The sequence below is a fragment of the Solanum lycopersicum genome, chromosome 3 (genome assembly GCF_036512215.1).
Source record: "Solanum lycopersicum chromosome 3, SLM_r2.1".
NCBI classification, from domain to species: Eukaryota; Viridiplantae; Streptophyta; class Magnoliopsida; order Solanales; family Solanaceae; genus Solanum; species Solanum lycopersicum.
In genome coordinates, this window is record NC_090802.1 from 55,831,723 (window position 1) to 55,903,811 (window position 72,089).

Genomic DNA, 72,089 nt, shown 5'->3' on the forward strand with positions numbered 1-72,089 from the left:
TATTTGGACGTCTGAATTTAAGACTTGAAACTTTATGACTTGACTTTAGCTGTTGATGTTCTTCTGCATGATAGTATTGAATACTAGTTTTCTTGAAAAAATGGTTCTTTATTCTTGAACTTCAAATTTGTGTACTACGTAGAAACTTGTACGCCATAAAAACAAAACAAAAAAACAAAACAAAAATTTCTTCCCCAGTTTGCACTAGTAAAAAAATTGTGAGTTATTGATGAAAGCTATAAAAGTCTATACTAAGCATAAAAATAATGTTTTTTTGTAGCCAATACAAATGTAAAATAAAATAAAAGAGAGATTTGTGCCAAGAATGCAACCACGAGTTCTTATACCCAGTGAAGACATGAAAAATAAAATAGGGGCTATTGTGTCCTATATGCAACCAGGGGTTATTGTGTCTTGTGAAGACTTGAAATATAAAATATGGGTTATTGTTCACTATATGCAACCAGGGGTTATTATGCTCTATCAAGACATGAAAATAAAATAGTGCTTATTGTGTTCTATATGCAACATGGGTTATTGTGTCCTGTCAAGACATGAAAAATAAAATAGGGGTTATTGTGCCCTATATGCAACCAGGAGTTATTGTGACCTGTGAAGACATGAAAAATAGAAAAAGGTTTATCGTTCCCTACATGCAACCAGGGGTTATTGTGTCTTGTGAGGATATTAAAAATAAATAAGGGTTATTGTGTCTTGTAAAGACATAAAAAAAATAGGGGTTATTGTACCCTATATGCAACTAGGGGTTATTGTGCCATGTGAAAACATTAAAAACAATAAAATAGGAGTTATTGTGCCCTATATGCAACCAGGTTTATTGTGTGCTCTCTGAAGACATGAAAAATAAATAGGAGTTATTGTGATCCATATGCAATCATGGGTTATTGTGCCATGTGAAAATATGAAAAAATAAAATAGGTATTTCAGTGCCCTATATGCAACCAGGGATAATAGTGCCATCTGAAGACATGAAAAATAAATAGGGGTTATTGTGACCCTATGCAACCAGGGGTTGTTGCACCCTGTGAAGACATAAAAATAAATAGAGATTATTGTACCTGTGGTGTGTGAAAACATGAAAAAATAATAGGGGTTATATATACTTTTTACTTATCATTTATTTTATTTTGTTTTTGTTTTTGTACACTTTTGAAACATTAAAGTAACAAATAAAAAATAAAATAAAAATAAAATGCCTAGATTTTATCATGAAAATTAATATTTTTTATTACTATTCGTATTGTTTGATTATGTGTATATTGTAAGAGAGACAAAGATTCAAGAATTTACCATTGTAGCGTTTGTATCTCACGAACTACTTACACAACTTATATTTGTACCTTTCACTCTATAGCCAAATTTCTATCTTGATTGTGCTCATCCAAGATGGAATGTGAGTGGTGCCCTTTGTGATTTTTTTTACCATTAAGACATTTTCATCTCATTCTCTCAATTTACTATCGTCTTGCACTGCCCGTGAGGGTTTTCACTCATATGACACTTTGTTCTTTATTTCTCTGTTGTAACATGCCGTACTCGATCCTTTTCTGAAAATGATTAGAAGGTCATAATATCAAAATCACCTTATAATGAGTTAAAACTTGAAATATCGATGATAATATCATGCCTTAGCCTTTAGAGTATTTACGAACATGAGTATTGTTTTATTGAGCGATCAAACTGAACCTCAGTGAAGTGCTACCAACGTATCCTCTTAGGAATCAGGTCAAACATAGTTCAATGAATCAAAAAAAAAATTTGATCATTTTTTTTTAATCTTTTGAGAAAAGAATCAGTTCATTTTTCATAATTTCTTGATTTTAGTTGGTACCGACAATTAGTATTATGCATATTCGAAGAACTTCATATTACATGATATTACATAACATGCGATTCGAAGAACTTCATATTATTGGAATTAAATTTTCATACAAGAATTCCATTTAAATCATGCGAAATTTTAGAATTACCTCTTTTTGAAAATTAATTCCACAAAACAATTGTTACAATCTACTGATTTCCAAAGTTGATAACTACGTATTAACTTTAAGATTCACGAGCTTGAGCTTGGAACCACGAACAATACCTCAAAATCTAGACTTAATTTACAAAAGAAAACTCACTTTTTCTTCTCTTTACTTTTTGTTATCGTTTTCTTGTTTTTCTGTATTTTTGTGTCTGTATCTTTTCCTTTCTTTACTGAGTGTTTTATTTTAATAATAGCTTTGAGTGCGAGTTTGTTGTAAAACAAAAGGAACGTCAGAGACTGGGAGTTTAATTTAAAATTTAGTTGAGAATCTTTAGGATGAGATAAAGGAAAACACACACACAAAAAAATATTAATAAATATTATAAAACTCAAGATAAATATTTTTTAAAAAAAGGAAGAATAAAAGTGTCTATGGAAGAGGAAGAATCTGTGCAAGTTGCAACATATGAGGGAGAAAAAAAATGGAGGGAGGATTTTTAGGAAAAAATAGTTATGGAGTTTGAGGGTAATTAGAAAAAAGATAACGTAATTTGAAATTTTATGACTCTTTTTTTTTCTTCTTACTTTTTCATAATATATAGTACTATTATTTTTAGACTAGATAAAAATTGAAGAATCAAAGTAAATACATTAAATTCACAAACTTTCTTTATTAAATTTTAAATTTAAAGTGAGCTTATAATTTGTTATACTTATCATATTTGTTATTTATTTGTACTTATCATATTTGTTATTTATTTATTTTAAATATAACCCTATTGAAATAACAATAATTAAGAATAAAATTTGATGTAAAATTTTTATGTTTTGGTCAAAAATTAAGTTTTCACAGTAGGACTTTGAGTGATTGTAAGAAGGATCAGTTTATGGCCTTAGAGCAAGGTTGAATGTCTGTGGCTACTTATGATGCCAAGTTTCATGTTTTATCCAGATAGAATCCACACGGTTGGTAATACTGAAGAGGTTAGGATCTGGTTATTTGTTAGATGTTTGAATGCAAAGTAACAAGTTTTGTCTCTCCATATGAATTCTGCAGGGAAGAGTTTCAATGAAGTGACATGTTTTGTTAAAAAAGTGGAGGGGGTGAGGCGAGATGTTCAAGCTGAGGCATTGGCTAAGAGGGCCAAGAAATTTGGAAATTTTCAGGGCTCCTATGCTAGAGGATTTAGTGGACCAACACTCATGGCCAAACCAATTAAATTCGCCATGTTCGCCTCTACAGGTAATTATTGGGGGACTCCATACAATAATTTTTAGTATAATAAAAGTACTGCAGATGTGACGGGCAGCAGACCATCTGGTGATGACATTTGCTTTAATTGTGGGAAAATTGGACACATGAGGAGAGAATATCCCCACCCGTGAGTGTTCGAGTCCGAACAACAGCCTTCTCGAGCAATGGTACCGGCGGGGAATGGTAATAATGGTAGAGGACGTCCACAAGGTGGGAGAGGAGGTAACCACGAGGCCACAAAGGTAGAGGAATGGGTAACAGAGGTAGAGATAATGCACAACCAAATAGGGAGGTAGATCATGTTGATCATAAAGAAAGTGTTATACTTTTCCGGGTAAAATAAGGCGGAGGGATCTGATGCAGTGATCACAGGTGCTATTCTTGTCTGTGACCGGATGACTAATGTGTTATTTGATCCGGGTTCCACTTATTCTTATGTATCTGTGAGATTTTTCTGTGAATTTGAGTATGTGTTATGTCCTTAATGACTCTATTTATGTATCTACCCATTTCGTACAGTCAATTATAGTCACCAACAACTATCGTGCATGTCTTATTTTGTTTATCGGATTTCAGACTTGGGTTGATTTGGTAATTTTACATACGATTGACTTTGGTTTATCTTAGGTATGACTTGGTTGTCCCCCTACCATGTTGTGATTAATTGTAATACTATGTCTGTGACTCTAGAAATTCTGAGAAGGGAAAGATTAGAGTGGGAAGGGGCATATAATCCTAAGCATGCAAAGATTATATCCTCCATATGGGATAGTAAACTAGTGAGAGCAAAGTTGTTTAGCTTATTTGGCTCATGTTAGGGATGTTGAGATTGATGCTCCATATAATGGGTCTATTCTTGGCATACCTCCGGATAGAGACATATATTCTGTATTGACTTAGAGCCTGACACTTGTCCCATTTCAATTCCACCGTATCGCATGGCTCCGGTAGAGTTAAGAGAGCTTAAGGCTCAAATACAAGAGCTTCTTGATAAGGTATTTATCCGTCCTAGAGCTTCCGTATGGGGTGCTCCGGTTTTGTTTGTCAAGAAGAAGGATGGTAGCATAAGGATGTATATAGACTACTGACAATTGAATAGAGTCACTGTACCGCTTGCCAAGAATAGATGATCTCTTTGATCAATTGCAAGGTACAACAATTTTCTCTAATATTAATTTAAGATATGGGTATCATCAATCAAAAATTAGGCCGGATGATGTACCAAGACGATGTTTAAGACTCGTTATGGGCATTATGAATTTTTAATAATGTCGTTTGTGTGTGTGTGTGTTTGTGTCTCTCTCTCAGTGTGTGTATTAATTCAATAATTATTTTCAAAATTGAAGTACTATAATTTTTGTAAATGATTAATGTGAATCGTCATACGATGACTTATTTATTGATATCAAGATGACTGATTATATATATCATCTAAACCTACAAAACAGAACAATCAAATAGCGTCATAACTCTAATACCTAGACAAAATATGGTAAACATTCATAAAAGCTCCTTTGTCCTTTTAGTTTACTACTAATAACAACCATGCATAGATGTTATTTGTAGTTTTGATGATTTGACAAACTTGGGGACCTTGTAAAGGTACAAGTTTCTTAATTGACTATTGCAGGGTTCTTGCTTGAGTATTGTAGATGAAACAAACCCAAGGACCTAGTAGAGGTACCAGACTCTCATGATGAGGAGCCAGTTGATTGTCAGCTGGAGACGGTACAGAAAGTAGGAGCACACTTCCCGATGGCAACTTGATAAAAACTTTTCAAGAACTCTTGCAAATGCTACTACAAAGCAAAGACAGAATTATTCCAAGAACAACAGCAATATCTGGAGCTTTTCGTCTAGTTGTTTAGGAATACATTCTCTTGTTCTTAATCTGTAAACCATTCCTGAATCTATAAAGGAATTGGTGTGTTGTGTTAAAAGTCTAGGTTGTCCAGATGGGATAGCTTAGTGGGTAGATTGTTTTCTGCTTAGGCTTGTTAAGCAATAGAGGACTATTACTTAACTGTAAGATTGATAACTCTTTCTTACGTTTGGTGTAATCGTGTTTTACTTTTCTTTTGAAGATTAATGAAAACGATTGAAAATCTTGTGAGATAGGTCGTGGTTTTACTCCCTTAAGCAAGGAGGTTTCCACGTAAAATCATCGTGTTGATTTTACTGCATTTAACTTTCCTTTTATTCATTAGTGTAGTAAGGGACGTAGTCCATTACTTGTTAAGTGAAGGCATATATTCTATCAAGTGGTATCAGAGCAGGGACTATCTATTTGGTTAACACCAAGAAAGTGACATTTGCTCTAGAATGGCAGCTCCACTTAACCTGGAAGAAGGTCAGTCGTCACACAGACCTCCTCGTTTTAATGGGCATTTCTACAGTTGGTGGAAAGTTAGAATGCATGACTACCTCATGGCCGAAGACATTGAATTGTGGGATATTGTAATGGATGGACCATTTGTTCCGATAATGGAAGAAAAAGATATAGAGAAGACCATTACTGTTCCAAAGCCTAGGCAGAAATATGATGAGGGTGACAGGTAAAAGATTGAAAAAGGTTTCAAAGCTAAAACTCTTCTTATCTGTGGGATAGGACCTGATGAGTACAACAGAGTGTCAGCCTGTGAGTCTGCTAAAAAAATTTGGGACTGCTTAAAGACTGCACATGAAATAACTGAACAAGTCAAAGAATCTAAGATTGACATGCTTACCTCACGATATGAGAACTTTAAAATGAAGGAAGGAGAAACAATACATGACATGATGACCAAACAAGTCAGAAAAGTGCTTCGAATTCTTCCAAAGACTTGGGAGAGCAAGGTTGATGCCATTACAGAAGCCAAGGATTTGAAGGTGCTGACTATGGATGCTTTGATTGGTAATCTGAAGACACATGAGATGAATCGGAATTACGATTTATCAAAGAAGGAAGCTAAGAAGGACAAGTCATTGATGCTGAAGTATAAATCAGATGAAGATTCCAGTGATGATGATATGACATATCTCATCAGCAGATTTCAAGAAGTTGTGAGGAAAAACAAAGTTTATAAAAGAGGAACAAATGGTACTCAAAATGCTGCTCAAGGTGACACTTGCTACAAGTGTGGAAAAGCTGAGCACTTCATTAGATAGTGTCCTTTGCTCAAGAATGAAATCAAGGATTATCAAAAACCAAGAAGTGACAACGAGAATAGAAGGGACCTGGTACTTGGCAAGAGATAAAGAAAAGCTGATGCAGACTTGGTTGTAAAAAGGGCTCTTGCTGCATGGGGTGATTCCTTAAGTGATTCAGAAGACCCTGATGAGCCAAAAGATGTGTCCATGGTTGCTATACATGAGGAGCAAACTGTCTTCAATGAAATGTTTGCTCTCATGGCCTACACAGAAGATGTAGAAGAGGACAATCAGGTAACTCTTCTAGATATGAAAAATGACTTGGATAAATATTCTCTTAAAAAATTGAGAACTTTGGCAAAAGTCATGATTGATTCTGTGATAGAGTTAACATCTGAAAGAGACACCATGAATGCTGAACTTGATAGTTTGACTGAAAACAAAGTTAAACTTGCAGAGAAAATGTCAAGAATGGTGTCTCTAGAGTCAAATAACTCTGAACTTAAAAACCAGTTGAATCAGATTACTGAAGAAGCTGAAAAGCTGAATGGAATGTCAAATAGTTTGCAAGCTGAAATTCAAGAAAAATTGAAAAACTCTGAGAAAAACCTTGGTCTGTCACTTGAAAAGAGTAACAAATTAGAACAGGATATTGTGAAACTTAAGGAAGAGCTTGAAAAATCCCTTAGGTGGACCAAATCCTCAAAGTTACTGTCTAATGCAACAAATCAGAGTAATTTCAATAAGAAAGGATTAGGAAGTCTGAACATAAGTCCTCCTTATAATCCTCATAGTAAGTATGTGTTTGTGTTTGACAATCTATTGTGTCTTCATTGTGGTAAGAATGGACATTTGAAGGATGAGTGTGATAGCTGGAGAAACTCCTGTGAAAGGTTCTCTAATTATACTGAAAGGCAAAATGTACCAAAAGATAGACCTGGTCCTCCAAAGCATGTTTCAACTCACAGATTTTCAAAGAAAAAATCTGTCTCTGCTCTTATGTCCTTTGTTAGAAAGCTTCAAAATCTACCATATTGGACCAAATACAATCTAATCACTCCTTTGTTTGCCTATTGGGAACTCAAGCTGAAATAGGTTCCCAAGCTTAACAAGTGATTTTTGGTGCAGGTGAGTGAGAGGAGCAACAGTCAATGTTGGTATATGGATAGTGGTTGCTCTAAGCATATGACTGGTGATGTAAAAAACTTCCTCTCACTGAAGACCCTCCAAGTAGGAGGTGTCTCATTTGGTGATGGCAAGAAGGGGTACATTTTGGGAGTTGGCAAAGTAGGAAGATCTCTTGAAGATTCAATTGACAATGTTTACCATGTGGATGAGTTGAAGTACAGCTTGCTGAGTGTGTCACAAATCTGTGACAAAGGAAATGAGGTCAAATTCACTTCTGAGAAATGCACTGTGGTGAGTCTAACTACAAACAAGGTAATTCTCACTGCACATAGAAGTAAAAATATGTATGTGGTAAACTTAGAAACGTCTCATAGAGATGAACTAACATGTCTTAGTGCTCAAAATGAGAATGCTGATCTTTGGCATCATAGGCTGGGGCATGTAAGCTCATATTTATTGAACAAACTAATTTCTAAGGACCTGGTCCGAGGTCTGCCCAAACTGAAGTTTGCTGAAAATAAAATATGTGAAGCTTGTGTTAAAGGAAAGCAAATCAGGTCATCCTTTAAGCCCAATAATCAGGTAACATCATCAAGAACCCTAAAGCTGCTTCACATGGACTTGTGTGGACCCTTAAAGGTTCAAAGCAGAAATGGCAAGAAGTACATTTTGGTGATTATTGGTGATTACTCAAGATATACCTGGACGAGATTATTGAGATCAAAGGCAGACACAGCTGAAGAGTTGGTGGTATTCTTCAAAATGATTCAAACCAAATTGAATCAAGTTATTTGCAGCATTCGATCTGATCATGGCACAGAGTTTGAGAACTCAACACTGGATAGATTCTGCAGGGAAAATGGTACGAGTCATAATTTCTCTGCTCCAAGAACTCCTCAACAAAATGGAGTAGTGGAAAGAAAGAACAGAACCTTGGTGAACATTGCCAAAACTATGATTATTGAATCAAATCTTCCTCAAAGTTTCTGGGCTGAAGTTGTTAACACAGCATGTCATGTTACCAACAGGTGTCTAATAAGAGCTATTTTGAACAAGACTCCATATGAGCTGCTCAACAACAGAAAGCCAATGCTGAGCTATCTTAGAGAATTGTGATGCAGATGTTTTGTGCTGAATAATGGAAAGGATGATCTGGGAAAATTTGATCCTAGAAGTGATGAAGGAGTGTTTGTTGGATATTCTTCATCCAATAAGGCTTAAAAAATATATAACAAAAGAACTCAATGCATTGAAGAAAGCATTTATGTTGTATTTGATGAAGATGGAAGCTTGAAGAATGATGGATCAAATGATGATGATGATGTGATGAAAATGCTCAAATCAAAGAAGTCTGAAGGAGGTGAAGCTGATGCAGATCAACAACTGAACAATGACTGTGATGATCAGAATCATAGTCTACCTAATGAGGCTGCTGAGGGTGAAAAGGATGATATGGTACTTGGTACTACTCAAAATTCCAGCCAGAGTACTTCAGACTCCCCAGAAAATGATGTCACTCTTGATGAAGAAGAACATGCAGATCAGCCAAGTCAGTCTGCTCCAAAGTCAGGATGGAAGCATAGCTCATCACATCCTCTTGATAATCTCATTTCTCCTTTGAATTCTGGAATTCATACTAGATCAAAAATAAGAAATCTAGTTGCATTCTCAGCATTCATATCATCTATTGAGCCCAAGAATGTTAAAGAAGCATTGGGTGATGCAGACTGGATATTTGAAAGAAGTAAGGTATGGTACCTAGTTCCTCAACCTAAAGGCAGAACAGTAATTGGAACTAGGTGGGTTTTCAGAAACAAGCTTGATGAAAATGCGTGATTACTAGAAATAAATCCAGGTTGGTGGTGCAAGGATACAATCAAGAAGAAGGAATAGACTATGATGAGACTTTTGCACCTGTTGCCAGAATGGAAGCTATTAGAATCTTAATAGCTTTTGTTGCATTCATGGGGTTCAAGCTGTACCAAATGGATGTGAAGAGTGCATTTCTGAATGGAGATCTTAAAGAGGAGGTGTTTGTCAAGCAACCTCTTGGTTTTGAAGATGCAGAGCTACCAAATCATGTGTTTAGATTGAATAAGGCACTATATGGTCTGAAGCAAGCTCCAAGAGCATGGTATGAAAGGCTGTCAAAGTTTCTGTTGAAGAATGATTTCAAAAAAGGCAAGATAGACAATACTATGTTCTTATTAAAAAGAGAACACGAATTGCTTATCATTCAAGTGTATGTGGATGACATAATTTTTGGAGCTACTTCAGAATGTTTGTGTGAAGAATTCTCATCACTGATGGGAAAGGAGTTTGAAATGAGCATGATGGGTGAGTTGATATTCTTCTTGGGTCTGCAAATCAAGCAATCATCAAATGGGATTTCAATATGCCAGGAGAAGTACATTAAAGAGCTGCTGAAGAAATTCAATATGTTTGATTCTAAACCTATTGATACTCCTATGAGAACAAATTCCCAGATGATAGTAGAAGAATCTGATCCCCTTGTGAATTAGACAATGCATAGAGGAATCATTGGCTCCTTGTTATATCTGACTGCTAGCAGGTCTGATATTGTGTATAGTGTTGGAATGTGTGCCAGGTTTCAAGCATGTCCTCATGATTCACACCTGAAGGCTGCAAAACGTATTCTCAGATATTTAAAGAAAACAGGGGACCTGGTTCTCTTTTATCCTGCAGGTGACACTTTTGATCTGGTTGGTTTTACAGATGCTGATTTTGCAGGTTATTAAGTTGACAGGAAGAGTACCTCTGGAATGGCTCATTTCCTTGGATCATCACTTATCTCTTGGGGTACCAAGAAGCAGAACTCTGTGGCTCTTTCAACTGCTGAAGCAGAATATGTAGCTGCTGCAACTTGCTGTTCTCAGTTGCTGTGGATCAGGCAACACTTGGAGGATTTTGGGATTCACATCAAAGCAATTCCTCTTATGTGTGACAACACAAGTACAGTTAGTATGGGAAAGAATCCAGTTCACCATAAGAGAACTAAGCATATTGATGTCAGACATCACTTCTTGAGAGATAATGTTGAGAAGGGAAATATTGTGCTTACTTACTGTCCAACGGAGGAGCAAATTGCAGACATTTTTACCAAAGCCCTCAGCAAGGATCAATTTGAGAGAAATCGATTGAAGTTGGGGATGTTGATCTCCAAGTGATGCTATTAGCTTCAAACATTTGAACTCCCTTGATGGCTAAAATTGCAGTGTAGGTATCCTTTGTGTGAATCTTAAATATCTGAATAAAGATCTCTTTTTTGTGCCTTCTATAGGTATACTTTCAGTGAGCTGCTTAGCAAGAGAAGCAACAAGAACAACTGAGGAATGAAGCTTAACTGTGCTATGGTACCTGGTGCCTGTCCAGGTTAGCATTTATACATTAAATTGAAACTGAAATAATATGACCGTTGATAATGCCACGTGTCAGCCATTGGTTATTCTGACTGATCAGTCCCATCGTTTCTTTCTCAAACAACGCATCCAATCACGGACCTAACACCTTTTTACTTTCTTTAAATATCATTACTTCTTCTTGAAACTCTCATCTATCTCTTAATTTCTTCTTACTGTTCACGAAGGGTTTTAGCAAAAACTCGAAAGGCAAATTTCATCTTCTTTTTCTTCTCTTCGCTGATTCAAGCAAAATACTTTCTAGTGTGAAAACCATGTCTTCTCCTTCATCCTCTTCCAAACAAATGTTGAATGCTCTCATTGAAATCGAGCCTCTTGCTTTCTATTCTCCAACCAATACACAAGCCAGACCTCCTCTTTCTCCCAGTCCTCACCAAGACACTCCTGATAACCCTTTTTTCGCCATAGATCTAAATACTTCTGCAGTGCCTACTGGACCTGGTCTTTTCACGACATGTTTCCTGACAATATGTTTGAAGGGGATCTACCAAAACATAGGGCTTTCGAGTCGAACATACTGGCAACAAGTGAAGAACTCGTGATTGAAAGCCTGGCCATGATGCGAGAAGAAGCAAGGGAAGAGCATACTGAAGTCTTGGAAAGGGAAGAGGTAAGACCTACTCAACCTATCTTTGATAAAACCCCTGATTTAGGTAGGTACTCTTCTTCCTCTTCCTCTGACTCTGCTAGTGAGGAGGCGCCATCACAATGGAAGGTTGAGAGAAGATAAGGGGTGGGATCTAGAAAAAGGAAGGAAAAGGTTGTGGAGGAGGCTCCTAGGAGACGACCTACTACAAGGTCTGCTGCACAAAAGTTGATGGCTGATGCCTTGAAGGCAAGTGCACGTTCTACTGCTGTAGTTAGAAGTGCAAGAACCTTCAAGCTTTCAAATTTTAAATTACCTGAAGCTAATGTGGTGGAGTTGTCTGGAGAAGAGGTGGAAAAGAAAAATAAGAAGAAGAAGTCAGAAAAGAAAAGGGAAAGGGTTACAAGGAAGGTTGAAAAGTCACAGTCAAAAGGGAAGAGATCTAAGAAAAAGAGAAAGCGGACACAGGGACATGGTTCCCAAGCCAGGAAAGTTGAGGGTGTCAACATACAGGAGGTGGTTGACAGTCTGAGAAACCAAGCTGTTTTGGCAGGAAGAATTTTTGATATGGGGATCATAACTCTTCCTGTCATGGACTCTCTTCACGATATGGTTGAGATCCAATCTTGGTTACATTTGTTCAACAGGAAATCCCCCATTCTCCATGAAGAAGAAGTGTGAGAATTTTACTATAATATTCAATTCAAGGACGATGGGAGAATCCTCACATGAGTAAGTAACATTGCTATATGTTTAGATGAGGGTGTGTTGAGCAAAATTCTCAGGGTTCCTAGAGAGGGGACCGGGTCTGTACTGGGTAGAACTTGCTCTTCTGAGTTTGCTGTTGTGATTTCTAAGACACCCACAACCAAGGTTGCTGGGATTTATAAGAAAATCATGAAGAGTGAGTATCAGTTTGTTTTTGAGTTTATCAACAAAGTTCTCCTTCCTCGCACTGAAAAGAGGACAGTAGCAACTGCTGCTGATTTGTTTGTGATGGAGATGTTTTGCAACTTCGAGGCCTTGAACCTACCTGGTCTAATGCTTGAGCATATCCACAAAACTGTCATTGAGAGGAAAGGTGTTCACGGAATGGGTTATGGATACTTTCTTACAGAGGTATTTAAGCATTTTCAAATTCCTCTTAGTGTGGGAAAAATGGGGACAGTTAAGCAAACTATCTCTGAAAGTACCTTGGTTGAGTGAGAATGCATTGAAGGAAGAGGCTATCCAAAGAGCAAAATGGCCTAACTGGTTGATGATCAGGAGCAGCTTAAGCATGAGGTTGAGGAGCTTACTGTGCGGTTAAGTGGTAAAGAGGCAGAGATTGTTATACTCAAAGCATAACTACTTACTGCACAAAGTGAGGGACCTAGTTCTTCAGTGGTTCAAGCTCTAGAGAAAGAGAATACTCAGTTGAAGGCGAAGATAACTGCCCTACAAGAAAAGGCCATCAAAGATAATGATGCTGCCAATGCACGACTCACTCTTGTTATCCAATCCCTGTCTCATCCTCCTCCCTCTTCCTAGTTTGTTGAACCCCCCCCCCCTGTGTCAAATTTTTTTGTGGCTTTTCAATGTGTTGAAGAATGTTCAGTTTGGTTCTAATGTATTTATGTTATTATGGCGTACTGGTTAATTCATTCCTGTGATGTTCTAATTATCTCCTCTTGTGCATGCTTTTTCTTTACTGATTAGTTGCTTTTTAGCCTTGATCTTGTTCAGTGTTTCTGCTCACATCTCTGGTTTACTGCGTTTCTTTTTTATGATGTCAAAAGGGGGAACTAAAATTGTGTAGTGCGTAGCTAAATGATATTTTAGTGAGGGGGAACATACAGTGAGGGGGAACATACAGTGGGGGGGAACGTACAGTGAGGGGGAATATAAAAAGGGTGAACAAAGTTGGAGAGGATCCTAGATTATGACTTCAGTGTTTGTCATCATCAAAAAGGGGGAAAATGTTATTTGTAGTTTTGATGATTTGACAAACTTGGGGACCTTGTAAAGGTACCAGTTTCTTAATTGACTATTGCAGTGTTCTTGCTTGAGTATTGTAGATGAAACAAATCCAGGGACCTAGTATAGGTACCAGGCTCTCATGATGAGGAGCCAGTTGATTGCCAGCTGGAGACGGTACAGAAAGTAGGTGCACACTTCCCGATGGCGTCAGAAAGTGTGACTTTTCGAGCCAACGACAAAGAGGTTTAGGAAAGTGACTTGCCCATATAAAAGACATTTTCCTAAACATTTTGTTTTAGTTTTTGCAACTTGATAAAAAAAATTCAAGAACTCTTGCAAAGGCTACTACAAAGCAAAGGCAGAATTATTCCAAGAACAACAGCAGTTTCTGGAGCTTTTCGTCTAGTTGTTTAGGAATACATTCTCTTGTTCTTAATTTGTAAACCATTCCTGAATCTATAAAGGAATTGGTGTGTTGTGTTAAAAGTCTAGGTTGTCCAGGTGGGATAGCTTAGTGGGTAGATTGTTTTCTACTTAGGTTTGTTAAGCAATAGAGAACTATTGCTTAACTGTAAGATTGATAACTCTATCTTACGTTTGGTGTAATCGTGTTTTACTTTTGCTTTTGAAGATTAGTGAAAACGATTGAAAATCCTGTGAGATAGGTCGTGGTTTTACTCTCTTAAAGAAAGGAGGTTTTCACGTAAAATCATCGTGTTGATTTTACTGCATTTAACTTTCCTTTTATTCATTAGTGTAGTAAGGGACTTGGTCCATTACTTGTTAAGTGAAGGCATATATGAAAATTAAATTTGGACTTCCAAAGGGGTTATGTCTATTATCTCCTTGAGCTTGTAATATTTCCCTAATTGGAATTCGATTTGCAAAGGTGATTTTAGTTATATAAGTAGTAAATGCTATTAAAAGAAAACAAACGGATACAGACTTCAATCTTGAAGGGCTTTAACAATCTCATTAAATAGCACACATGAATTTATTACTAGCAAGAATGAAAATTGCTTTTCAGTCTCTTGAGTTAGCTAGTTGAGTATGTCCAGTTTTAGTTTTATAATGTTGAACCTCATCGATTAATACATGATTTTTACCTTCCTCGAGTTTCAACCAAATTTTTAGCTTTAAATATCTATTTTAAATCTAATTGTTATGTCATTTTTACTTGAGAAAAATGAAAACCACAAAAATAGTCATTGTTTAGATAATACTTTTATTTTCGATTTGCATAGAAAAGTCTAAAAATATGTTGTTTAATATTCTTATATTTAATACTTCGGTACCATACTATTTTTTGGTTATTTTTAAAAAGAAAAATCAAAAGATGTAACTCACCCCCAATTTATTTGGATCTTCTTACAAATCTGTAAGGGCATATTAGAAAGTTTAGACACGAGAAATAGATCACATTCACTCTAAACCTAATGTGTAAAACTAAAAGGACTCTAAGAAAAAGAGTAGCAGCCGCAGCTAGCCCAACAAAAAAATTCAGCCTCAGTTCACATTCTCCACTGATATTTTACCATTACATAGCCATGTAGAATTCAAAGACATCATTTTTAAAATGTCATGAAAAGAGTCGTTCAACTGTAATTCACCAAAAACTAAGAAAACAACACAACAAATCTGGTTGCTCAAGATATAAACGGAGGTAGAGTCGAGTTTGGCAAAGTTGTTTGGTCATGCTCTAGTCAATTCCTTGTTTCATTTTCAAGTTTAACCGGTGATTTTCTACTATAATCCAACGCTTGGAGATTTTTATCAATATAGTGAAGAAAGTTTACTCCATTAAGAACTTTTTAATTCATTTTCAAGTTTAACCGGTGATGTTCTTGTTGTTTTCATGACTAGTGTATATCTATGTCCATGTGTTTGTTTTAGCTAATGTTAATGTTTCAAGAATAATTCTAGAATTTCAATTCTTATTTTATTTTGTACTTTGGTGTCTCATCACGTGAAATTTCCTTTTTATTGATCAATTTTGGTGGTGTATACGTTTTATTATATATGTGCTCTAGCTTGATGTTGTCTTTGTTTATTATTAATTATGAGGTTGGATACCTAAAAAGAAACAACACTACAACAAATAGCCATTTAGTGGCATTATATTTTTTAAATATTGCCGAAAAATATTTTGCGTCAATTGAGTTAATTGAGTTAATGTAATTGCATCTAGAGTCACTAAAGTTTTTACTATATTTATGCAAAATATTGGTTATAAATATTCATATTTAATATTGTCATTAAATTTAATACTGAGACAACTATATTATTGAAATTACATTCTTTATTTGTAGTATTGTAAAAATACTAATTCTTGTCAAATCTATATAGATAAGAAGATATATAAAAAAAAAAAAGAAGAAGAAGAGTAAATTAAGAAAATAAACCAACTCTGAGTTGCAAGGTAAAAGATGAATCTTTGAAAGACAAGTAAAAGTCCAATATGGATGAAAGAGGGAAAAAGACCCTTTTGGAAACAAAAATGTTAGTGGAAATATGAAAATAAAAAACAAGGAAGAATAATTATATTTAACGTGGTTCAGATCAAAATGATCCTATGTCCACTAAAGAACAAATGTATGTAGATTAACAAAGTCACAGGAGAGATCCCAAATGCATCTAAGAGAATTGCTGTACTAATTCTCTACTCTTCTAATGTACTTTGCTATGACTTTTAGGATGATCATTCTTCATTGTTGAAAACATCCTTAAAATTCGTACCAAAATACATTAGAAGAGTAGAAAATTATTAGACATTTACCAGAAGAAAATTTCTTAATAGACAATTCTAGGTTTATGTTCCAGTAAACCATTTGGTTTGTGGGTTATTTGTCATGAATTTTTAATTTGATATCTGTCTTGTTCTCCTTTTTTTTTCTTAAATAAAATTTGAGAATGTCATATATAAGTGTGTGGCATATGTATATGCGGCCGAATATCATAGAGTATTTTCTACTTTCCACCAATATAGGTATTAGAGAATATTGTGTTATCAATTTGTATTCTTATATAACATCAATACTAGAATGCATGCTACAATCGTTCAGCTTCATTAAACACAGTTTTTTTGCATTAATGTGGACTGCCTGCAAATTCGTTGTAATATCACATGTAATAATAATATATAAGAGAGTAGAAACTAATTAGCATAGGAGAGTGAATATATTGTTATCAGTTGGGGAATAGATAACGACATTTTGAGTACATAACTCAACAAACTATGGCCTTTGGAGGAGTTGGAATCTAAAAAATTCAATAGCATAAGCAAGAATTGTTGACATTTTGACATATTGTGATGTCATGGATGACGTCAATAGGAAGAATTCACTACTATAAATAGGTAGCTCCTAATTCATTTGTAATATACCTCTCACTTGACTTCTCATCTTCTAAGACATTTGTTCTTCTTTCTCTCTTGTAGTATTTCACTTGTACTCTTTTGGAGTGAAATAAATATTGATTGTTTGTGTCCGAGGAGTAGGCAAAATAAAACAAAAGTTTGCTGAACCTCGTTAATTCCTGGTGTTCTTTTCTGTGATTGTCTCGTTTACTATTTATTAGCTACCTTTAGATATAGTAGTTGTGATTCCATCACTCTCTATATATTCGGCTTCCGCAACAATTGGTATCAGAGCCAAGGTATTATCTAAGTATGCTCTGTGGTTGCAGCATAGTCTTAACTTCCACATCAGAAAAAGATTTACTTTGGTCTTTGCATTGTTAGCTAGTAAATAGTATTTGTAGTAAAATGGGAGACAAGAAAAATGATGAGTCCACATCAAGTGTCAATAATACGTCATCATTGGAATCTTCACTTATGACAAGAGTTGTGTCAAATGCGAAATTTGCAGTTGAAATTTTTGACGGGTCAGGACATTTTGGAATGTGGCAAGGCGAGGTCCTTGATGTTCTTTTTCAACAAGGGCTAGATATTGCCATTGAAGAAAAGAAACCAGACGGTGTAGGAGAAGAAGATTGGAAGATTATCAACCGTGTTGCTTACGGTACCATTCGATCTTACCTTGGAAGAGAACAAAAGTATCCATACACGAAGGAAACATCTGCAAACAAATTATGGAATTCATTGGAGGAGAAATTCTTGAAGAAAAACAGTCAAAATAAACTTTACATGAAAAGAAGACTGTTACGCTTCACTTATGTTCCCGGTAGCACAATGAATGATCATATCACCAGCTTTAATAAGTTTGCGACAGATTTGTGAAATATGGACGTGACTTTTACGGATGGAGATATGGACTTAATGTTGTTAAGTTCACTTCCCGATGAGTTTGAGCATCTTGAAACGACTCTACTGCATGGGAATGATGAAGTATCGCTCAAAGAATTTTGTTCTGCCTTATACAGTTATGAACAAAGAAAGAGAAAAAAACAAAAAGGCGGAGAAGCAGAAGCACTAGTTGCGAGAGGTCGTTTTCAAAATCATATGAGAACGAAGAAAGGGAGATCCAAGTCAAGATCGATACTCAGCAAAGATGAATGTGCCTTTTGCCGAGAAAAAGGTCATTGGAAGAAAGTCTGTCCAAAGTTGAATAGCAAAGCCAAACCAAATAATGGGAAGGCTGTCATGGATTCAAATGTGGCTGATTGTGATGATTCCGATTACTCACTAGTTACAACAGATCCATTCAAATCATCTGATGTATGGTTGATGAATTCAGCTTGTAGTTATCATATGTGTCCCAATCGGGACTGGTTTATTGATTAGAAAGAGAATGTGGAGTTATTCACACTGCAAACAATAATCCTCTTACTACATATGGTGTTGGTTCAATCCAATTAAGGAACCATGATGGATTAAGTAGAACATTAATAGATGTTCGATATCTACCGGATTTGAAGAAAAATCTCATTTCTGTAGGAGCCCTAGAATCAAAGGGGTTCAAAGTCATTGCAGATAATGGCGTGATGAGAATATGTTCTGGTGCACTGGTGGTAATGAAGGCAATTCGAAGAAATAATAACATGTACCACTATCAAGGTAGTACAGTTATTGGGACAGCGGCAACAACGTCCAATGAGAAGAAGGAGGCAGAAATGACCAAGCTATGGCATATGCGCTTGGGGCATGCTGGAGGGAAATCCTTGAAAACTTTATCAGATCAAGGATTGCTAAAAGGGGTAAAAACTTGCAACTTGGAATTTTGTGAGCATTGTATCAAGGGAAAACAAACAAGGGTTAAATTTAGAAAAGTTAGCCATAATACTAAAGGTATTTTGGATTATGTTCATTCGGATGTTTGGGGTGCTTCCAAAACACCTTCATTAGGTGAGAAACACTATTTTGTAACCTTTGTTGATGACTTTTCTCGAAGATTGTGGGTGTATACGATGAAAACAAAAGATGAAGTATTGGAAATTTTTCTCAAATGGAAGGCGATGATAGAAACTCTAAGTGACAGAAATATCAAGTGTCTTCGCATAGACAATGGTGGCGAATACAAAAATGATCTTTTTCAGAAAATTTGTGAGGAAAATGGCATCGTTAGACATTTCACCATAAAAAATACACCAGAACAGAATGGAGTGGCAGAACGCATGAACCAAACTTTGCTGGAGAAAGTTCGATGTATGTTGTCCAATACTGGCTTGGGCAAAGAATTTTGGGCTGAGGCAATAACATATGTGTGCCACCTCATTAATCGTCTACCATCTGTTGCTATTGGTGGGAAGACACCATTTGAAAAATGGTATGGAAAACCTGCTGCTCAATTGCATATTATCATGTAAGAGAGTCAAAATTGGACCCAAGAGCAAAGAAAGTTTTATTTATGAGAATTACTTCTGGAGTCAAAGGATACCGTTTATGGTGTCCAGAGACAAGAAAAGTTATTTTCAGCAGGGATGTTACCTTTGATGAATCTGCCTTGACAAATAAGGTATCACTTGAAGAAGCCAAACAAATTGATGGTACTTCAAAGCAGGTGGAGTTTGAGGGAAAGATAATTTTCCCAACACAGGGATCAAACGAGGAAACAACAGAAAATTTTCCTCTTGAAGGAGAGTCAGTCGTAGAGGAGGTTCCATCTCAGGAACCTCAACCACAACTTGAATCAATAGCAACTGGCAAGCCAAAAAGGACATTAAGAAAACCTGCTCGACTCATAGATATGGTGGCTTGTGCGGACTCAATTGCAGCTGATGACATTCCAGAAGGATTCAAAGTTGATGGAAAAGAAAATATGGTGTGCAAACTTGAAAAATCATTGTACGGATTGAAACAATCTTCTAGACAATGGTACAAACGATTTGACAAGTTTATGTTGCAGCAAAAGTACATAAGAAGCAAATACGATCATTGCGTATATTTACGCAAGCTTGAAGATAATTCCTTTATATACCTTCTCCTATATGTTGATGATATGCTGGTAGCTTCTAAGAGTCAAGAGGAAATTGAGAAGCTAAAGAATCTACTAAGAAAGGAGTTTGAGATGAAGGATTTGGGTGAGGCAAAGAAGATTCTTGGCATGGAGATAAAAAGAGATAGACATTCAAAGAAACTCTATTTATCTCAAAAGGAATATTTGAAGAGAGTACTAAAGCGATTTGGTATGAATGAAAAAAACAAAGTCGGTTAGCACTCCGCTTGCTCCTTATTTTAACGATTTTGATTTTTTTTCTTATCGAGTTGCCGGCTCTTTAACGGTTTGAGGTTTTCTATTAGCCGGTTAACCAATAATCTGATAGTAAATTAAATAATTATATTTATGCCGTTTTGTGTATAAAGTCCTTGATTTAGAATTTGGTTTCCTATTTTTATTTCCGGTTGTCTCAAACACTTAATTATTTTAGAATGTAAAAATGTTTGCTTTTGAGCAAGATGTAACCTGTGAACTCATGTGCATGGTTTATTTGATTTGTCACCTTGTTTCGACATGATTTTTTTAATTTTTTCCATCAAATCTTAACGTTTATACCGATAATGATCAAAAATCGATAAATGAATAATCGATAAGTCAATATCGTAATGGTTCAATAACGATTTAGTATCTCTACAAATCGATAGCCAATAAGCCAAGATAAACTTCAAAACCAAATCGAACCAAACCAACCGATATGCAACACTAACTTCTATACAAGACCATAAACAAAACAAAAGAAAAGTGGAATTCTGGAATATTACATAAATTAGAAGAGGTAGAGTAACATAAAGAAGGATACATAGAGGAATATTGTTGCGTATAATGACAACCGTAGCCCACTGGAAAACAACAAAGTAGAGAAGGTCAACTGTAATGACCCAAAAAAAAAACTCGCTCTTTATAATTTTTGTATATTTGTTAACTTAAGTTAATTCATCAATAGTTTAAGGGCTAAAGTGATAATTTATATAAGACCCTATACCCTTTTAGCCTATATTTAATAAAATATGTGGGTAAAACCTATCACTTTTAGTACTTAAATAATTCTGAAAAAAAATAGGGAAAACGAGAAACTGCTTGTGGCGGCGACATTGAACAAGTGCAGGTATGTTGCTTTGAATTGCTACTTTCAACATTATATATTATATATCATGTATATGCATATGCAATTATGGTGTGGAGAAAGAGAAAGAATGTATTAATCAAATCTTTACAATTTTAATTATTTTATAATATTTTTAATTATTGTAAAAAAATACTAACAATAATCTAATCATTGGCAATGATTGCCACGATATGATCATACATATATGTTTGGAAAGTTTGGATGCAGATAATAAAATTTGCAAATTGTTTTTTTTTTTTCATTTCGTAAAACCATTGATTTTAATATATATATTTTTTATTTTTTTTTCTTTTCTTATTTTTTACATTATAAACTAAGATATTATTAAATTGGGTTGTTGGAAGTGATTAGAAAGGAAAACAGAAACTACCTGTGAGTGGCGGCTGGCGTAGACACCACTTCATTCTCGTCCAGGTAAAGAGCAAACTGCAAAGCATGCCAACAATATATATATATATATATATATATATTAGTTTATTAGAATTGTCATGTTTTGAAATTGAAAGGAGTGAATTTTAATTGCATATAAATATGCAAATTGGCATATCTGTAGTACCGTTTTTCATTGTACTTGGAAAAAATAATGGTTGCCTTTCATTTTGTTGACCAGATGAGTGCCTTTTATATATATATATATATACATATATATATATATATATATATATATATATATATTATAATAACTCCTTACCAACAATTGATGATAACCATGGGAGAAATATTATTTCCATAATTAATAACTAAAACATTAATATCCTATAACTAGGTTGTTAAGTATTATTTTGTAATTGTTAATTGGGCAGAAACAAAATGTGTTGATAATGATGTACATGTTTGGAAGAAGGTTTAAACTTTGAAACAAAAGGAAAGTATATTATAATTATAAGAAGTTAATGTTCTGGTTATTCTTTTTCTTTTCAAATGAATTTGATAATCCTATTCTTATATAATTAGCATAGCTTCGATATAATATTATATGTAATTCAATTAAGTGTATTATATTATAGCAAAACTATTAAGATGGTAGTTTTTGAAGAAATTATGACTTAACTCTATATTTGAACTTAGAAAGTAAAAGATTTGACCTATTGATTGGAATCAAAATTTAGGAAATTTATTATACCTTTGAATGAGTTTTGGGTCTATGTTTTACATGTGAGTGTTGTTAGTGTCGAAATCTTATTATGATTATCTATTTGAATAGATTGCCTTGAGTTGGAAGTTCAACAAAGGGGGAAGGATAAAGTCCCAAAGTGATTGTTTGATAAATTGAGGCAAGTGGATTTCTAAACTCTTGTTAAGCGTATGAAATTCATGTATCTTCTTGTGTGATGTTGAGAACTTATTTGTCGGTGTTGTATTCCTTGTTGTAAATTGCGCTTTGGTATCAAAATGGTTATCTCCTCATTTTCATTTGAGCATGTCATTTGCATTGTATCTGAGATATAGTTGTGGTAAGAGGATGTACCATTTCGAGGGTCGTATCGCGCGCCGCGATGGATATCATATTTCGAGGGACGTATCGCGCGCCGCGAAGGATACTATTATCGAGGGTCGTGTCGTGCGCCGCGACAGATGCAAGGACAAATATGTCCCCCATGGGTCCCGGACTGAGAGACAGCGGGTGTGTATCGTTAAGAAAGACATGCATCAAGATATTTGACATTGAATCTCATGGCATTGCAAATTTTACTATTGATGAACTTGAACATGTGTTTTGTTGATCTTGTGATTGTTTCTCTGTGAAGCTTGTGACTGCTGAACATAGAGTTGTTATTGAGAATGTGTAGACTGATAAAGTGTGGTTATTGAGTGGTGTGTTTGGTAAACTGTTAGGCTGTAGCGTGGTTTAGATAGGGCGTAAGGAGTACCCGTATTTTGTTCACTTAACTTGTGTTTAGAGGTTTGATTGTTGGGTACCGCGTGGTTTGGTACTCACCCCTTGCTTCTACAAATTTTTGTAGGTTACGAGCCCGAATTTTTGTGATACCTTCCATTCTCTTCGTTTTCGAGGCATCTTGTGGAGGATTGTGAGGTAGCTGCTTGTCATCTAAGCGAACTTTCCTACTCCAGTTTATGACTTTGTTTTTACTTGAAAGACAACTTCATTTTAGACTTCTATTTTGTTTCAATTCTAATATTTACATCAGAGGTTTGTGCACGTGACAACCTGATTTTGGGGATTGAATTAATATGACTTGGTTTTTTTTTATAGAAATTGTTGTTGGATTGTCATTTACTTCCGCACTTTGTTAGATATTGGGTTTTAGGCTGACTTGTCTTGGTGGGATAAGACGAGTGCCATCACACCCATTTCGGGTCGTGACATCAACTTTACTTTTCACCTTACCATTTCATCGTAACATATACACTAGTAATTAAGTTGACAGACCAAATTTTATAGAAAACTTTATTTGTCAAAAGTAAAAAGAATAAAATATCCTTCAAAAAGGAAACCTAAGAATATACTCCAATAATTGAAGTAGGAGATATAATTATATTTTAAGAAAAAAAAATTATTATTAGGAAACAAAGGTAAGTGTTAGAATATGCGCATTCACTGTCAGTCAACGGATTAGGTCCCTTGACAAAGCAAGAACAATGCAGAAGACTAAACAATATGAATAATACAACACAAGCAGTTTACGTGAAAATCTTCTTACTCAAGGGAGTAAAACCACGACCTGTTGCACAAGATTTACAACCGTCTTCACTAATCTTCTCAAGCAAAAGTGAAACCCGGTTACAATCAATGTGAGAAAAAGTTATTAATCTCACGATCAAGTAATCTACCTATTACTTCAAGAGCCTAAGAGGATACAACACCGCTCACTAAGCTATCACCCCTAGATAACTTAGAATTGTTAAGCGGATATCATACCACCAACTAAACAACCTAACTCTAGATGACTTAGAATTTAACTAAGCAACAAAACAATGTTTCCCACTAAATCAGTTAACCTTAACTTATTTAGAATTTTACAAACCCAAAGCAAATATTTGTATCCTTTATAGATTAGGAACAGATTTACAATGTAAGTACATAGACACAAAGCTCTAAATACAACAAAGATTCTTCTTTACTCTATCAGGTCCTTTTGTTGAGTTGAGCAATGTTCTTCCTTGAAGATGGTCTTCCATTCAAGCTTGTGAATTTTCAGAGGAAATCCAAGTTTAATTTGTCAAGTCTTAAATTTGTGTTTATTGGATAATACATTTCACCACAAATTCGTTGAAACCATCCCATTGGTTGAAGGCCTTTTGTTGGAAAGTTGTGCACCTACCGCATCAGAGGTGGCGGCTTTTCTGACAGCTGTCTTTTCACCTTTTCACGTCGCAGTTTTGCGGGGACCAGGTCCCTTGCAAACTTCTTTGTGAGTTCTTGAAAAGGCTTGCTGACTGACTTCCTTCTTTGGATGAATGAATATAATATGGTGTTTGTCATGCTAAAAATATCAAACATAAAGAGTTATTATTCGTTGAACAAACACCCTCCTCCATTCTTATTGGTGTAGTACACTAACGTCTCACCAACCTCTGACATGACAACTTTACAGCGGTAACCAATTATGTATCTGATGAATGAAACTTTGTCTGGGATCAGGGCCCTGCATTTGTGAGATATCAAAACATACAATCTCATCCGCTCTTTTTATTGGTGTAGGACACTACCATCTGATATGACAGCTTTTATGATTGTACCCCATTTGTACCTGGACGAGAGAACTATGCCAGGGACCAGGTCCCCGCATTTATGACGATCATGAAAACACCTAGAATATAACATTTTCCCCCTTTTTGATGATTGCACACAAATATACCTCACACAAAGTTTATCATTCATCTCACTGTCAGCATTACAATAACAAGGATCTGGTTCCTTGTTAGATCGATAAGTTTGTTAAATCATCAAAACTTCATATCAAGTTTGAGCTAACATCTCAACTCAGCTTCGAACTACAATTTTCCCCTTTTTGATGATAACATGCTTATTCACCAGCTCCTCCTATCAAAAAGAATTCTTGGGGTGACTGGAGTTTAATCATCCCCGAAGTTTGTCAAATAATCAAAACATCAGCATAGCATTTTCTCCCTTTTTGATGATGACAAACATCTTCTTCCCCCTACCGGCTAGGGGTGTGCATCGGTCGGTTCGGTTTGGTTTTACATATAATGTGTTCGGTTTATCGGTTTTCTGTTTTAAAATATGCTAACCTAATAACAAACCAATAAGAAATTTTTTATTGGTTTATCGGTTTATCGGTTTTTGATGTTATCGATTCGGTTTCGGTTAACCCAATAAAAAAATTCGATCAAATAATATATAATAGTACGTATGTTATAATTACATGTTACCAACTTACCGCCAAAACATAATAGAAAACTTTGAATGCTGATCAAATTACTAATATTCACAAACTTGCAAAAGCTATCGCCTACAATTACGAACTAGAATTAAAACTAAAATAAAATATTTCAATGAGACAATCTTGAACAGTTGTTTGATCCACCAGATAATCAACAAAGTTCTCGCCAATTTCCTAACCAAAAAATCACATAGCCTGAAAAGCTAATATTGAATATGTTTATGTATTAAATTATGCATATTTAATATTGAGGAAGGGTAAGTAGTAAATAAATATCGTCTTATTGGGTTATCGGTTTACCCAATAACCCAATAGGATAAACCAAAACCGACCCAATAACCCAAAAATTATTTTTTCTAAACCCATTAAAACCCCAATAACCCAATAACAATAACCCAATAACATTTTATCGGTTCGGTTTTTGCACACCCCTACTACCGACAGGACCAGGTTCTCGTCAGGTAGCAAATATTTATTCCCCCTGTCAGCATGACCGTATCTCTTCAAGTAGCTACCATTGATTCCCCCTATCAATGTGACCATGTATTCTTCAAGCAGTTATAACACCTTTGATCTCATACCTTACCTTAACAACGTTCCCCGTTTTGACATTATAAAAAAGGGTTAAAGTAGTAAACCAAGTTGAGAGAAATATAGTTCCAGTAAATTCATGGCCACTTGGGCAACACTGAGCATAAGTAAAAAGGCATAAAGTAGTGATACAATTCAATTGAAACAAGACATTTTTCATCCATACACAAAAGATCAGTCATCAAAGCATTGCAAATATGATTACATTTTTCATCCATACACAAAAGATCAGCATACAAAGCATTGCAAATATGATTACAAATGAAAACCAGAACAATGCCCAAAAGGAGTAATGAGGACTGGCATAGAGAGATAGGAAAAGAAGTGATGACTTAGAGGCAAAGGATTGAAAGAATAGAATTAATAGAGTATATCCCTTAACAAAAGATTTACAGAATCATCTCTTAACATTCAGCATGTTGTGCTGCCCAACCTGTATGTTGAACATTCAAAGCTGCCAATTTTATTTTTTTTTTGGTTTTGGCACCTGGTCCCTCTAATAGTGTTGTTTAAGCAGCTTGACTTTTAGACAACCCATTTCAGTATTCTGGTTAACACGAGCAATTGTCATAGCTTCCAACACCAGCCTGAGTTTCTCATAATAGAAAGATTGGTAAAACAAACAACTCAATGCTTCCGAGATAAATAGATCAACAATTGATAAACCAAGAATTTAGATATATATATATATATATATATATATATATATATATATATATATATATATTATTATTATTATTATTATTATTATTATTATTTTTACACCTTCCTCTTCAGAAAACTTTAACTTCTCATAATATCAACTTCACCCTTTTTGAATATCATCTTTTCCACTTCTTCATTTTTCATGGAGGACCAAATCCTTCATCACACTTCAAACATTTTCATCAGAGAATTATCCAGCAAGAATAAAGGGGGTTAACAATTTGAAGTGTGTTTGAAAAGAAGAGAAAAGTGAATTTTGAAACACCCTGATATTTGGAAGGTTACTTGATTTTATAGGGGAAATAGAAAGAACTATGGAATATAAAGAAGGAGAAAATGAGGTATCATTTTGGCACTCAAAAGATGGGACAACATTCAGATACCAGAATGACAGACATGTGGCAATTTCAAGGTTCTCATGCACAACTCAAACTGCAATGTTAAGAGTGTTAACCTTCGAGAAAGGACCAGGTCCTTTTCTGTAGTTTGAATATGATTGTCTAGATCTGTCCTAACCTCCCTTTTCCTTCAGCCCTTTTTCCATGTGTGTCCTACAAAAGGTATGAAACAAAACTTGCTAAAACATACATAACTGAAAAGCAAGGATACCTGCTCCCTTTGCGTAGTCATGAAAAAAAGAGTTGATTGTTTTAGGCAAGATCCATTCAAGAAGATTTTAGTATTTCCATCATCAGCTTGATTATTTCAGCCAAATTTTTAAGAGCTTCAGGCTGCTGGTTGGCTTACAAGAGTTAATTCCATCAAGCTGCACTTGTTACATTTATTGTCTTAGCTGATGAAAGATCAGTTGAATCTTGCCTTTTAATTTCCCATGAGTGAAAGATCAGTGTATAACATAATCCACTCTTGAGGTACACTTTCCATCACCTTGATAACCAGCATAATCAACATCACCATGTGCTCCAAATTAAAAGTTCTCTTGATGGACAGAATAGAACCAGGTCCCCTTCTCTTCAAATATCATCAGATTCTATTAGCATCCATCAAAAGTGATTTCTTTGTACATGAGCAGAGTCATTGAACCCGGTTCATTGGCATCCAGCTTCAAGTTAGTGCCCAATAAAGTATAAATTGTCCATCCACCCATTACATGAAATCTTTTCAACAGCTTCTTCAAACTGGTACCAGGTCCCTTTCTTTGTTCTGACAACAATTACCCTGATCACGTTGTGCTATCTTCTTCTTTTCAACTAAGTTATTGTGAGTACATACTAGTCCTAGCTTAGGACTTAAGTGAAGATTGTCAAGACACTCGATCTTCCATTTCTCTTGCAAAACATCAGTGACATTACCCCTCTATAACATTTTCTTGACTTGAAGTATGTTAATCCATTTGAACAGCTCACAAATGTACTTCTCTTAACAACAAACGGTACCTTTTTGAGTTTTGCTAACCTGTAGCTGTAAGAAGAATTCTCTTATCGTACTCATTTAGAATTGACTACCAATGAATGCAGCAAACTTTTCACACAATAATTCAAAAGATAGCTGCAAAGATGAATTCATCGATATACAATTGAATGATCAGCAACTCGTTTCCTAGCGTATTCAAAGAGAGGGTTTTTCTTTTACTTACCTCACTTGAAACCATTGTTGAAGAGGAACTTAGACAACCGATCATCTTGTTCGAGAACCGACTGTCAAAATTTGCTTCTTTCAAACTGAGCTTGATCAGCTTTTTCATTCTCACCTTCAGAATTCACAATATCAGGTTGAACTGCATCATCTTTGTTCATCAATGTCTAGAGGACCGGGTACTTCATCAGGTTCATCATCTGCATCAACTTCCTTGAGATTGCTGGATTCATGAAGAGAATGTTCTGCAGCAAGCTCACTATTTATACCATCTCTCTGATTCTAAAGCAACCCTTCCATCTAAGAGTTTTTTTTTGTAACTTCTCAATTCTTCTAGACTCATCAAAAATCGCATGAACATCTTTTTCAATGCACATATTTTATACACCGGATAAGCCTTGCTGGAGTAAGAGTATCCCAAACACACTCTTTCAATATCATAATTTTTGTCACAAAACATGTTACATTCATCACTTCACCTTGCGGAATCTCGAAAGATTAAAAGGCTGCATATTTTACCTGAAGGATGGTCTGATCTGCTTCTCCTTAACATCATCATCACAACCTTTGTCATCTGCAAATATCATTTTATGCAGACTGGGACCAGGTCCTTAAACACAGGTTTGTACAGCAAAGCAACACTCATGTGAACGTCTTTTGAATCATACCTCAGCATTATACCTTGAGCATTAAGTTCAGTGAGACTATCACAAGAGCAGTAAAGAGAGCATCTTATAAATGCTCTTGCATCTCTTTTCTATCAAAATCATCGCCTGAGAGAGCAAGTTTGTGACAAACAGTTATCTGATAAGAGCTTAACTTCATTTCATTCATCACAAATCTACACCAAGAATGTAGCATTTCTTGCCATTCGCCAAAACAGACACCTCCACCTTGAAGTGCCTTGAGAGAGAGGAAGTTTTATAACTTTCTTAGTCATGTGTTTTAAGCATCTGCTATTTATAAACCAACACTGTTCTACTTCCTCTCTTTTGCACAAGAATTAGTTTTTAGACTTAGGAACCCACTTCAAACAGAGTTCCCAATAACTGTTAAAAGTCTTACAAGAAACCTTCCTATCCAAGGGGGCAAAGTGTTCTTGCTAAAATGATAGCGAGGACCATGTCCCTTGCGCTCTGTTTCCACATTACTGTCAGATCTGACAAATTTAGCACGAAGACTAGGTCCCCTTTCTTTCTTTTCTTGATTATTTTCAGATTGGACAAACTTCACATGCCTTTCTTTAGCTCTTTTTCGCTGTTTGGAATGATTTGATGAACTTCCTTCAAATTTTTCCAAAATTGGACAATCTTTCTTAAGATTTCCATCTCGACCACAATTCTCACACAACAGATTGTCAACATCACGAACATTTTTACTTTTAGGATTATAGGAGGATTTTATCTTGTCACAGTCTAACCCTATTCTATTGTTGTTGTCTTAACCGATCAGATCTATAAGAATCTTAGAGGAGTTGGTCCATTTGAGAGATTTTTCCAATTCCTCTTTTACACGGACCAGGTCCCTCTCTAACTCAATATTTCTTTCTAATGCAATTTTAATCTTCATTTCAGCAGTGTACAGCTTATTCTCAAGCTCCAACTGCAAGTTGCATGCCTCATTCTTTCCCTTAAAAGTTGTATTGGTTACCCCTTTTCATCTTTTTCTTCAGTTCTAGATTTTTCAGTTTCTAGAATAAGCATTTGACTTTTAATATCAGATATTTGGAAAATTAATGCAATTTTTTCATCTTGATAGATATCTAGACTGTTGTATATAGGATCCTTCTTACTTGTCAGCTCACTTATCAAATCAAGTAATACAATTGCTAGCTTTCTCAACTTGCTAGTAGAAAAGGTATTCAACTTTTGCTTGAAATAAGATAGAGTTACCTTTTCATCAGCATCTTCCTTGTCTGACTTTGCCACGAAATCATTATCTGTTTGTTCAGAATCATCTGAATCACTTGAGGATTTTTCCCAAGCAGCTATATCCTTTTTTATTTCCCTGAAGAAGATTTCTCTTCTGCTTATCTTGGAAAGGACCTGGTCCCCCTCTTTGTCGTTATCTTGTACAATCTTGACAAATTTCATGTGGTCCGTTTTGTGCACAGAAAAGTTTTCAATGGAGTGACCAGACAAATAACTCATGCCACACACTTCACTTGAGCTGATAGCCTTGTCATGATTTTCTTTCTTGGGATCAGCTTCATCAACCAGATTAGTCTTCTTGTCTTTGCCCTTGAGAAGATGCTCAAATAGTGTATGCATCGTCATTACATCAGGTTCTCTTATCTCATTTCCAGTCACAAAATTATTTATCCAAGATCTAGAAAGAATTTCCAGCATCTTGGAGACTTGCTTGACAATAGGAACAGGTTCTTCAAAGAACATGAGCTCATTTGTGATGTTGAGAATCTGGTGCGCACTTCATGAATGAGTTCACCTTTATTCATGGTGAAACCTTCAAACTGAGTAGTAAAGAGATCTAGCTTAGATTTCCTTATTTCCTCAGTTCCCTCATAAGTTGTTTTCAACAGATCCCAGATTTCCTTGGCTGATTCACAAGGTGAAATCAGATCTTATTCATTTATACTAAGGCCACACATCAGTAGCTTCCTTGCTTTGTGATTTTTTTGGATTAATAGTCTGTCAGAGTCATTATATTGTTTTCTAGTTTTGAAAATGACTCTTGTGACCTCTCCATCTTTAACCTCCATAGTTGGCACATAAGGACCTTTACATATGACGTCCCATACTTCACTGTCCTCAGCCATGAGATAATCTCTCATTCGAATCTTCCGATATTTATAGAACTTACCATAAAAAAAGGAGGTCTTGTGGGAGACTGATTTCTTTGCTTATTCAGTAGTGACGCCATTCTCGCAGGAACTTTTCTCTTGGTTTTAACCAGATAGAGAGCACCTGCTCTCATACTACTTGTTAGAATATGTGCATTCACTACCAGTCAACAGACCAGGTGCCTTGACAAAGCAAGAACAGTGCAGAAGATTAAACAATATGAATAAGACAACACAAGCTGTTTACGTGGAAACCTCTTTGCCCAAGGGAGTAAAACCACGACCTATTGCACAGGATTTACACCGTCTTCACTAATCTTCTCAAGCAAAAGTGAAATCCGGTTACAATCAATGTGAGAAAAAGTTATTAATCTCACGATCAAGTAATCTACCTATTACTTGAAGAGCCTAAGCGGATACAACACAACCCACTAAGCTATCACCCCTAGATAATATAGAATTTGCTAAGTGGATACCACACCTCCCACTAAACCATCTAACTCTACATGACTTAGAATTTGACTAAGCAACAAAACAATGTTGCCCACTAAATTAGTTAACCTTAACTGATTTAGACTTTTACAAATCCAAAACAAATATCTGTATCCTTTATATATTAGGAACAGATTTACAATGTAAGTACATAGACACAAAGCTCTAAATACAACAAAGATTCTTCTTTACTCTATCAGGTCCTTCTGTTGAGTTGAGCAGTGTTCTTCCTTGAAGATGGTCTTCTATTCAAGCTTGTGAATTTTCAGAGAAAATTCAAGTTTAAGTTGTTAAGTCTTAAATTTGTGTTTATTGGAAAGAGATAATACATTTCACCACAAATTCGTTGAAACCATCCCATTGGTTGAAGGCCTTTTGTTGGAAAGTTGTGCACCTACCGCATCAGAGGTGGCGGCTTTTCTGACAGTTGTCTTTTCACCTTTTCACGTCGCAGTCTTGTGGGGACCAGTTCCCTTGCAAATTTCTTTGTGAGTTCTTGAAAGGCTTGCTGACTGACTTCCTTCTTTGGATGAATGAATATAATATGGTGTTTTTCATGCTAAAAATATCAAACATAAAGAATTATTATTCGTTGGGCAAACACCCTCCTCCATTTTGATTGGTGTAGTACACTGATGTCTCACAAACCTCTGACGTGACAACTTTACAACTGTAACCAATTATGTATCTGGTGGAGGAAACTCTGTTTGGGACCAGGTCCCTGCATTTGTGAGAAACTGAAACATACAATCTCGTCCACTTTTCTTATTGTATAGGACACTGCACTTCTCACCTACCACCTGATATGACAGTTTTTATGACTGTAACCTATTTGTATCTGGACGAGAGAACTCTGTCAGGGACCAGATCCCCCTATTTATGAGGATCATCAAAACACCTAGAATATGACAGTAAGAAATTGTAGTTTTGTCATAAATCCTACTTTAATTAGAAGCTACTTGTAATTTCAAAAACTTTTAATGTCACTCTAATTATCACTAAAGAAAAGTGTAGACTTTATAAAGCCCTTTGCTTAAAATAGTGTGGGAGGGTCAACGGAGTAGTAGCTAATTGCAAGGCTTGACTGAAAGCAAATCTGAAGAAAACACAATGTGGAGAATGTGGATGACTTCGAAGGCAAATATATATAATCAAAAATTGTCAACCCAATTATAGAATTTCGTATTCTTTGGTAACATGTTTACACCAATCTGAGTTGTGATATAGTGATAAGACTGTTTCATTTCTAATTAAAAGTTTCAAATTTAAGTTTTGAATATGAACAAAATCTTGTTAGAGATAAAATTTTCAAATTTAAACCCTAAATCTAAATATGAAAGAAATATTCTTATTGGAATTCTACAATACAAATTTAAAATTATCAAAATTCTAAAGTGAGCTTTAAACATCGTATATACAAAACAAAAAGAATACATGTATATGTTTGCACATGAATCCGCAGTCCAAGGCGTACGTCTGCCAAGTCAATCTCCTTTACAACTCACATGCTATTATTACCACATGCTGAACTGCTGTAGGTCTTAACTAGGAAGCAATATATAGAGAGAGAGTAAATTAACTCGTGGACCTAAAATAAGACTTGATTAAAATAATTTCATTAAATGAAATGCAAAATACGAACTGAATAAATAAAAGGGATCGGAGAAAGTATATAGTGTGGTTTGAAGGTGACACGTCTACAATTACTATAAGTGTGTGGTAGGGGTTTTTGAATTCGAATCAAAAGCCAATATTTTGTCAAATTTGGAACATAGCTTCATATTATAAACATGAGGAGTTTTATAGAATTGCTGAATATTATATTCTTTTGTAATTTTTGTTAATGTTTTACATTTGATAGCTACCTCTACATTTGAATTTTGAGCTAATGAATTTTTTTTAAAAAATAATTATATACCTTTATGCTATTTAAAGATCCTATTGCTGATCCTTGGGATTTATAAATATATATATATATATATATAGCTGTTGACAGCTACTCCCATGATGTCACAAGAGACATCGATCTCAAGATCTATTGATAGATTATTCCTGATTATTAACTTCAACAACTCACGTAAAAGTGAGTTTTTTTAAATCAAAAACATCCTTAAATTATAGTGTCAATTTAAATTGTATTTTAAAATTATTTTTTCTAACTACAACTTAGTAAATATAGATAATATACACTATAGCTTCCATCACAAACATAGTATTGATTCGGAGCCGAGAATTTCATAAAGGGTGGTCAGAAATAGCATAATAAAAGTTCTTTTTAAACGGTAGAATACACGTGCACTGCCTCATTCCAAGGAGGTGAAATCATTTGGCTACAATAATTTATTATGTTAAGAATGTTCAAAATATGTTATTCAATCATTTCGTATACCATTTTATTTGTAAATACAATATTTTTTTCGACGAAAAATGGCCAATTAAATATCCTGATCACCTGTGGCTACGCCACTATCTCAATTCTCACCCGGACTTAACATTCACAGGAACGCGTCCCACGTAATTACAAACATTAGATCAACTCATACATGATACATCACACCACCCAAGGGTGGGTACCAAAACACCATCTACTGTGTTTAAGATGCAATTTCGATCTACACATGAAGTATCCCATCATTTAAACACAGATCTTGGCCCCTCAGGGACCAATATATAATAACCACAGTACAAGAAGTAAATCTGATTCGCTCAAAGAATCAATATACAAGAGAATAATAGTCAAACATGTAGCAGGTGTATAACATTTGATATCCTTATCGGCGTAGTATCAGAGTCAATCTTTATTAATTTGTATTGGTGTGATACTCAAGTCAATCATATAGATATCTCGTAATATGTGTGGTACGAGTCAACGGTTAAAATATACCAAGCCAACCATTAGTCACACGGGCACAATCACAATCAGTAAGAAATAAAACCACACTTGTTAATTCGCACCTTCATTTGCATGAGGTCGTCGACAATTTATCGTTTCACATTTCGGGACATGCATTGTACTATAAACACAATTTGGAAATAACAACACTCTTGGGCAGCTCTTTCTAGATAGTTTCCAGCTAGGAACCCAAGATAACACCCAACAATCGTTGCAAAAGTCAACATTAGACTAATCAAGCTCATCATCAGCCTACGCCACAACTAGCTAACTGCCATCCATGCTCAACCATCTAGACTCTATACCCAAACATGTAACTAAACTACTCAATTAAGAATGCCTAACACGAGCTTTTGGCTTCCTGAGGGCGAATTGTAACGGATGTAGACAGAAAATCCATGGGACGTTTTTTACCACTGAAAAGGAGAAGGGAGATTAAAAGAATGAGATGTTATCCCGCTATATTAGCTGACATAACAGAAATATTCTCGTCAACTTGGATCAATTAATTTCAAATTTTAAGAATTTTGTGGTGTCACGTAATCTTTAAATTGACTGACAATGCATATCAAGAATGAAATGTCTTTTCAATAGTGATAGATTATATTGTTATAATTAGTCAATATTATATATCGGCCTCATTATTCACTATCGTCATTAGCTATCAATATCACTTCACTACTAATTATTAGTTGCAGCCACCTACAACTATGGTTGACCCATATACCATAAGATACTAGCAACAACAATCATCATTAGTGAACAACATTCCTAATCGAAACACATATCACAAATCGTTAGTCACCGTCACACCATCCTAAATTGTTATATAAAAAATTAGATATTTTATTAATATAATATTAGATCAATTTAGTATTTTTTTTAAAAGAATTATATTAATTTTTTTTAAAGAAAATTAATTTTAGACATTCAGATGTTGAGAAAACAAACAACCTTATCTATTTAGTATTCAGATCTTAATCAACATCTTAATATTCTGATTAAGAACTCTAAAAATTCATGTGCATTCCAATATTCATATGCATGGACTTTCAGATTGAGACGTCTTTAACTTGATGAAAAATAAATAAAGCCTTATTAGATTTAAGTGACAATTGGCAATATATATAATTTTAATGAAATTCAGAGCTAAAATTGCCACTTTTTTCCTTCGGAATAACATAAAACATCACTCAATTTTTAGTTTGACCGAAAGGAACACTTCGCTATGTTGTCAGAGAAATGTAATTTATCAACCAAAAAAAAAAAATCTGAAAATTACTACTCAATGAGAGATTTTGTAAAAAAAAAAATTAAAAGAAAATTTTCGCTGCACAGGCAGCATTTTTTCATTTAACATGTTTGGTTAAAATTTAAAATTTGTTTATTTTAAAAAGTATTTTAAAATGTGATACGTCTGCTTTTCTTTATTTTCTTTTTGCGTGAGAGTAACTCATTTCTTATCCTTTGTAGGAAAATTGTGTCACTTCTTTTCTAGGAGCTGTCTTTAGCTCTCAATTTTCTCATGAATTGGTATTATAAAGAGAAAAATATAATGGAACCTAAAAGGCTTGGTGGTAGTTTAGAGTTTTACAAAATTGGATACCCTCATACCCTTAAAACTTAAAAGTTTGAGAGACTTTTATATCCCATATTACTTAGTTCAATCGAAATTAAATTGAGTCAACATTATAAAATTTTATACTATAGTGTTAAGAGTATGTGTTTGCAACAAATATTAAATATATGGAAAATAAATAAATCATATAAATAAAATATGAATAAATGTGATTTTATTCATCAAGATAGCGGGTACAATTCTGTTGATCCCTTGATTCTACTCTCCTATGATTTATCCATCATTCGAGGGCCGTTAGTGGAGTATTTCTCGAACTAGGATGATTCAGATTTGACTCCTCTATATGAATAATCCATCAATTTGTGGAGTATTCGAGATCTTGATCTCTTTATGAAATTTTTTAGATGCCTTTTAAGGGAATTTAGTACACTTTTTATAGGCATAAACTAGGATTTAGGGTTGAGTAGCCTCCAAGAATCATTATTTGAGTTGAACACAATTTATAGAGTCCACCTCGAATTTAACGCATTTTGTAGAGTCCCACAAAATTTCAATGTCTACAAATACCCCTGCCTCAATGCTTGACGGAGTGTACACTTGTGAAACTCAAAGACGAGGTTTGAAGTAATCATTCTTTTACCTTTGCAGCTTCAGAATTTCAGATTTAAGAGAGAAGAGATGAAGGACTAGAGATTGTCGCACTGGGCGTGCCAATTTATTTGCAACAAATTTTAAACATATGAAAAATAAATAAACCATACAAATAAAATATGAAGAAACGTGATGTATAGACATATTTCATACATATTTAAACAAGATTAATATATTATCAATTATACAATGTAAAATATTGTATATTAGGTGTATAAATATTATTTTAGAAAAATATATTAGTTTGTGCGAATGTAAACTAAAAGTACGATCATGTGGTGCAATGTGCTATGTCAGATATATTTTTTCTATTTCAAATTATTTATCGTGATTTTCATTTATTTATTTTAAAAAAATTAATTGTCTTAAATTGTTGTATTCATTCATTTTTACTTGTTCAACTCTATGTATTAAAAATAATTTTTCACTTATCACTTTTAGGATTTCAAGTAAAAAATTATATCATGTTTTATGCATAATATTAATAAGATACTTATTCACCAAATTATTTTGCAAGACTCTTTTGGTGGTTTGTCAATTTGAATCTATTTTCTTTATGCTACCGAAAGACGGAAAGGGGAACCGACTCGTTCCTTCCTTGCGGAGGACGAATCAAGGTCGAATCAGGCCGCCCTTTGCCTTGAAAGAATTCACACGCGGCCACCAGCTTTCCCAAAATAAGGGGAGATCTGCTGCTTACTGCTCACGGAAACATCCGACCTATACTATAGTCAAGTCTACCTACGACTAAACATTAATTAATATAGATAATGTAGTAAAATATTATTGTTTATCATGGTAAAATCATGCACTCTTTTTAAGAAAAATTTCATACAAGATGTAATTTGACTAATATAACTTTATTATACCAAAAATATCAAAAGTCTATAACTTTTCAATTGAACACAATTGAGTAATTATTAAGAATAAAATTTAAAAAAAAATAACTAACTATTTTTTAATTATTTAAATTGACAATTAATCTTGAACATAAAAAAAAATATAAAATCTTGAGACAATGTAAAAATGAATATAACTATTTGTCATTTTACAAGCTTTACTCTTAAAAGACAAAATTAATGATTCTTTTTCATTTTACACTTAGTAGGGATTGTTTCTAAAAACTAAAAGTACTTCAATATAGTATGATAACACGTCGACAAAGTGAATACTAACTGACTTATATTTTAGACAAAAATAAAAATAAAATAAAAAAACTCCTATTAGCCAATACGCCATTTTCCAAAAGCCAATACACCATTTCCCATTCAGGTATCTTATAACTACGTCATTTTCCTATTAAATCATTAAATTACTCATAATTTGTTCTTTTTAAATAAAAGTTGATTGATTTTGATCGATTTTTCTATTGTAAATATCTTCAATTGTATTTGAATTGAAATGATTTTGATTGAAAAAATAAAAACAGACCGTGTGTGATCTCATTTGTTTTCTAATATATTCAAATGACTAGTAGTAGAACACAATTAGTCTCGAACATTTGCATTTTCAATTGGACTAATGAGTTTTGGAACAATATATGTATCCTCTATCAATATCTCTCGCAAAATATGGTTCTACATTAGCCAACAATGTTTAAAAGGAACAAAGTATGAGTGGTTCAATGATTCAATAGGAAAATAACATAGCTGACATACCTGAGAGGAAAAAACCCAACAAGTTTAGAAATTTGTTTATATATATTGGCTTAATTTTAACATTATTAAAGAGCAAAATAATAATTGTGTAATTAATGATCAAAATGAAAATCAAGAAGAATCTATTCATGTCTTAACTTTTGTTATGAATCCATAAGGATATTATTGTAATTTTGTTAAAATTAAGAGTTTCTATTAATTATCTTCATACAAAAAATAATGAATGTTAAGCTTGTTTTGACATATTTTAAAAAGAAAATTTTGAACTAATTAAAATAAAATGTGTTTGAATAGTTAATATTTTATTCCTAGAAATACTTTAAAGGAATATTGCGTAAATATAATATGATCACTAAATTTGTATCTTGATTATTAAAATATTCTTTTTAATGACGTATCACTATTTTTTACTTTATTTGAAGAAAAATATCAAATTTCGTGAATAAAAAAATGAACAATGTTTGACTATCAAAAAATTAATAATTTGATAATGTATTCATCGAACGATTAAAATATATGCAATTTTCAATTCTATATTTTCTAAATATCAAATATGATAAAGTTTTTCAATAGAGAAAATTTGACAAGGAAAAGTCAACATTCAAATTTTAATGAATATTAAAATTCAAACTAAACAAAAATGAGTAGTTAAAAAATAAAGAAGAAAAACAAAAAAGATGTCAATAGGAAAAGACTTTGTTAAGAAATATAGAGGAAGAAAAAAAATTAATAAACAAATAAATTAGGAAAAAACAATCTGAAAAAAAAATATATTGATTATTTGTTGTGATAAGATTTAGAGTTTTCTTTACGGCATGATATTAAGAGTATGATATCAAAAAAAATAATTAATGTATTTAAACTATAACATTACAATAATTATTATTGTGTATAGAAATAAAGTTTCTTTCATGATTGTTTTTATTGTTGTGGAGTTAAAAATTATTTTTTAATAAACACTTTCAATATTTAGAATATAACATTATGATAATTGTTATTGTATATGGAAATAAAGTTATTTTATTGATTTTTTTTATGTTGTGAAGTTAGAAATCATTTTCTTAAGTATTTCTATTTATCGAAGACAATAATAAAATGTATCACATAACTCATTGACAAAGTCAATTACAAACACAGTATGCTTAAGTTGAAGCAATAGAGATTTGAAAGACTTTAAATCGATCTTTAAAAATTGATTGAGCAATGATTAGCATTTATCATATGCAAAGCTTATGGTGCAAATATTACGAAACAAAGATAATAACATTGTGGAAAATAAACACCACTTGTGAATGTATATGAAGATTGATGAACTTTTTCAAATATATTAACATTTTATATATTTCTCGCACACGAAATGTTTTAATTCGTAATCTAGCACAATTCTCTATTTCCTTGTTGTATAGAACTTTTGCAATTCAATTTTTTCAATTTAGGTTGTAAACGACACATTTATGTCGTACGACCATTTGAAATAGATTATAAATTAATATATTGAAGTTGTTTACTAAAGAAAAAAAGTATGAAGTACAAAAAATCTCATTTCTTTGGAGGCTTATTACATCATATTTGGGATGTTTCTTCAACTACAAAAATCTCAAATTTTTCATTACTCTCGAATACGTTTCTTGATTGTCCAATATTTGCAAATGACATATTACTTAGGGGGAGGGATGTATTTGAGAGGGGCTTTGTATTATCTGAGAAAAAATAGATGTATTTGAGAGAAAATAGAAATGTATCCGAGAGAGAATTACAATATCTTAAGTTACGAATTTATGTAATTTTTTCAATAAAATATGTGAAATTACATTAAATCCGTATCACATGTCTTAAATTATCTAGTAGAAAAAGAAATGTCACCAATAATTAAAGCTAAGAATTTTTATTTTTTAAAAAGATTCACCAATATGGTTTCATTTTTCTTCTTCTTAAAAATAAAATTTATTGGATATTAGTATCGTTAACAATCAACATAATCATTCCGCATTTTCCTTTGTTAACGGTTTGTTGAAAAATGCTGCCCGTGCAGCAAATTTTTTTAAAAAATTATAAAATTGCTGATAGAGCAGCAATTTTCAAGGAATAAGGATTAAGAAAATCGCTGAGAGAGAAGTAATTATTTTGAAAAAAATTAACAAGTTGTTGATAAAGCAACAATTTTATAGAAGAATAGTATTTCGTATAGTGAAATGTCCATTTTAGTTAAACTAAAAATTGAGTAAGAAAAAAAATGATTCTATTAGCTCCAAACTCAAATTTAATGCGCAGTGTGTTACCTAGAATGAGATAAAATTAGGACGAAATTATATTTGGCAAAGATATGATTTTAACAACATTTATTCATATCACCCTTAATTGTCATGCCTTTAGGAGAATCGATGAAATCCAATGGTGTGTTTGGTTAAAAGAATTTTTTTAAAATAAAAATTAATCACTCAAACATGAAAAAAAATAAAAATAATTTTTAATTGATGTTTTGTGTGTATCCAACACAACCAAGAGTTTGAAATTACCTATTTATTACTATATCCATCTCATTTTATATGTCATATTTCAAATTTCAAGAATCAAACAACTCCTTGCTATAGAGGGAGTAGTTATTACCTAGGTTCTTTTTAACTCCCACCCCACCCCCTATCCACAAACTCATGCTACATAAGTCACTCTCTATGTTAATACTTCATGTGTCTTTAAAAATTTATCCATATTTTCTTTGTTAGTTATCTTTAACTACCAGTTCATTTTGACAAATCAATAAAAGATAATATTTTTTTAGCTTTTTTATCCTCAATTAATTACTTTGAAAAGGTAGAAATTCTTAAAATTTTAAGTTTTTAATTTATTGACTTCGTATAATAGGGTAAAATGGTAAACTTATTATGTCAATAATTTTTTCTTAATTAATGTGTCAATTCAAAATTAGACAAGTGATTAGGAACATAAGAGTATATTTCGGAACCGTTTTAGTTTATACATATTAGTAGGAGTGACAAAATCACATCCATCCCGCTGATTTAATTTATTTAAGTTTAGGTGTGTTATTGATTTGCTTATTTATTGGCTTAGCTCATTTCAGCCTAATATATTTCTGTTTAGCAAAAATTAAGTTGATATGTAGAATAAATTGATTCGTGAGAAATATTTTTTAAAATTTTTTGATATGGTATATATAGGCATACTAAAGAAAAAAATTATTATGTAGTAAAAAGTTTATAAAAGAACAAATAAAACAATTAAAATTACTTCCTCTGTCTCAATTTGTATGACACTTTTTATTTTTCAAGAGTAGAACAATATAAGTTTGACCAGGTTTTTTACATGAAATCTTCAATTTTTTAAAAATAAAATTTATATTGCTATAGACTATGTAAAAAGTATTATAAGTCATAATAATTGACAATTCAATATATTTAAAAGATATATGAAAAATTTAAGATAAGAGATAGATTTGTTTGAATCTCTCAATTCAAAAAAGTCACATACATTAGCCCATTCCAACTCAGGCCTCATTTGTTTGCACTTAATGAGGGTCTGAATCTTAATCAATCAGATTTGCCTCATTCAATGTGTTTGTTTTTTAGAACTGAATCATAATATTCAGATTCAGTTCATTAAGTTTATTTGTGTTATTTCCATGTAAGTCTCTTAATGGTATGAATACATCCGAATGAATCAGATCTATAACACACTCTCTAACACCATTCACACTCAAAAGTAAGACTCTTATCTTAATTCAACTATTTCACAACAACTCATAAAAATTTCTTTTTCTTATTTATTAATGTTATGTATGCTTACCGTTATAATATTCTTTATTCTTACTAACTTAATATACGTCCTTTACTTTCATAAATTAATCAATATATTTGAATATATACGCATTCATGATATGATATTTAGCATGGTTCCAAAAAATAAGAAAGTATTAATTATTTGATCGATAACAATAACAAATGTCCATTATAAAATAAAATATTTTCATAAATAGTATATTACTAGTCTATATAAACTATTTTACATGACATTATATTATATTCTCGAAATTTTTTAGCGCAAAAAATAGTCATATCAATGATGTAACTTAATGTTAAATTTTTAATAGATAAATCATATTACCTTATTACGATAAAAATATTCAAAATATTATTTTCTATAAAAAAAACTATTTAAAATAAATTTTCAATTAAAAAAACTAAAAACTAAAATAATAAATTAAAAAAGAAATCTTCTTCTTCCTCAAACTCTAGCCGCCATCCCCATTCCTTCCCCATCCCCTTTTCCCTTCTTCTATACACTTATTATCTATCACCTTCATGTCTTTCTCATCACATTTCAAATTATTATCACTCGAAAAAAGAAATCAACGTTGATTTTATGGTGGTGCTTATCGGAATCTACTAACTCAAAATGGAGTAAGAGAGACACGACGCTGATCCAATTTCACCAGAACGGTAGGTGGCGGTGAGATTTATTGGTAAGACGAAGACGATGGAGAAAAGAAGGCGGTCCCTAGTGGGTCGCGTGGTGGTCTTTCGGTGTAGGGTTACTAATTTTATGGAGATCGGAGAAAGATGGAAAGAAAATAGTGAGGTTTGAAATGGAAATGGAGACCTACAGGTCTTGCCGGCAAGAAGAACGGTGGCGGCGATGATGACTTTCGCCGATGGATTTTGGTGTTACATGGGGGGGGGTTGTGGAGTCCCAAAATTATATAAATTTAAAATCTATTATTTTATATTTTATCTAATAAAGCTTTGTTTAATAACTTTTAAAAATAAATAATAAAGATAATTATGATATGTAATTAATTTAACTGACGTAAATTTGACATGTCGTCTATTCAAGGCTAGTGAACTAAACACATGATAAGAGGGGTTTGAAAATATTCATTTGATTTAGTTTAACAATTTACTTGATAAATGATTAAGTACAAAAATTCTACAAACTTATACAAGTATAAGGGTCCGGAAGACATTCAACCTATATAAAAAAAGAATCCTTTGGATTTTAAAATTCTACTTTGTTTACCCCGCTGTAATTAGAAGCAAGAACCAATCAGCATTCTCTGTATTGCCAACTCAGATATTAACACACGTTTTAAGTAAATGGAAAATTAATTTATTTGACCTAGTATTGTTTTAAATGATATTTGTAATTCTAAAATTTCAATTTATCACATGTTTTAGAGGATAAAATGGAAGAGCAATTTTGTATTTCAATTTTCTTAAATTTTGTGTCAAGTTAAAATAAGTCAAAAAACACAAAAAAAAAAAAAAAGAGAAGAGTAATATAAAGTGAATTGGACGGCAACAGATTTCTTAGTTTGATATAGAAAACAAAAAGAGGGGTATGGTTACTTGTTAGAAGATTTACAGGGAATAGGTGTTTATGTGTGTGTATATATATATCCATCTATTACAAGTGGCTTTTCTAACACCGATCGATCTTTTAACAAACTCCCTAAACACACTCACTCCCCTCCCCTCCCCTTCTTTTCTTCTTTGTTTGCTTGGCTCTCTCTCTCTCTCTGACTTGAGTCCACTCATTCTTCAATTCAGTCTTTGGATTTTCTCGATCTACAGGTGAATTTCTCTCTTTTTTTTTCTCGATTTCGAGTTTTATATGATAATTTGACAATGTGCTTGCAATTTCCCTCATCTTTTTGTTTGGTTGATAGTTTTTCCTATTAATTGTGTGGAAGTTTTACTAATCCCTTGGATCTGATGCGTGAAGTGCTGATATAGGATCTCTCATTGATCTCTAGAACAATAGGATATGGATTTCTTTTGGCGTGTAGAAAACTTTGGTCAGATGGATTGAGTGCAGAATGTTCCATCTTTTTTCTCTAATTCTTAATTGTGATCTGTTTATAAGCAGGAATATTGGTATCTCAAGATGAAGGCACTTATCCTTGTTGGAGGGTTCGGTACTCGGCTCAGGCCACTCACCCTCAGCGTCCCAAAGCCACTTGTCGAATTTGCTAACAAACCAATGATTTTGCATCAGGTACCTACTTTATTTATCACAATAACCAGCCTTGTTCAACTTACATATTCATCATGCTTTGGATTGTGGTTATTCCCAACTCGTTATTTTGGTTTTGCACTGGTTATCAGATGAGAGAATTTGGTGTTGTAGATATCATCAATAGTTTCAAATTGCAGTTTTAAACATCTCATTCCTCATATGTGTGTTAGGTTCTGAATTATCTGTATTGAGACTCCTCCAAACTCTGCCCTATCATCATCCAAATATAGAAGGATGAATTTAAAAAGCAGCAAAGCGTATTGACTTGTACTATTCTTTTCTAAAGTAAAAGTTTTGTCTTCAGATCGAGGCTCTCAAGGCTGTTGGAGTAACCGAAGTTGTACTGGCTATTAACTACCAACCTGAGGTCAGTTTCTTACCCATTACAGAATTTGCAACTATTGGAGATTTTAGTACAGCGACTTACTTGTAAGGTAACACAACACAAGCGTCTTTTGGTACAGGTGATGCTGAACTTCTTGAAAGAATTTGAGGCAAGCCTTGGAATCAAGATCACCTGTTCTCAAGAAACTGAACCACTTGGCACTGCTGGTCCTCTTGCTTTGGCTAGAGATAAGCTGATAGATGACTCTGGTGAACCATTTTTTGTTCTTAACAGTGATGTTATCAGTGAATATCCATTTAAGGAGATGATTCAATTCCACAAATCCCATGGTGGTGAGGCTTCTTTGATGGTGACCAAGGTAAAGTTGTAGTTATTTATTATTCTGATGGAATTGAACTTCTTTTTGGATATTTCAACAACTCCGAGGCAATTCTGAATACGGAAGGTAAATATTCACTGGTTAATGTAGGTGGATGAGCCTTCTAAATATGGTGTTGTCGTCATGGAAGAATCCACAGGGCAAGTAGAGAGATTTGTGGAGAAGCCAAAGTTATTTGTTGGCAACAAGATCAACGCTGGATTTTACCTACTGAACCCTTCTGTCCTAGACAGAATTCAATTACGGCCAACATCTATTGAGAAAGAGGTTTTTCCGAAAATTGCAGCAGAGAAGAAACTGTATGCAATGGTGCTACCTGGATTTTGGATGGACGTTGGCCAACCAAGAGATTACATTACTGGCCTCAGACTCTATCTGGATTCTTTAAAGAAACACTCTTCACCTAAATTGGCTTCAGGACCACACATTGTCGGAAATGTCATAGTGGATGAATCTGCTAAGATCGGAGAGGGTTGTTTGATAGGACCAGATGTTGCAATTGGTTCTGGTTGTGTGATTGAGTCTGGAGTTAGACTCTCCCGTTGCACTGTGATGCGAGGAGTCCGCATCAAGAAACATGCATGCATCTCAGGTAGCATCATTGGTTGGCACTCTACTGTTGGACAATGGGCTCGTGTTGAGAACATGACCATTCTCGGAGAAGATGTTCATGTTTGTGATGAAATTTACAGCAATGGTGGTGTAGTTTTGCCCCACAAGGAGATCAAATCCAGCATATTGAAACCTGAAATCGTGATGTGAGATATATTTGTTAGCACTAGGAAAAATATAAGTTTATGTATTCAGTTTCTTCATGATGTCACGTATTCCTGTTTTGGTTGGTTTCCAGTTCTCCTCTTTTTCAAGTGTTAAAACGTCAGTCCTGAGAATTTGAGTGATGTAAACTTTTCTTGGTGAAATTTTTGTTATGTTGTGAAAGGTATGAGATATTGTAAGACTGGGAAATGTGTAATTTTTGTTATGTATAGATAAATAAAAATCCCTCTTATTTGTTTATACTATTTTTCAGTTCTTTTATTCTTCAATATCTCTAGGTCTCAAAGGCAAATTGCAAAGTCATACAATAACAACTACTTAATTTGAAGCAAATTAGAGAGTCTTTATTATCCTCACAATGATTAGCAGATAATTGTGGTATAAAAGTGTATTATGTCCATGATGTAACTAGTCAGGTTTGTATCTAATTTAGCATGTGTCGGTGATCTTGTGATGTTGCTGAATTACGACAAGATAAGGTGTAGGTAAGATAAAAATAAAAGAGAAGAGGGCCCTATTGACAGCTCTATTTTGCTGCTCCACCAACTGGCAAAAAAAAAAGAAGATAGCATCAGATTTATTCCAAATAGCACGATCCCTTAAAATTATTTATATATTTCACTTAGATTAAACTATTTGAACTTTATTTTTTGTTTCTTATTCACCTCAATAGGCGCACGAGAGGTATTTGATTTGGTGTTTTCATGGAAAAAATATTTCTTTATCCTTTCTTCCTATTTAATTTTCCATCACTTCCTCCACCACACCAGTTCATTGTCGCCACCATACATCGTTCTTCTTACTCTGGATACTTTAGTTCTTCTGCCTACATCGTTAATTCTTCTTTTTGTTCCATTTCCATTCATATTAAGATTGGCAGCAATGACATTGCCGCCATCATTACTGTCTTTTTCATCATGTTAATTTGTAGAGGACTTGAAGTTTGGAATTGAGAGAAGTATTAGAAATATCTTTAATTTGGTGTGAATGATTAGTTTTTTCTTCTAACTATTTGCAGGTTTAAAAACACCGCTCTACTTAAGTAAATGAACTTAAATATACCATTGATCTTCCACATGAGTGAAATATACCCTAAATTCTCACCAAGTTTAGGGGTGTTTAAAACACTTTTGTCAACTTTTTATTAAGAGGCTTAGCTTATGCTTCAACAAGAGTTTGAGACTAATTGTTATGTCATGTAGCAGATCGAGGGTGTATTTAAGTGAGTTAGCCAAGTAAAGGAATATTTTTAAGACTATAAATAGTTCGAAAATGAAACTAATATATCACGTTAAGTTTGAGGGTGTTTTCAAAGAGAACCCTTGCCCTTAATTGATATCAAATGTGGAAGTGAACCAAAAATATGAAGTAACACCCTCTTTAAATATAAAAATACTCAATTTCTATACTTCACAGAATCCTTCCAAGGAACTAGTCTAAAGAGATTACATGAATTCAAAATAATAAGACACAACTCACACCATAAAGGAAGAGGGTAGAAGTTGTCGGTGATCATCTTCATCTTCACACGTGAAACATCACATAATCTAACCCTCTATCACATAAAGATTTTCTGAATCACTCATTCTATTAACACTAGAGTTCCTCTACTTTTCTCATTCCTGAACCCGAACTTCTACCACTTTGTTTTTGGTCTACTACTCTTCCTCAAGCTTACATGCTAACATCCTGGCTATTGACCAATTTAGTAAACCATATGCAAGACACTTACTAAACTCCGTTGACTCAAATCCCCCTTATTAGACATATCCTAGACCATTAAGACTTAAAGGCTGAATTTCATTATAATTAACTCAAAAAACACAGGTTGAAGCTAAACACACGTGAAGATCTAGCTTGTCCTATTTCATTTTGAGGGTGTAACAATTACACTTTTTCAACAATCCAAATTACCAAAGACCCATAAGACATCATTTATAGGTTTACCATGTAGTTTTGATCTATGCAAAAATCATCTCAACATTTAAACACACACAAAAAAGTGGCTATAGAGGGAGAGAAGGGGAGGGAAAGATGGAGTAAATTACATTTGATAAAAAAATACATAAAGCAAAATATATGAAAAATAACCTCTTTTTTAATTAAAAAAGAAAGAGAAGAAACAAACAATCAAAGCAAAAATACTAAGAAAAAAAATGAAGAGAGAGAGATAAGAGGATGAGAAAGCAAGAATTGGGGGGGGGGGGGGGGGGGCATATGCTAGAGAAAATGAAGTATAGTCGGATTATCTAATTTTTCTATAATGTAGTTATAAACAATAAATACATAGTTCATGTTTCATACTCATTTTAATTAAGATCACTTTAAAAAAAAAAATATGTATTAAGATTCGAACCCAGTCCAATCACCTCAAAATGAAGAGATACCCAATGTTGAAACCAGTAAACCCAATCAACTTTAGCAACATATAAAGCTTAATAAAGCTAGTGTTTGGCCATTTTTAAATATTCTTGACAAATAGTATTTGGATGAAAGTTTGGATGAAATTTCACAATGTGTTTAGCCATACTATTTGGAAAATATACTTCATTTTCTTAGAAAAATGTGATTTATACCCATAAGTTTTAAAAATTAAAAAAATTAACCATAAATTTGTATTACAAGTCAATTGGATCTTCCTTGCAACAATAACAAATAGGGTCCATGACACTAGAGTAATGTGGTAGTTTGAAGTGAGTGCAACAAACATTATTCCATACATCGTCAAGTAGACAAAGAACATGACATTGTTACCCTCAGCCAATTTTTAATCATTTTCATCAACAATCATATCATCATTTAATATTCATTGAGTATTTCATTAGTACTTTGGAATTCACATAAAAATTTATGTAACACAATGCAAACAACTACTATAGAGGGAATTCTGTAAAAGATAAAAGTTTGGTATAAAGCTTTAATTTTCAAAAGATTCCAAATACTAAAAAAAATTTATATTTGGAAATTTGGGATATTTGCCAAAAGTATTTGTCAAATAATGACAAACCGTATGGACAAACATTATCTGTCAAATTTTTTTCCAAATATTATTTGGAAAATTTACGGCCAAATATATCCCCTATTCAAGCTATATACAAATATATGTATACATAATTTTTTCAAAGTTAACATATGCATGTGCGCCCTACATAAACATGTAGATTTTCCTTTACCATGCTCAACATATTTTTTTTCGTTATTAGTATCCATTACTAATATAGAAGTCTGAACAAGCATATAGTTCATGGTCAATGTAAGGTTAGGCAACGGAACTGGATGTATCGGTACTGGTCCGGTGCCATTTCGATTCGTTTCGTTTCGTCCCGATTCGATTGCCCACGGGACGGAATGGAACATCCTGAGTCGCGACACGAAACAGAATTGGTACCGATTTATTTCGATTTTGGTCTTGTTCGGTCCGATTTCGGTATGGTTCCGATTAATGATAGTTATTAATTAATTTATATTATATATCTATAAATTATAATTTATATTTAGATTTAATAATAAATACTACCCAAGTAACCCAACTAATCCCTATTAGTATTACATTAGTATTACATTCAAGACTTAGTTGAAACAGAACTCTTCCTAGAAGGTGGTTGCGTAAACTATGCACTCTACTTATAGTTGTAAATTGAAACTACAATTTGTACTACAAATTTAAATAAATTAAATTGATATTTTTTTAATTTGTGTAGTTATTTTATCCTTATTTTTATTTAATTTTTTTAAAATTACAAATTTAATTTATTTAAATTACAAGTTAAAATAATAACTTATAAATTATAACATATTAATAAATAATAAGTACTCCCTCCGTCCCATTTTATGTGACAACATTTGACCCAACATAGAGAACAAGAAATAATGAAGACTTTGAAATGTTTACCAAATTGTCCTTCAAAAAAGCAACTCATTTTTTCTCTCCTCATAAATGTATTAGAAAATTAAGTGGGACCAATAAGGGTAAAAGAGAAATTATACATTTAAATACTTGCCATATAAGGAAATGTGACCTTTTTTTTGGACTGACCAAAAAGGAAATGGTGTCACATAAAATGGGAAGGATGATAATAACTTATAAACTTCAAAAGATTTAAATCTTGAAAACTTAATTAGACTTAAGTTGCAAACTTAATAAATAATTTTTTTTTAAAAAAATATCTTTAAAATAAACTTAAGTAAAAAATTACATTATAAATTTAAAAACTGTTAATTTAAACTTAGAAAAATAAAACAATATTCATATTTTCGTAATTTAAAAAAAATATTTTTTGAAATAATTAAATGTGTCATCCCGTTTATCCCACGTTCCATTCCGATCCGTTCTGGTTCCATCCCAGTATATAGTGTAACGGAATGGAACCAAGTATCCATCTTTGTAATTCCTGTCCGGTTCAATCCGGTATCGATCAACGAACAGGTCAACTCATCCTGTTTCGATCCGGTGATCTCTTTCTGATCCGTTGCCAAGTCTTAGTCAATGTGTATGCTTATGTTTTTTGAGATGATGGTCAATATGACTGCTTACTATTCCATTGGTTGCTTGTTTGTTCCCACTCATGTATTACTCTCTCTAACTATTTAATTGTGAAATATATCTTAAATTGATCACCTCTTTTACTTGTCATCTTTGACAAATTAAAAAAATACAATTTTATTTTATATTATATTCTTACTTTATTGATATTGAGTTAATGTTACTGAAAAGTGTAGTAAGTAAATATTTTTAGGACTCTATCAATTAATAGGATTAAATAGTGGACTCACTATATCAATATTATTTTTTAATGGAAAATTATATATAATAACAAACTATTACTTCAAACCAAATGTCATAACCGCAATTTGATTTAATTGTAACACATAACAACTTCTTGTCATTCGGCTCTCTCCCTAGGTTTCTCGCTCGTCACTATCGTCAATCTCTCCCTTGCCTCTCTCGTTTTTATACAAACACAAATGTATAAAATGTGTTTCTGTTTGTATAAAGTGAGAGAAAATTGTATATTTACGTATATTTTTGTTTCCCTCTCTCCTAGATCTTGCTCTCCACAGTACTCCCTGACCACGCTCGCCACTCTCACTCGTCTCTCTCACTTTATACAACCGCAAATGTACACATTGTGTTTGTGATTGTATAAAGCGAGAGAAAATTGTATATTTACATATATTTTCGTTCCACTCTCCCAAATCTCGCTCACCACTCTCATTCGTCTCTCTCACTTAATACACACGCAAATGTATACATTGCGTTTGTGTTTGTATAAAGTGAGAGAAAATTGTATATATAAATACAAATACATATATTTTCATCTTATACACTTATGAGTATACAAATACAGATCTTTCTCTGCCCAGTTTTCTTTTGCATTTTTCTCTTTCTCTTTTATACAAACTCAAATTATACAATTGATTCTTTTGTATATGTATATCGAGACAAATTATAGAATTGCTTTTTATGTATAAGTATAGTGAAATATACAAATTAATAGTCATAGCAAATATAAAATTTGTTATGGAGAGTAATTATACAAACTATAGTTATAACATCCAAATATGATTTTTATGGGTGTCTAACTGTCAAGTTAAAAATTAACAAGTACGAGGGAGAGAGTAATAACTAGTTTGTTCTCACTTATATATCAGTTGACAATTATTCTAATATGAAATGAAAGTTATACTTATTTAATAACTAGATAATTCTTTGCCCGGGTTGCCTTTTTAGTTTTGACAGAATGACCATAATTTAGCTTTAAATGAAGCAAAGGATTGCACTGTACCTAGATGAATGTATAACTAACTGAAATCATAGGACAAAATTAGCAGTAGAAAGCAGCTATGACTTCAACGACTCTGCATTCTACAAACACACCGAATTCTCAGACCTTCAAATGACATCAACAATAATAATCAGGAAAAAGCACAACTACCTCTACGCACACTCTGGACCATCTTCTGCATATGTAGTATTTGACATTCATGATCTTATTCCAATAGTAAAAGACGACTTTTGGTCTACGTTACTTCTTTGTACAAGAGTGTTGTCTAGTAGTGTTATAGCATACGTATTCAAGTAGAAGGCTCAAATCTTTTCTCTAATGTGGAAGAAAGTGAACACTAAGATGGACTTAGACTTCATGTGATTCATTACTTGTTACGTCAGAATGAAAAGACTGGTTGAAGATAGTACCCTCCAAAATATTTGGTAGATTCTTCATAGTCTTTCCTGAAAAGAGAAAAAGAATTTCTTAGGATGTGTTATCTTGTTCAAGGTAGCCAAAAATTGTAAATGCATAATAACACGCAATCGAAGGTGGAAATATAGCGCCCGCAAGAGAGCACTATGAATTTGCACTTATCAGTTTTCTAAAAGTTCATTTCCTTCCCTTTTGACATTATTTGAGAGGCTCTTCTCCAACAAAAGTCACTCTTATTCAGTCCTTTGGCTAAGAGAACTTTTTCTAATCCGATGTCCTGTCATATTTTAGGAAGTGATGATCATACGGAGGATAGTCGTGTCAAATTTCTTGATCTGCATAAAACTCAGCTCGACATTGTCTATAATCTCTTCTATTTACCCACAAGTGTTATTTGCGTCATCCATTTGTGGTTGTTGCTTATTATGAAACTTCGTTGCAAGCAAACAATTATTTTATGGTATATTATGTTTTCTGAGAAAAATAAAAATATCCAATTTACTCTCAACAGATTAATGTGTTGGAAGGAATTCTCCTTACAACATAATCCTATTAATTGCGACATCCATCTAGGTATAATATAGGGATTTACCTAACTATATACTTAAGAGACATAAACTATCCATATTCTCAATACCGACAAAACCAGAAAGGGAAAAACAGAGGACCTTTGAGTACTTTGTCGATCGAACTTGCAGCAAGCGACTTGCTTAATGCAGTAACCTCACTTTTATGTCATGCGGGCTGTAATGCTGAAACAGGTACAGATTTCGTTGTCATAATAAAATTGAAGAGCTTTCAGAAAGGAAGTTAACATATGAATGCACATATTTAGGCTTTGCTACAGAGAAATATCTTAATACTTTTTACCATGCGAAAATGTAAGAACAAATGACGGTATATGTCATTGGCAACAAAATATTGGGTATTATACATTTTCCTCCACAATTGAGGAAGTTCAGCTCCGCTACTCAACTTAATCATTCACATTTGCAATTCAACCTCTGAAAAGATCATTTGACATAAAATACAGACTCTTGAATCATCCACATATAATATAACTCAAAGTACACAGGAACTGAGCATACATAAACGGAGCGGGAGCTATTTGGCGGCAGAAAAATACATGTTTTTTGTTGAAAGGCTCAATTTCACCAAGTTGAAAATTGACAAATCCGAACAACCTCAGTATATAAAAAAAAATATTGGGAGCACAAATAAAGAGACAGCAAAATATCTTATGCAAGCTATTTGGCGGTAGAAAAATAGTCTCTTTCGTTGAAGGCCTCAATTTCACCAAGTTAAAGATTGAACAAATCCGAACAGTCTCTGTATATAAAGGAAAAATATTGGGAGATCAAATAAAGAGGTAGGAAAATATCTTATGCAAACTACTGCTTCAAGTTACTAACATCACCGATATATAATCTCTCGAAGGTCCAAAATGTAAGCTTTCCTTTGAATCACTTGCTATCATAATTAAACACTGTGTAGTAAAAAAAGAGCTTTTCTTTTGGCTATATCGATATAGCTTAAATATATGTTTATAGCAAACTGAATCAATTGATTTTACCACATGGCCAAGACCAATTATCACTTCTTTTATGTTACTTAAACAGCGAACCTCAGAAAGTATATGATTCACCCAATGATAGTAAACAATTTGAAGTAAATATGCAGCATTAGGAGGTATATGGTTCTTATGTTTTAAAAAGATATACAACATGCTTTTTCGACAACAAGTAAGAATATGTTTATGACCTAAAATTCAAACAAAAAAATTCTCCTACCGAGTCAATCTGAGGAAAATTCAATATGCGCCTCACCTGAACTTCTTTGTTTGTTTGATTCGAAGGGGAAGGGCCCGTTGAGTTCTTAAGAATCATAATATTTATGATCTGTTGATAGAGTGAGAGGGAAAAAAATAGTAACCAAAATATCTTGGAGAGCTCCAAAAGGTTCACAAATGGCCGAATCCAATGTCTCGGATAGCAGTACCAAATCGACAAATGAAAGTACACAAGTTCAAATGCCTATATTTATCAAAAGTAATAAAAATCACCAGTTCCCACAAATTACAGCTCAATTTCATAAACAACATAGGCTCTTAATTGAGGGATATATGTCGAGAAGTTTTTGATTTTTGAGATACAATAAAAGATTTATCGGCACAATTAACATCTAGAGAAGTAAAAGGAGAGTAGAGAAAACTCGAACAGAAACATATGAATTTCTGAAACTTCTAACTAACAATTATAGCAGAAAGGATACTACCACCGAATCTTGATTGAAGCGGTAGAAACTAATTGAAATCAACTTCAACCATACTATCTGATTGACAAAGATTTAAACTACTGCCATATAGAATTAGAGGGCAAAAATAAAAGATAATACAATATATAACTTGGATATAGAACAAACAAATAAACAAATCAATTATTGAAGAGAAGAGATAAAATCAAAAAATTAATGCAATTACTCCAAGAAAAATTGACTAGCAAATTCATTATTACATATTATAATAATAAAGCTTACCACAGTTAGAAAACCGATGGTAATCCTCATAGAAGCAAAAGGTGGGTATCGTTGATTGACTGAGAAATATGATGCCTCACTTCACCATTTACAGCGGTGGATGGGAAGTGATAGTCGGTAGCATCACCGCATCAGTGGTGCATGACGTACTGGTCCACCTATGAGCTTAAGATTTTTGAATTTTGTTATCAGAAGAGAAGGGTTTAGAAAGAGAAAATATGGGATACGTGGTGAAAATATCCTTAAATTGAATTGTAAAGACAGAAAACGGACAAGTTAATCCATATTTTGAGTTAGTCATTCTTTTTCACTCAAAACTCACTCAACTATGCACTTCTTTCTCAGACAGTAACTTAACTTTGAATTTTAACTCAAAAGATTCAACTATCTCCTCTTTCCTCAGAAAGTCACTTAATCTATTAAATTATTTTTTTAATTAAAATTTATGGATATTAATTATTTATATAATAAACCAAAATTTTTAAAAAATAAAAATACTATTTAAACCATTTAGTGATCCACCCACCTAACCCGGCCCATTAAAAAATATGGTATGACCCATTTTATTTTATTTTTAATATTAAATTATTCTCTCTCTTTCTCCTAGCTTCTCTACATTTTCTTTTTTCATTCTCCATTGTTGATGCCTCTCCTCTTCTTCCCCTTTTAGCTAGGTTTTAATTTGGGCATCTCGACTTCAAGCTCGATATTAAATAGAAATATGAATGGACTCTCTTCGTCCTCTATTTTGATTTAGGTATCTTCCATTATACTCCAAAATTCAACTTGTGAAAATGGAGGACTCTACTGAATCAAGGAGAATAACAACTGAATCTCAAGTAAATGGCTCTAACTTATCTCCAACACTGAAACGGGACTGCTTACCACATAAAGGACCTTTAAACAAATTCAAATATAATATGACACCAAATGAAAAAAGTCATTGAACTAATACTGAAATAGATTACTTCTTTGATCCTTAAAATCAGTAAGATAATAAGATGCAACATTGACTACTATGAAACACTTCAAAAATCAAACAATGTGTGTAGCAAGATAAAGACGACAACGAGAAAGAACTACCAAATATATGTCATCTCATTTATAACTCCATACTCTGCAATAGATTGTTAAAAGCTCAAAAATACATTTTTTATGCCTTCCATGTTGTTTAATCTGCTATATTTTGATAACAACAAATGAAATATAAATCATCCGACTTAGTGATCTAAACTAGTAAAAGCACAAGACACATTTGCATGAACATAAACAAAATTATATGACAGAGCATACTCTCCGTACAAGACCATGATATTATCCGTAATAACCTTTCTTTTACTGGCAGTCATTCGAGCAGCAGATCGAGCATGCTGCTATGGGAGTTCCAACGAATATTAACATTTGATTATACTTACTACGTAGGGCAGGGCAGGGTCAATACAAGAAGTGTTTTTCTCAAAAATTCAAATGAACGAAGATCGAGCACGCTTGCTTGACACAGTATGTAAGGTCATATAATGCATACCAAAAATAATACATATAACATAACATATTGAACAAATGAGTGAAGGTCACACAACAACAAGTTTTAAGAAAATAAGACACTTTATATACAATGTCATATCTACTCTTCCTAACTGATGAGTTAAGGTCGCATGACCACAAGTTTTAACAAAATAAGACATTTTATACAGTGTCATATTAGCACATCCTAACTAATGTGTCACGACCGGAATCTAGACCCCAGACGAGACCGGCGTTGTTGACCTCTCAGAGGTCGCAAACAAGCCTACTTACGTCATTCTTACTTTACATAGATTAATTTTAGCGGAAAATTTGAAATTTTTTATTTCTTTAATCATACTTGTTAAACATTCTTTATATTTCGTAATTGTTCATCACCAACCATCTAACATTTAAGAGATAAGCAAATGAAAGAAATAATTCATTAAATATTAATTGTATAGCGGCCAAAATAGCACCAATACAAAGTCTGAACCAAAACAGGAAAGAAACGCTAGTGGAACATGCTCCACTAGCTCAACTCTAAAACTACGCTAGAATGTAAAACAGTAGCATCCTCGAAGGCATGAGGACCTACCAAACTCCGGATGAATGCTGACGTCCAGATAGCTGCAACAAAGAACCTGTAGCTCTACCGACCACCTGTGCCTGCACCTAAAAGTAGATGTTTGTATGGAATTAGTACACACTTGTACTAAGTATGGGCATATGCAAGCACACATTAGGGACATGCATGAGGAAGAAGAGCTCTTTCCTAACTACATGATGTTTGGAAGTCAAGTCAATGGACTTGATAAAATGAGATTAGGAAATTTATGCCATGAGAGTGACATGCATCATTATAATCATCGTGTTGCACGCAACACATAACATCTTCATATAGCACATAACATATAACACATAGTTTCCTTCATATTATTCATTTATATACCATGAGACCTTATTATCATAGACTTAACCTTAAGACTTTCCAAAATGAGGGCTCAACATATGGGACCTCAACTAGGGAGCCTTCTTCAGCAAACACAGAGTCTGCTTCATTCATTCATGCATATTTCATTTCAATTCATTCATAGGCCAGTGCGAACACCAGTTATACCTGGGATGTAGTTTAAGACTTTCATCGGGTTTGCTGTGCAATGATCAAGAATAACCTAATGTCATTACCTGAATCTAGCTCACCTCTTGATTATCCTATCCTAACACCTTCGGTATCATTCATTTCTTTATGTGATTCATTTGAGGCTGGCCTCATTCATTCATTGGGAACTTTAACTTTAACCGACATAGATCATGTGAGCATCATGAAATCCAGTGTCTCCCCCACACTGAAAAGAGGTGGAATCACCGGCCAAAGCGATTCAATAACATGCTAGCGTATATGGTAATTTAACCCCGCCAGATCCCTATAGTGGCAATATAGGTTCAAAGACTAGGAGATGTATGGAGACCCATACCCGGCAAGCCGGACAGTCTCATCTCATGAGAATTACGTGAACCTCCGCCCTTCCCGAAAGAAGGCATCACCACTCATAGCTAGCATATCGGTGCTCGGTATAAAGTTCCATTACCTTCAACTCATACATCATAGAAGTTGGATTCTAGTATGAGGACATCATAGTTCAATAGATGATTTCTCATCTCATCATTAGTATTAAGTGTTTTAAACTCAATATTTTCATTAGAGTATTCATAGAGACTGGTCTCTTCATTATCTCACACTCACATTGGTAAGTATGTATTAATAACATTTACTTAGGCTCATTTGAGATTGCTCTCATCATATACATTAGCCTCACATCATGGTTGTCACCACATTCTTCATTTCATTACGTATATCTTAGGTCCACTTATTTTTGAACGTATGTTGAACTTATGTGTCTATACATACAAGCCATTGGACTTCATTTATAGTTCGTTAAGTGATTATTATTTTTCTAAGATTATGTATTACAAGACTTATGTATCTTGTATATATGCCAAGATCTTTGATTTTTGATCTAAGTAGATGACATTATTCTTGAATATATTTCACTCACATATGACTTATGTATCAATACGGAGGTTTGGACACGAGAACTCAAATCTTGAATTATTTGGATATCATTTATATTTTTCATTGATTTTAGTTTTAATATTCATAAATTTAGAACTCTAAATTAAATCTCAACATTTTCGTGACATAATAAATTTTCTATTTTAATTAGAATTCTAAATTAAATTTCAATCATTTACATGAAAGAATAATTTTCTAATTTAATTAGAATTCTAATTTAAATCTCAATATTTACATAAAAGAATTAATATTCTATTTTAATTAAAATTCTAAATTAAATCTCAATGTTTACATAAGAGAATTAATTTTCCAACTTTAACTAGAATTTTAATTTATTATTATTATTATTTTTAATTAAATTCGCTTGAATAGGGAGGTTGTGGGTTCGAACCCCCACAGTCCCCCTTATTTTTCTCTTAATTTCACTGGGAATGGAGGCTGTGAGGTGGTGGGTTCGAACCCCCACAGCCTCACCTTTATTCCCTTAATATTTGTACTCCCCCTTTTAGCCCTGAGGTCGCAGGTTCGATCCCCCGCCCCAGCATTCCCTTTTAATCCTTTTTTTTCGCGAACGGGGGTCGTGGGTTCGATCCCCGCCCCCAGCATTCTCGTTTTAATTCTCTCTTCTTCTTTTTTTCGCGCGTGGCTGGGGGTCGCGAGTTCGATCCCCCCAGCCCCCTTATAATTTCTTTTCTTGGCGAATTTCGCCGGTCCCAGCCCCCATTTTGAGCCCCTCCTAGCACTCCTCTTTATTTAATTTATTAAGGCATGTTTTGGTGAGGTCTTGGGTTCGATCCCTGCAGACCTCACCTATTTTTTTTTATTCTTTTTTTGCTCAAAATTTCCAGAATGCGCATCTACAACATATTTCCAGGTTCTGGGACATTACTCCACAATTTTGTACATCATTTTTACGGGTTAATTTAGCATTTGTTTCTTATACATTCGTTAATGTTCTTAGGACAAGTTTAGGAAGATGATTTGATCATTTATTTTACTAGAATTTATAGTCTTTCAACCATGTGAATATACGATTTTAAGAGCCTCTAATTGCACACAAAACACGAATAACCTTTATGCTATTAGCATGTTAAAGAAAAACTCAAAATCATAATCACAATCTTGCACAAATACATACATATTCCCAAAGGACACAAAATATAAACACATAGCCATAAACACATACTCGAAACGATATCATCACCACGAACAAGTATCCCTAAATTCTACCAACAAGAATACCCAACCTAAGATCATAGGGAACTAGTGACAGGGGCATGCAACGGGGAACAACCTTAGTTTCGAGATGAATAGTTTGAATCGTAAGGGGCCTCTTGGGAAAGGAGCCAAGAGAGAAGAAAACCCATACCTTAATCGATGTTCAAACTTTGATGTTGCTGCCTGAAAAACTCCTCCAAACCACTTCCAATTCACTTCAACGTACACCTCACTCGACGAACCTCTCTTAGCCTTGACGTATTGATTACTTTTTCTTTTACTTAAAAATTCTTGTGAGTTCTTCAACCGTGAAGAACTGTTGATATTTGGCAGAAATAATGGGAGGAAGATGGAGAACGTGAGAGAGAAAGTTAAGAAGCGTGAAAAAGAGAGAACTATTAAGATTAGGAGACTAATTAAAGAATTAGTCAAATACATTTAAAATAAATAAATACAAATCTGTTTTGATTTATTTATTTATTTATTCATTTAAAATGTGAAAGGACCATTATGCCCTTAAATACCTATTTATTCTTATTTATATAATTTTATTTTTTTGAATCGTTACATAATGAGTCAAGGTAACAATGCCACAAGTTTTAACTAAATAAGACACTTAATATACAGTGATATTAACACTTCCTATACCATTTCATCGACGCTTCATAAACATAATCATTCATAACATTTTTCTTGTAAAGTTTGCCTCTTTTTGATAAGCCTGCCTGAGCACTTTCATCTTGAGCTCCTTGCAAACAATCAGTACTTTCCTCTTGATCGCACTGAGCTCCTTGCATACAATCATCACTCCTCTCTAGAGCACACTGAGCTCCTCGTGCACAATCAATACATTCATCTTGAGCAGACTGAACTCCTCGTACATAATCAGCACCTTTATAATTCATATTTATAATGTCTATAACTCGAACAACTTCATCTTGAATGCATTCAACACCAGTTGATTGTTGTCTTGGTTCCTGATTGAAAATTTTAACATATAAAATCTGCAATCTGATAAACATCTAAAGAAGTATAAAAAATTAAAATTAAAATCACAACCTTAGTTATGATAGATTGATTTGTGAAATCGACATTTAATTGAGAATTATACCACATATCATAGTTAAATTGGTCAGAGTATCCCGACGAGACATAATCAGACACTAGGTCTTGAGTTTCAAAAGGTTGTCTTGCTTCAGGCACAACAGTGTTGACATACTTATAGTGACCTCTTGCATTGTGTCCATCTTCTTTGCATATCGAACACTTTATATTAATAGTGCCTTTTTTCGATAATTTCTTTGGAGCCGATTCTTCATCCTTTTTCGCTGACCTTCTTTCAGTTTTCCTTTGCGCTTCAGCTTGTTTTTGTTTTTCTAATTCTTCAGTTTCCTTGCGTCTTAATTTAGGCTTTCTACCTCTCTTCTTTTTTACTATCTTAGGAGAAGAACTTCACTATCATTCATTACATCTGACCAGTGATCTTCGGGGTTGGTTGGGTTAATGAAATATAAATACACATTTTTGAAAGTTTCAACATTGTAGTATACATTCACATAGTCTTCAACTTTATCACTATTTCCATGGATACTAACCAAAGCATGCGGACAAGGCAGTCCTGTTAAATCCCATCTCCTACACATACAACTCTTTTTTTGCATATCCGCAATATATGGCCCTCCTGGACCCTCAACCGACACACTTGACCCACCAGAAAAATTTGGTCTAAACAATGCTGCTTCAAGTCTTATTTGATTCAAATTTTTTTCAATTTTTGGACAGATAATACCTTGGTATTTGTTAATCCATTCCTTCTTCTTATACAACCTTTTCATAAGCTTATTCTTTATCATTTCCAATAGAGCTATATTTGATTTATCTCTTGCATCAAGTATGTACCTACAAATTAAAATATAATGAGAGAATCGGTAAGTATGTGTGATACTTTAAATAGATACAGAATGCAAAAGTACCTATTGAAACTTTCACAAAGGTTATTCAAGAGCATGTCACATCTACTATGTGTCTTGAACAACGCTCTAGTCCATGTTTGAAATGGTCTTTCAGGATGATCAAACCATTTTCTAGCCTCTTTGTCCTCTTGCTCGAGTCGTTCCATACAAATCTTAAATTTCACCTCATTACTTGCTCTTGCTGCATTCCATACTAGATCCTGCAGTGCTTTGCCTGGAAATAGTTCCTTAACAGCTCCAATCAATCCCTATAACATTGATTTTAAATTGAAAAATACATAATAAAAAAAAGTAAACTAGAAAAATGAAAGAATTTGAATGTCTCACTTTTTGTCTGTCAGACATGAAAGCAATGTGGTGACTATTTGTTATCTCTAAGTCATATCCAAGATTTGTTAGAAACCAACTCCAAGTCTCCTTACTTTCAGCATCACTAATCACAACATATGCAATAGGGAAAGATGCAATCGTTAGGATCGATTGCAATAGCAGCTAACAAATTGCCTCCATATGTGCCCTTAAGCCAACAACCATCTAGGCTTATTAATGGCCTACACCCAGACCTAAAAGCTTCTTTGAGAGGAGCAAGACACACATAAAATCCCTTGAATTTATATTCATCTCTCTAAATTTCTACGTTAGAGCCTGGATTTGTGTTCAACAAATCAGTCCTATACTGTAACAACTTTCCATATTGTGCACCCTCATCACCATAAACCCATTTTAAAGCTTGTTGTTCGGCTCTCCATGCCTTCCTATAATCTATTGTGTAGCCAAGGTATTTTTGCACCATTGCAATTATTCCACTAGCATTCCAAGTTGGATCAGCTCTAAAAATATTAAAATATTTCCTTGCAATCCATTGAGGTGTCGTATGAAAATTGTCAGATACGGTAGGACCTGTATGATTTATATTCAAGGTTTTGATTTGAATCGTAGGATCACACTTACTTATTGGACTTGCAAAAACATGGAATGGACACCCAAAATGTTTGCATTTACAAATACATCTTTGTTTATCATTGGTGGTGAAGTATATTTGCCTCATATGTTTCATCCCCCAGTTCATGCAAACCTCCTTAAACTGATCAAAGCTAGCAAACTCCATCCCTACTTCTAAAATAGGATTGTCATTTTCTGCATTTTACTCTATGTATTCTACCTCGTCTTCTGAATCAGTACCCCCCTCCAACAATTCATCAGAATAGTCATAATTTGATTCTGCATTCTGATGCACTTGTGGAATTAAAATTCCAGTAGTGGATGGACCAACACCATCACTTCGACCATTAGTATTCTTTTTGGTTCTACCTTTCGCCTTCATACCACGACGCTCAACGACAACATCATGATAATCTTCATCATCTTCCTCCAAGTTATAATCAGGATCATTGAAATTAATATCATCTACCTCACCAATCATAGTATCTTGAACAGTCCCTATTACATTATCCCTCAAACTCAAAACACTACCATTCTGAACTTCTTCAGCCAACATTATGCTAAAAAATTGTTCACATTGTAATGATGTTTCCTAAAAACACAGATTAAACATAGTGTAGAAAAATATCATAAAGCAGATAAAATTCTAAGTGGCTAAAAATAATAAATCCTAACCTCATCTAATGAGAAAATCTAATACCCACATGGATAAAGAACCCTAACTTCACTCGTTGTTCCCATTCAACAACAAATAACTAAAAGAAAAAAATTTAAGCGCACCTTGTTTTCTCGAGAGTTACCCGTGTAGTGGTCCCTTTCTTCGTTAAACAAGGAGTGGGGAGATAAGTTAGAGCCATTTACTTGAGATTCAGTTGTTATTCTCCTTGATTTAGTAGAGTCCTCCATCTTCACAAGTTGAATTTTGGAGTATAATGGAAGATACCTAAATCAAAATAGAGGACGAGGAGAGTCCATTCATATTTCTATTTAATATAGAGCTTGAAGTCGAGATGCCCAAATTAAAACCTAGCTAAAAGGGGAAGAAGAGGAGAGGCACCAACAATGGAGAATGAAAAAAGAAATTGTAGAGAAGCTAGGAGAAAGAGAGAGAATAATTTAATATTAAAAATAGGGAAAATACCCAAGTACCCCCTCAACCTATGCCCGAAATCCCAGAGACACACTTATACTATACTAAGGTCCTATTACCCCCCTGAACTTATTTAATATGTAATTTTCTACCCCTTTTTAGCCTACGTGGCACTAGTTCGAAAAAAAAGTCAACTATCGTTGGGCCCACAAGATAGTGCCACGTAAGCTAAAAAGGGGTAAAAAATTATTAATAAAATAATTTCAAGGGGGTAATAGGACCTTAGTATAGTATAAGTGTGTCTCTGAGATTTCGGGCATAGGTTGAGGGGGTACTTGGGCATTATCCCTTAAAAATAAAATAAAATGGGTCATACCATATTTTTTAATGGGTCGGGTTAGGTGGGTGGATCACTAAATGGTTTAAATGGTATTTTTATTTTTAAAAAATTTTGGTTTATTATATAAATAATTAATATCCATAAATTTTAATTAAAAAAATAATTTAATAGATTGAGTGACTTTCTGAGAAAAGAGGGAATAGTTGAGTGACTTTCTGAGGAAAGAGGGGATAGTTGAGTGACTTTCTGAGTTGAGTGATTTTCTGAGAAAAGAGGGGATAGTTGAGTGACTTTTGAGTTAAAATTTAAAGTTGAGTGACTTTCTGAGGAAAGAGGGAATAGTTGAGTGACTTTTGAATTAAAATTCAAAGTTGAGTGACTTTCAAGCAAATCTAAATATTTATTTTGAAAATGCCTTATAATATATTATGAAAAGTGAAAAAAAGTACTTTTTGAGTGTTATTCAGTTATCCCATATGGATATCAAAATATGACTATTTATGGATAAGAGATTTTGAATGATAATGTTGTGTTATCCATTTTATAGTGACACTTTATTATTGGGTGTATCAGCTATATTAACATGTAACAAATCAATTATATCAACATCAAGATTATTGTGTTTCGCTATGTTTAAGTCACACAAGAGAGAGTAATTCATGCACTATTATTTGGTTACATATTATTAGTTCAGTAAAATATTTTTTTGCGTAAATCTCAAAATATTGATAAAATTTTAAAAAAATCATTTTAATCGGACATTCGAGATAAGAGTTATGACTGTTTAAGTTTCACAATTTATAACTATTTCTTTTTTTAGTTACATTTGGTGAAACTTCAAATGATCGTAACTTTTGTCTCGAATATCCGTTTGAAGCAAAAAAAATTTTAAAATTTAATTATTTTTTCGAGGTCTACATGTTAAACTCAATTACTTTATTTGATTTGCTTTTTTTTTCTGCATACACAATTATATTGTATTGTATTTAATTATTAAAAATTATTGGAGTGTTATTGGGTATTTGGTGATTATTCAAGGTTTTAATTTAAGTGAATATATGAGGTTTGTTCACATTCTATCTTACTTTTTCATGATTTTTAGCTATTTTCTTTTTTTTTTGTTTTCTACTTCATTACATTCGAAACAAAAGAGTATTTGCATATTTAGCTTTTTGTGTTTTTTGGTCGTTTTTTTAATGTGTTTCTGGTTTTGCTTCAATTTTTTTCTTAAAAAGAAAAAAAAATGTCAAAAAGTATTTCTATGTTCTTGCGGTCTGCACGAATCAACGACTACTGTATTTTATAACGGTAATGTTGATAGAGTGACCAACCTATACTACTAAGCAAAACTCCAATAGCGCACATATTTTAACCTAATACTATAATTGAAAGACGACCAGATATGGTATTAATAATCAAACTTGCACATAAAAATGCAATAAATACGAAAAATATAAGAACATTGATGAAGAAAGAACAAATTAAGGTAAATGTACACACAAATTTCCTCCTATTACATCTCCAAAACGAGTTCCTAACTAATCTTTCATCTCGTCATTTACATAGAGCCAAACCAAACCAAATCAAACCGAACCGGCCGCATTCAATACACAGCAGCCAAACATCAAACGGAGAAACACACACCCACAAAAATATTTATGTCAATCGGCAAAATCAAATTCCGTGAATTGATCATTGAGAATCGGTAATGGTAATTTGATCTGACTGGACAAGTTTTTGTGCCGTCGAAAGCTGATCCATTAAAGTATGGATTCTGGTTCGGTAGATCCGAGCCTGATCCACAGCCTCTGCTTCAAATTCTCCGAGCTGAGAACAGAGGCGCTCCTCCGCCTCCTCCGCCACCCTCAGCTTCTCCCATGTCTTATTCAATTCCTCTTTCATTTTCTCTTCTCGTTCAATGCTCTTCTTCAATTCCTTCTCCAATTCCTCGTTTCTTCTTCGCAGCACCTCGCTCTCCGGCACCGCGGAGGCCTTTGTTTGGGCCGCCGGCACAACAATGGTGGTAAACATGTTGTTTGAAAAAAAATGTTTTATTTTTCTAAACTTAAAAACAGAAATGCAAATGTTGATTTTATCGTTGAGTTAGCAGGAGATTTTATAGCGCCAAAATGAGCATTGTCCAGGTTCAATGTATCTGTTTACCCCTCTAGCGTTTTCGTTTCAACTCTGTTCGGATCTCTAGTATCATAGAGTTTGTTTAAATTACTTATTTTTTTTTTCCCTTTTTAATACGCGGCTTTAAAATATTCGTGGTCTAAAATCAAATTTTAGATTGTTTTTTGTTAAATTAAAAAAAAAAAAAAACTCATATCCACTCTTATTTATATTATTGTTATATTAGAAAAGTTGTTTTTTTCCTAATAAATTTTTGTTACTTCTAATAATAACGTCATTATTTAAAGAGCTCTTTCTTTTAGTTTGTGTTTTAATTTCTTTATTAGTATTTTTTAGTTAATACATTTGAATTCTAATATATATATTTAAGAAAATACTATATACTTTATATGTAAAAGTGTAAGAATAAAACAAAATTAATATTGTCAAATGAGAAAAATTTAAATGTAAAACCTATTCCCTCCGTCAATAATTGTTTGTCAAGTAAGGTCATACACTTTCTTAAGAAAAATTTAATTCAAGGTATAATTTGATTAATATAACCCTATTATATCAATAATATCAAAAGTCTACTTAACTTTTAATAGAACAAAATGAAGTAATTATTAAAGACAGAATTAGGAGAAAATAATTAATTTTCTTAATTATTTAAATTAACTTAATCTTAAACATCTATTTTTTTTTAATATACCTAACAAACAATTGTGAAAGGAGAAAATACTATCCAACTCTATTTGGAATGAACCGACACTGTTTTGTTCTAGCGTCCCATGACTTTTTTTCTACTCTTATTTTTTTTTCTTTTGCGTCATTGAATTAAAAAAATAAAACATTTAACACGAAAATTTTTACTATAAATAAAATTTTATGTTATATAAATTTAAATTAATCGAATTTTAATATAATTATCGATAAAGAATCAATAAAAATAAAAATAATACTTCGATGGAATATAGCCAGTCTTAAGACTTAAATTTGTGGACTAGAAACATTCGTATCAGTTGTCAACTACAATGTTAAGGGTCGGCCACTCTTCTACGTGACTGGTCATGATAGCTTCTTCATATTTCTAAGTCTGCCTTCCACATTTATTTCCTTCCATTAATAAAAAAATTATTTTCGATAAATATTTAACCCGATAAAATACGTAAATTTTTTACATGTTTAGGATATAAACTTTAAAAGTATTTATCTTTCTTTTTAATCTCTATGTCTTATTAAATAAATTTACTAAGTACAGAAGTCCTCCAAATTTTATAGGGGTGAGCTTTCATCAAATTTTTGTGCTCGACTTTTTCGACGTATTGCATTATTTTAGTTTGTGGTAATGAAGCAATTTGATCGCAATATAAAAATTTAGCATAAAATAATTAATACTCCTTTTATTGCGATGTTGAGTTTACAACACTTTATAATATGTGACTGTTAAGTGCAAGCGTCTCTTAAAAATTTAAGAAAAAAAAATTAAATATTTAATTTATTTGAAATATGATAATTTTATCTTTCGTTATATTTTTGGCTCAAAAATATACTTTTCTTTAGTCAACTAACTCAAAAATGGTGTTATTTTTTACGGTTGCTTCAGAACAAAGAATGAATAAAATAAATTTTACTCTCGAATTATTTGAAATTAGACAATTTTGCCCTTGTCCTTTTAATATGTTAGTGTCTCCGCGCCCTCTAATATTTATGTGGCTGGTGATGGCAAAGTGTCCCTTCAAGTGTCGCATTTATTCTTCAATTAAGTAGAAGAGCTAACAAAATTTTAAAATTAAATGAGAAAAAAGAGGTATTTTATGGAATTTGTCTTCCATTTTATATCAAACTAATTGTGTTTGGTTGACATTTCATTTTGGTATAAACACTATATATCAATATAATTTTATGAATTCGGAGTCTAAAGGTGAAAAATATTAATAAAATTTTTAAAACGGTATATGAATTTTTATTTTAATTAAAACGGTAAAATCGCTCACGAATCGCTGCTATAGTAACGATTTGCAAAATTGGATTTTTTAAAAATCTTTTTTTAAAGTCAGTGATTTCTTAAAAAAAAAAATTTAAAATCCAATTTTGCAAATCGCTGATATAGCAGCGATTTTGCTTCTTGCTACTTCGTGAGTGATTTTACCGTTTTGGTTAAAATAAAAATTCATATGCCGTTTTAAATTTTTGTTAACATTTTTCACCCTTCAGGCTCTGAACTCATAATTTTATAGTGCAATATCAATAATATATACGGTATAACTTATAAAGCTATAAAAACAAATCTGCTGACTCTAACAATGTATATCACCTCGATATTTAACATAATAAACCAAAACATAGAAAAGCTTACGTAATTCAAGTGTTATTAGTCATAATTATATATATTAAACTTCTGGTTAAGACGTGATCTTCCAAATATATCTCTTCTTAGTTTAATAAATATTTTGCCGACAATTTTGGAGAATTTTGAAACTGGGATGTCACAATTTATAATGTATTAATAAATCAAAATAACACAAACAAAAACATACCTTGTGGTATGGCCCTATAGTATGCCAAAAGGTCGTTCTCTTTCTATTTTTACTTCAAAAAAAAATTGCTAATATTATTTCTAAATAATTATTATCCTAGATGTTAGAATGATAAAGATCTTGATAATTGACAAATACAGAAACAGATGAAAGAAACAGGTCGTACAGACGTGTTCCTTACAGAACGAATCCGATTTGGATAAGGAGAACGTCAACCACGTGAATTAGAAGTTATAAAGCCGTGGAATTATTATTTTTTCGACAAGCAACAAATACAAAATGTTTCCTTTTATAAAGGAGTTCAAAGCCAAGTGAAAGAAGGAAAACTAATTCCTATTTAAGGAAATCTATTTAAGGAAATTGTGTTTTCTTATTTATTAAGGAAATTCTGTAGAAAAGGAGTCCAAGTAGAAGTCAACAAGGATTTGTAGAAGGCAAATACAAGTTGAATTATACAAGGATTTGTTGAAGTTTTGATCTATAAATAGGGATCTATTTGCATCAAAAAAATTGCGCACTTATATAGAGAGAAATCAAAACACGATCAAGAAGTTTGAAAGAGTTTTGAGATTTATTGGGAGTGTAGAAATTTGTGAGGGAAAATTGTAAGATTGTATTCAAGAGTCTTGTTTACAATCTGAGTTTTGTGAGTAGGAGTTGTTCAACAAGTTGTAGAACTTGAAGAACATTGGAAGATATTAAACCGGGGGGTTTTGTGTCTTTGGGTAGCTAGAAATTAGAGTTTATAATTTCTTAGCTAGGAATTAGAGTTTATAATTTCTTAGCTAGAAATTAGAGTTTATAATTCCTCTAGGAATTAGAGTTTATAATTCCTTAGGTTACATAGCTTTGTAATCTTTTGTTGAGACTTGAAATTTAATAAAGTGGAGTTAAATCCTACAGAGGTGTAGGTCGTGGTTTTTACCCTTGTGAGTTGGGGTTTTCCGCGATAAAATATTGTGTCATTATTTTATTTACTTCACAAAACGTAACTGCTGTAATTTCTCAAAGGAACATATAGAATAAACCTGTTCCTATGGCGAATTTGGGGGTCAGAAATCCAACAATTGGTATCAGAGCAGGTTATCTTTGAAGAGTCTAACAACTCAAGATAAGATCATAATGAATTCTGCACCTCCTCTTGGGCATAGTCAAGGGCAACACATCAACATACCACCATTATTTAATGGAGAACACTACTCTTGGTGGAAGACAAGAATGAAAGATTTCATTCAAGCTGAAGATTACGAACTATGGGTTAGAATTACTAATGGACCATTAATTCCTACTATTACTGATAGTGAAGGGAATAAGGTACCTAAACCTATAGAAAAGTATGGAGAAACCAATTACAAGATGTTAGGAAAGAATGCAAAAGCTAAGTGCATTTTGGTATGTGGATTAGGACCTGATGAGTTTAACCGCATCTCTAGTTATACCTCTGCAAAACAAATATGGGACACTTTAAAAAACGCTCACGAAGGTACAACTCAAGTTCGTAAATTCAGAATTGCCCGACTTTGTTCTGAATATGAAGCTTTCAAGATGAAACCCGGAGAATCACTTCAAGATATGATCACCAGATTTACCACTGTTGTAAATGAGTTAATATCCTTGGGCAAAGTATACACCATTGAGGAACAGGTAGACAAAGTACTAAGGACTCTGCCTAGATCATGGGAAATTAAAGTTACTGTAATCAGAGAAGCCAAAGATCTAACCAATATGACTTTGGATGAATTAGTAGGAAATCTCAAAACTTATTAGATGAATGTTGACAAAAGAGGTGAAGGAAAAAAAGAGAAAAATCTTGGATTTAAAGCAATTGAAAGTGATGAATCTGACATAGATGATGATGATCTTTCTCTGATAAGTAAGAACTTCAAGAAACTCTTAAAAAGGGGATTAAACGCTAGCAATAAATCACCACCCCAAAAAGAAAGAAATCTTGAGAGACTACAGAGCTGAGGCTACTTCAAGTGTGGTGAGATAGATCATCAGATCAAGGATTGCCCAATGTGGGAATTAGAATGGAAAAAGGAAAAAACTGAAAAAGAAAGGAAGGAACTCTTTAATAAAAATAAAAACAAAGAAAAAGAACAAGCAATGTATGCAGCTTGGGGAACAGGTTCTTCAGACATGTATGAAGAAGATGATGAGGACATTGCTTTGATGGCGATAGAAGAATTAGATGTTAAACCTGAATCAGACTCTGAAGAAACAGAGGTAAATCTTCTTAACCTAAAAGATAAACTAGTAAAGTTCTCTAAGAAAAAATTTTCATTCTTATTACTTGCTTCCATAGACACAATTCAAGAACTTGTTAACACCAAGAGCCAACTACTTGCTTCCTTATCTAGTTTAAAGTTTGAGCACATTGATCTTAATAAGAACAAACATGACCTTCAAGGGAAAATCAAACAACTTGAATCTCACAATCTGGAACTAAGAACTGAGAATCTAAAATTAAAAGTTTTTGGTAAAGAAAAAGGGAGTGAATTGTCTGACCAGACACTTGAGGTCGACAAACTCAAAAATGTTATAAAACTAGAAAAGGAAAACTCTAGAAGAATAAATCTTGAATTAAAGGATGAGAAGTGATCTGGAAAGAGCAAATAAGTGGACAAAATCTTCCATGATAGTACCCATCTAGGTAACAATAATAGGAACATTAAAACTGGAATAGGGTATGAACAATCCATAAATGGGAATCCTATGTTTTGTATTATTTGTGGTATCTCAGGTCACTCTAAACAATATTGTCCTAAATACAAAGCTAGTGCAGAAAATAATGCAAGAGGACCTTATAAAACTGTTCAAAGGAACATGTATACTCAAAGGAAATTCATCCTTTTGTCAATACAAAGGACCCAAGCTAGTCTGGGCTCCTAAATCTAACATTTGAATTTGCAGGAAAAGTAAGAGGAAGCAGACAATATTCACCAATTGAACATGTTATTTCAAATGCATGATTGTAACTTTAAAAAAATCCTCTCACTTGAAAAAAAAAAGGAAGAAGAATGGATGAATAACATTAACTGAAAAAAAAAATTGAAAAAATGGTTGAAAAAAAAATGGAGAAAGACTGAAGAAGCATGTTGAAGGAAACAGGATCAACCTATGCAGTATCTAACAATTATGCGCTAAGATGATCAATCAATCAAAAATATGATCAGCCAAGGAAAACACTTTCAAAAGGAACAAATTGAAACTTGGGGATGAATAAGGTTACATAAGTATCCAAAATGGCTAATGAACGTTGCGCATATTGCCCTCTAATATTGAATTTTATGCTCAGTTTTATACATTAAGTTGTATGTCTCTATACCACTTTTAAAGTCATGCTACTCATGCACTATAACATTGTATTTGCATCTAGCACAGGAGAGAGACTTGGTAAAATTGAAGCAAAATTCAGCATTATCCAGAGATCTAAGGTATGTGCACTACAATTATTCATGATTAAATATAAAGTCAATGCACTTGAACCTATTTCTTCCACTTGTCCCAAAAGATATTCATGCCCTAAATACTACCAAAATAAATATCTTCTTATAAAGCCTTATCCCAATGTGATGGTCTGTGGTTGAGATGAATTTGATGGAGGACACCTCTACTTAGGGCCTTATAAATACAGATTAAGAAAGTAGAGTGTGCTGGTTCTTAGGGGGAATATTTTCT

The 72,089-nt window shown here is 33.2% G+C and overlaps 3 protein-coding genes and 2 long non-coding RNA genes across 5 annotated transcripts; 3 read left to right on the forward strand and 2 right to left on the reverse strand.

The window, feature by feature from the left end:
* The first annotated feature begins 20,881 nt into the window (after window positions 1-20,881).
* LOC104646470 (uncharacterized) lies at window positions 20,882-23,226 on the forward strand. The gene is made up of 4 exons (XR_740579.4): window positions 20,882-20,987; window positions 21,353-21,422; window positions 22,213-22,282; window positions 22,973-23,226. It is a non-coding gene; the product is annotated as an uncharacterized lncRNA (long non-coding RNA).
* Window positions 23,227-43,663: 20,437 nt separating this feature from the next.
* GMP (GDP-mannose pyrophosphorylase) lies at window positions 43,664-46,110 on the forward strand. Its single transcript, NM_001247096.3, is given in 5 exon segments — window positions 43,664-43,925; window positions 44,221-44,349; window positions 44,675-44,737; window positions 44,835-45,074; window positions 45,186-46,110. Coding segments are annotated over 4 exon segments (1,086 nt in total). The 5' UTR covers window positions 43,664-43,925; window positions 44,221-44,238; the 3' UTR covers window positions 45,858-46,110.
* A 5,587-nt stretch (window positions 46,111-51,697) lies between these two features.
* On the reverse strand, window positions 51,698-54,888 carry LOC104646471 (uncharacterized). Its single transcript, XR_740580.4, has 3 exons — window positions 54,611-54,888; window positions 52,744-52,827; window positions 51,698-52,104 (listed from the first exon to the last, which is right to left on the reverse strand). It is a non-coding gene; the product is annotated as an uncharacterized lncRNA (long non-coding RNA).
* Window positions 54,889-65,156: 10,268 nt separating this feature from the next.
* Window positions 65,157-65,924, reverse strand: LOC101268660 (protein RESPONSE TO LOW SULFUR 3-like). Its single transcript, XM_004235218.5, has one exon. It carries the CDS (start codon window positions 65,782-65,784, stop codon window positions 65,446-65,448), a length of 339 nt encoding a protein of 112 aa, XP_004235266.1. The 5' UTR covers window positions 65,785-65,924; the 3' UTR covers window positions 65,157-65,445.
* Window positions 65,925-69,530: 3,606 nt separating this feature from the next.
* On the forward strand, window positions 69,531-70,175 carry LOC138347690 (uncharacterized). Its single transcript, XM_069295993.1, has one exon. It carries the CDS (start codon window positions 69,531-69,533, stop codon window positions 70,173-70,175), a length of 645 nt encoding a protein of 214 aa, XP_069152094.1.
* The last annotated feature ends 1,914 nt before the right edge of the window (window positions 70,176-72,089 follow it).

What these genes read in the sequence shown, in the direction of transcription:
- LOC138347690 (XM_069295993.1), top strand. Translation starts at nt 69,531, where the DNA reads ATGAATTCTGCACCTCCTCTTGGGCATAGTCAAGGGCAACACATCAAC.
- LOC101268660 (XM_004235218.5), bottom strand. Translation starts at nt 65,784, where the DNA reads ATGTTTACCACCATTGTTGTGCCGGCGGCCCAAACAAAGGCCTCCGCG.